Below are 72,089 nucleotides of genomic sequence, written 5' to 3'. Positions count from 1 at the left end.
TTGCCTGGTTAACAAGTTGGCTCAACCCCACCCCAGAAAGGACTGTACTGAATAAGACAAGGAATAATTATTTAAATAGCAATAAATTTTTAAAAAGCAAAAAATAATAATAATAATAATAACACTAGCAAATTTCCCCTCGAGGAACATCTATTCTGGAGGTTTCCTATGTCCCAGGGCTGTGTCTCTTCTGTGACTACTCCTTACCAAGAAAGAGGTGACAGGTCTAAATCTGAAATAGCACTCCTCTTTGTTTAGATACCTCTGTTATCTCCAGACCCACCCAATGAGGTGAACTGTATTTGAGTAAATTTGGTAAAACAAACCTCTGGCAAAACGGGCTGAATGAATTCTCACTTTCTTTTGTCTATGCACAGCCAATAGACTATGAGGAATGAACATATGGGCAGATTGGTTAGTGAGGCCATACATGTTTATGATGGGCTAAGAAGGAGCCTCTCCTGAAGAACAGGTCCCTCTGAGAACAAGGAGTAGAGGTAGAGATTCTATCTTGTAAAAATTCTTCCAATTTTTCCCAGTCCACATACTTGAGGTTACTTATCTGAGCCACTTGGGATCTGAGGTGCCTTTCTGTGGAACAGGAGTGTCAGGTCTTTCACCAGTTCACAGGTTCACAAGATCAATTCAAGCATCAGAAAATCTTGGAAAATTAAGGGTTTAGTTCATAAGTTGTGTTTCCTAGAGGGGAACACTTGGATCAAAGAGGAAGTGTCTGTGGTTACGGTGACTAAATGAGAATCATTGATATCACTGATCAGTTGCATTATTTCAAATTTTTTATAAGAAAATAACCCCACAGGGGCCAAGGTGACAGAGTTCCCTGTGAATTGTATCAGATTCAAGATGCAACAAACACAGAAACCACCAAAGGATCCCTCTTGTAAGCAACTCTTGGCAAGTTTTTATAGAAAGAATTTCCAAACAGTGTGAAGATAGCACAACAGTAGGGCATTTGCCTTGCATGAAGCTGATCGGGGTTTGATTCCTCCACCCCTCTCGGGGAGCCCAGCAAGCTACCGAGAGTATCCCACACTCACGACAGAGCCTGGCAAGCTACCAGTGGCATATTCAATATGCCAAAACAGTAACAAGTCTCAAAATGGAGACATTACTGGTGCCCGTTCGAGCAAATCGATCAGCAACAGGATGACAGTGACAGTGAAGATGAAGCAGTTCAGTCCCAGAATTGGGGAGGGGTGAAACAGATGGACCAGTCCCTGCCAGGGTAAAGAAACTGAGATGAGAATACTTATAAATTTCTACACACACAGAAAGCTGTGTGTCTGGCAGGAAAGCTGCACGTGGGTATGGCAGGGTCCCAAATGGCAGAGAAGGGAACAGGGGTAGCATGCAGCTATAATTCCAGGCAGGGAAGGGTGACCCACCAGTATCTCGGGCCAAGGTGGCGATCAAACTGCTACATACATGAGTTGTTGACAAAGATTGTCCCTTTGCCACAATGCATCTGAATAGTGTCATTCATTCAAACTCAGAAAGGAGTTTTTGATCCATGGTGTTAAGTGAGTGTGGCTGTTCAAACTCTGACTGAGGTAATGGGGTCAGAGTGAAGCACTGGGAAGCACTGTGCGCCCTTTTAGTAAGGAAGTAGCACTGGTTTGCACAGAAGCCTCAGCAGCAAACAGCACAACTTAAACTCAGCCACAAAAGCTCTTGATGGAATTGGCAAATGTAAACGTTTTTACAAAACCAGACCTTCACACACAGCACTCACAATGCAGCAAAGACAATTTTAAAAAGCATAGAAGCCCACAAAATACCTGAAGACAAAATACCAGAAATATTCCCAAGTAGCAGCCAGCCATATCATCACTCAGCTGAGCACTGCACAGTGACAACAGAAAGGTTGTTCAATGAATTGATGGAAACCATAGACCAGACCTCCAACAAAGACAAATATGTAAGTACGTAAAATTCCATTGTGAGATTTGTTGTTGCTGTTTTTGGCATATTGAATACACCACAGGTAGCTTGCCAGGCTCTGTCGTGCAGGTGAGATACTCTCGGTAGCTACCGGGCTCTCCAAGAGGGGTGGAGGAATCGAACCCTGGTCAGCCGTGTGCAAGGCGAACGCCCTACCCGCTGCACTATTGCTCCAGGCCGAAGTATGTAAAATGGTATAAGAAAATTGCAGTCAGAAGTCACTGAATTGAAAATTATGGCAGGTGAACAAAAACAACAAAATCATTTGATGCAATCGGCAGCAGGGTCAAAACTGAGAAATAAATCAGTATATTGGAAGGTAAGGAAAAGGAGATCATCAATAAATATTAGAGGAAGAATTAAAAAAGAAAAAAATGAAGACGTCAGGAAGTTAGAGGTAATTTTGAGAGGAAAACAGCAAGTTTTAGGAATCCTCAAGGTAAAGACAAATAGGGAATTATTGCTCAAAAAAGTTGTTGTTAAAAAGTTTCCCAACCTGGAGATGCGATCCAGAGCAGCCGCACACAACACGGCCCCTCTGCTCCTTAAAGACTATGATCCGGGAGGTCTACTCACCCATTTTGGCACTCAGAGACTTATAGAAATGCATCTAGACTGTGAACTAAGCTAAAACAACAGAAATCCAAAACCGTGCGGCCGCGAGCTCCTATAATCTTCATTCTCAGCAATGGAAAACAAACTATCAAATGATGCCTTTTCAGCAGGTTTTATTGTTGAGGGAAAATTCCAAATAATAATAGTCAGTTCTCTGTTGAAATATTGAATGTACCCAAAGTATAGAGAGTATAAAGTGATCATTAGCCACTCAGGTGCGGGGGGGGGGGGGCGCGCGGAGGGGAGTATATTTGGGTTCTTGATGGGGGAACAGGTGCACTGGTGAATGGATGGGGGTTTGATCATTATATGACTGAGACTTAAACCTGAAAGCTTTGTAACTTTTGTCACGGTGATTCAATAAAATAAAAATAAAAATAAAAGTAAAAAAAAGAATAAAACTATTACTCTGCCATTTGGCTCTCTGACAACTATATGATATGTTTAAAAAATCTTTAGTGTGGATTGAATATATTTGTGGATATCAGAGATTTTTTAAAATTTTAAACAAAAAAAAAGTTTCCCAACCTGAAGATTATACCCAGATCAAAAAATTCAGAGTTTCAAACAAAATAAATCCAAATAGAATAATTCCTGGCAAGACACCATGTTGGTGGTAGGAAATGTACACTGGTGATGGGTGTTGAAACATATAAATGAAATCTGATCATGAACAAGCTTGTAGCTGTGTATTTCACTGTGATTTAATTAAAAAATAATAATTTTTAAAAATTAAATTGAAAAAACTAATTTCAAGGCAAATACACTTTCAGGACATAATGATTAGGCAGTAAAGATACAATAAAAGTATTCAAAGTAGAAAGAAGCAAAACTATCATTATTATCAAATGAAGTTATGTTAGATATAGAAAACCAAAAGGACACCACAAAAATACTCCTAGAAACAATAAGCAGTAAAGTGGTAAGTTACATAATTCATATGCATAAATTTGTTGCATTTCTGTATATGCAAATAATGACGCAGAAAAGAAAGAAAAATCTCATTCACAATTGCACTACAAAAAAAATCAAGTACCAAAGATCAACTTAACAAAATAGGCAAAAGACTTATGCAAGAAAACTACGTCACTGTTAAAAGAAACAGAAGATACAGAATATTGGAACATTTTTGTTTATGGATCAGAGGAATTAACACTAACAAAATGACCACCCTTCTCAAAGTACTATATAGATTCGCTATAATTCTTATCTAAAATCCAATCATATTTTTAGGAGCATGGAACCTATATGCAAAAATCCAAGTGTAGATTATCAGTTTTAGAGTGCAACCTCATAGAATCTAGTCAGATGGCAGAGATTACAGGGTTTTTCCCTAAGAGTTACTGCCCTACTGAGCTAATCCATTTTCTGATTTCCATATTTCCTATTGATTTTATTTCATATATTTTATTATTTTGCAACATTTTACTTCATTAGACACTTTTTATTTCTCTATTTTTCGGTCTTCGAATTTCTTGGTTTTATATAATTGCTTCATGGTGATTTTGCTTTATTTTTGGAGGGGGGTGGCATTAGGCAATTTGTCCCTTTTCTTTAACCTTTTCTACCACTATTGAGCAACTATAAGAAATTGTTATTTGACATTTCTGAGTTTTCATAGTGACACAAGTTCTATGGAGCAAGACTTCCTATTTTAAAATAAATCTTTTTTGTTACTCAATTCACATGGGTTGCTGTTCGCCTGATTGGCCAGACATTAGAAAGTTGTAAAAGACATTTTCACAATGGCTTGGCATTTCACATTTCAGGCAGATACTGAAAACTAGAATTTTTCCTAGTTTAATCTTCCAATGTCAGATTTAAAATATATTTTAAAATATTAGTTAACTATCTATTGAAATTATTCCACATTTATGTAAACAATTAGGTACCTCTCATGGTACAGATGATCAATGAAATGCCAACATGTGGGTTCTTATGTAAGGTCATGCACAGGTGGGAGGAGATCGCTGGAGCCTCTGCCTGTTACCACATGTAACCTGTCTTGTAATATGGATACTTTTTATTTTCTTTTTTGGTTTTTTGGTCACATGCAGTGGTTCTCAGGGATTCCTTCTGGATCTGGGTTTTGGTTTGGGAATAACTCCTAGTGGCACTCAGAAGACCATATGCAATGCTAGGCATCAAATCCAGGTCAGTCTGTCTGTCTCCCTTCCTCCCTCTCTCTCTCTCTCTCTCTCTCTCTCTCTCTCTCTCTCTCTCTCTCTCTCTCTCTCTCTCTCTCTCTCCTCTTTCTCTCTCCCCTCTCCCTCCCTCCCTCCTTCCCCCCTCACTGTCTGTGTCTCTCTCTCTCTGTGTCTCTGTCTCTGTGTCTGTCTCATGCTCTCTCTCTCTCTCTCTCTCTCTCTCTCTCTCTCTCTCTCTCTCTCTCTCTCTCTCTCTGTCTCCTAGACATCTTTTCTTGCAGAGAGCAGCAGATCTCAATTCCTATGGAACATTTTTTGAGTATATGTCTAATATAATCTTAGATAATCCCGCATCATGGAAATTCAGCATCCTGCATGAATCAGCATTAATCTATCGTCACGTTGGTTCTAGAAAGCTTTAGAGACTAGTGTGGTGTGCCTGTGATCAGGGTATATGGGATATATGCAAAAAAAAAAAAAGATTGCATTTGATTTTTAAATACACTTATTTCTTAGGGTCAGAGAATTAATACAGCAGGTAAAGCACTTGTCTTGCTTGTTGCCAACTGGGATTTAACCCACAAGCCATCTATGGTCTCGTTAAGTACTACCAGCTGTGATCTCTGAGCAGAGAGCCAGTACTGAGCTCTGAGTACAGCTAGGTGTGGCCCAAAACCTCCTCTCCAAATGCTTGCAACTTAAATGGGTCTCATTGTTACCCATTTCTATTTTTCTAATTAATCCATCAATCAATTTTATTTTCTTACAGGCTGGGGCAATAGCACAGCCAGTAAGGCATTTGCCTTGCACGCAGCTGACCCGGATTCGATTCCTCTGTCCCTCTTGGAGAGCCCGGCAAGCTACCAAGAGTATACCGCCCGCATGACAGAGCCTGGCAAGCTACCCATGGCATATTCAATATGCCAAAAACAGTAACAACAAGTCTCATAATGGAGACATTACTGGTGCCTGCTCGAGCAAATGGATGAGCAAGGGATGACAGTGATACAGTGATACAGTGATATTCTCCTACATTTGTTACAGTTGTTACAATCATCAGGGGTAACACACCATGCCCTGAACATTTAGTGTGCCACTTTCTCACTAGGGATTGCCATGTTCTCTTACACACACTGAATAGTGGTTGCACTTTCTGGTGATGGTGCCAAAGCTATAATACTCACAGGGTGTTGCATGCCCTTGACACAGGGTTGCTCATGCACAGTTGACTGTTAGATAGTCAGAATCTATCTGACTATCTGGTGATTTCACTAATCACAGACAGCAGAGCTGCCAGGCACAAACAGCAGAATCATCAGGACCATACTCAGTTCACACAGAAGCACCGTCAGTTGAACTTGCAGCCCTCACTGGCATGGCAGACACTCTAAACTACTGAACCCCAAGTCCTTATTACATATTTGATCATTGCTAATGAAAGAGCATATCACTTTAGAATCTTTTGACCCATAACAGTTTTCATTAGATATTACAACACTAAAATATGTTCCTGTTTAAAATTCATAGCTTTCAATTGTTTCCATTGATCAACTATCTCGAAATCTTGTTCCTTGGTGGGACTCCCCGTGTTTACAAAATAAAAATAGACATAGAAAGGCAGATCACGGGGAGTAGACCAAAGCATGAACTTCTGTATTTATGAATGTATTTACTTAGTTTATTCTGTGCCTTTGTAAAAATTATTAAACAACATTTTATGTGGAACATTGATAAATTCAGTTAAAGGTAATTTTAGAAATACTTTGTTTTCTGATGTACACTACCCTTGTTCTAGTGGGCACTTGGTTCATATCTGAGAGTCAGTGACTATCTGAAATATTTCCTTAAAATGAATTCAAATCTCAGTAGTTTTGAATTCTTTATTTCTTTATAAATTATTTCTTTATGAATTATTTCTTTATAAACACTTTGTCAGTTGTTTATAATCTCAGTTGCATTATTTATTGAGTTTCAAGAGACCCATTGAAATTAAATTAGGCACAGTGAAAGATGTTACAATTACAGAGATTATCATATTATAGACAAAAAATTATGAAAACAAAGAATTATGAGTGTATTAGTTTGAAAACCTGACTTTAAAAGTGAATTACAGAATTAAGTACAGTATGAGAATGGTAAACTCCCAGACAAATAATCCTCAGTGGCTAACATAGATTTTGGTCCTGTGATAAGAACCTCCTTTTCCAAATTATGAGCTTTGGGCAAGGAATGAATAACCTCAGAATCTGAGATTCTCTCATTTTGTGATCTTAACTCACAAAAAAGTATGACTGTAAGTGTGCAACAAGACAACAAAACAACACTAGTGGTCCATTTGGAGTTGGAATATTGAATGCCTTAAACTCCATTATCAAAAGCTTTTTGTAAATCACGTGTCTTAATTAAAAAAGAAAAAAGAAAACTATTTCAAAATTAAAGTTTTTTCTAAAAAAAAAAAAATAAGATTTATTGAATGTTTCTGCAGAGACACCAAAGTGTAAAAATTTCAGGTACTCCAGGTTCCAGGCTGAGAACTCTGGGGTCTTCTTGAAGTGGCATTGACAGCCTCCCCTAAACCCCCCTGTACTTTCAGAAGCCCCGGCAGCCACGTCCACTCCCACACCATCACCATCTCGATTCATCAGCCCAGTTCTACAAATCTGAAGCTTCTGGACAGCTCAGCCGCCCGACACCTCCAAATTTCACAATACTGAACTTCTAGTAAGAGCACACCAAATTACATAGGAAAGTAACAGAGAGGCCAATTAAACTGACAAACAAAAGCAATAACACAGAAGGCTCAGCTAGCAACAAACGGCTTAGTAAATCTCTAGACAAACACCTAACAACCCTGTGGGAAAAGATAACAATTTTCACATAAAAAAAATTATTTTTTAAACTTATCGTTTCTAACATTGGAGCTTTGTTATCTAATCAACTTTAATCCACAGTTGTGGCTTTTGTCTACATTTAAAACAAATAGACCCAGGGCTGGAGCCATAGCACAGCGGGTAGGGCGTTTGCCTTGGGTTTGATTCCCAGCATCCCATATGGTCTTCCCGAGCACTGCCAGGAGTAATTCCTGAGTGCAGAGCCAGGAATAACCCCTGAGCATCGATGGGTGTGGCCCAAAAAAGAGAAAAAAAAGCCAAATAAAATAAATAGACCCTTTCATATAAAGAATATGAAATGATATTCTAGTTTTGTATCTGTCTAATCTCAGTAACGTTTTGCAGGGGAGCACACTCAGCAATGTGTACTTTTCGCCCAGTGATACTACTGGTGGTGCTTTGATGATCATGTGATGTCAGGGATCAAACCAGATCTTGTTCATGCAAAGTATGTGTTCAATCTGTTCGGCTTTCCCTCCAGCCCTTGGGAATGTTATATACTTCTTTCTAAAGATATGACGTGCTGTTTAGTAGCTTTATTTTCTGAAGTGTACCCCCTGGAAACCCTATAGATAAATATCCAAATCTTCTGAGATTTGTTAAATTACCAAAAAGAAAGAGCCAATGGGAGAAAATAAAAAATATTATCTGGGATCAATATTAATAGATTACAAGTCAGTTTAACTGAATGTGATTTTCTCCAAATCAGCCACTTAATGTGTCTCAATGTCTGTGAAAAGCATCCTGCAACATTTGTACTTGGGAGGTTAAATTATTTTCTAAAGTACTGTTAAAGCCTTTGACATTCCAAAATCTGAGGAATAACATTATTTCCCAAATTCTCTCTTACCTTTGACTACCCATCTTTATTCAAGTAAGATATCGCCATGAATATTAAACAACAGATTAAAAGTGTTAAGAGGAGATTAGTATTTCCATTCTATTTATAGTAAGAGAAAATTTACCAGGTTTCTGCAAATCAATTCTACAACCTCATGCACAAAATCACAATCTTCTTCAGCTTTTAGGTGTTCGGTTCTTCTCCATAACCACCGCAATGTTATCTTCAGTTCTGTGGCAATTCTTTATTCTGGAGCATCTTTGCCAAGACCTTTTCACAAAAACCTCTCTGAACAGGCATCACAATAATTCTACAAATGTCAAAAAGTTTAGAGTGCTCATAGAGAACTTATAACTGGCACGGAAGTCTGCTCAGTTTTGTGACATACAGTTTTCTAATATCCAGAATTAACCAGAATTATTAGTCTTCCAGATTTCCAAATAATTTTAAAATATCTAAATTATTACTTTAATACATGTTGATAAGATTAAGCGTTTCTTTTATGTGACAGTGCTTCCCATTCTCATAAAGTCTTAACATACCAAACATGTCTTGTTCCTACACATTTCTCTACCCATAATGGAAGTAATCATTATTACTTTTATTATGGGATGAAATAATATTACAATCATTATGGGATGCCTTAACCCTTCTAAAACCTTCTACATTTGCTTATCCTTTAACCAAACAAGAAAATATTGTTACAATTTTTATGTCTGAGAAGTTTTGTATCACAAGTATTAGAAGGCTTAAAGCAAAGATTGAAAAAATATTATTACTCAAAATAGGAAAGGACTTAAAAACTTCACATTAAAACTTAGATGTCTCAAAGCTTTATTTATATATCTGATGATAAAACTGTCATAAAATAGTCTTAATCATTTTCTAAGCAAAACAGTTAAACAAATCAAGGTCACTAGTTTTTACAATACTTTTTGTCCTTTTAGCAAGAAATGTTAAAATCTGGGGCTGGAGCAATAGCACAGTGGGTAGGGCATTTGCCTTGCACGCTGCTACCTGGGTTCGATTCCCAGCATCCCATATGGTCCCCTGAGCACCGCCAGGAGTAATTCCTGAGTGCTGAGCCAGGAGTAATCCCTGTGCATCTCCAGCTGTGACCCAAAAAGCAAGCAAAAAAAAAGTTAAAATCTGATTTTAATCAAATATGATGCAGATATTAAAGCAGTTTAAAATTTCTTATAACAACTCAGCTTGACCATACAAATTTTCATTTCCTAAAACATAATCCTGTTCAATAAGAAATGAATAGATCTAATTTGGTATCCCATTACTTTTAAACAACCATTCATTGCATCCATACTATTTTATATTTATCTCTTTAAATTTCTGACAAAATTTCTGACCTAAAAACATTTATTGCAGGAAATAAACGTTCAGTGGCTTGTGAAGACTTGGTGTGCAGCAAAAGAGCTTTAAGACAAGCCATCATATTAGGGACTATCAATTTAAGTCACGGGGAGTGTGGGAGGACCGAGGAAAGACAACTTTAAGGGTCACTAATAGGAAGTCATTGGAGCAGCGGGAGTCAATTTTCCTATATAGCCTAATAAACAGTAAGAGTTCCACTTAGTATTGTCACTGTCACCGTCACTTGTAAAAAACTAAAGCACGCCGAGTGGCGTGTGCACTCTCGGGCTCTCCAGGCAGCTCTGTCTCACCGCCCGCGTTCAGTGCTCTGGAACGGGATGGCCGGTGGTTAAGGACAGGCGAAGGAAGAAGGAGGACCAAGCTGGTTGCTGATTAGTTACCGTTTATTCAATCTTCCATCTTTCTCATCTCCCGCACTCCCAGCTCCGTCCTCTCTCTCTCTCTCTCTCTCTCTCTCTCTCTCTCTCTCTCTCTCTCTCTCTCTCTCTCTCTCTCTCTCTCTCGATCTACTCCAGCTCTCTCCCTTCTCTAGTCTCTCCTCCTACTTGTCTCTCCCACCTTGCCCTCTAGGCTACACCCAGCCAGGTAGCAAAATCAACATAAGAAAGCCCTTCCTGAGGGCAGGGCATTCCAAAGCCCTTCCTGACTCTTAAGATTTTTTTCCTTTCCTTAGTCCAAACACTTATCAACATCTTAATACTAGTTATTTTTGTATGGACATAGCAAGAGATACATTGAGGTTTGCAAGGCAGCTCTCCTGGCAACATCTTGCCACAGGCTCAGACTACAGCACTCAGGCCAGATTAATCACTCCTAACTCTAGCAGGGTCCAAATCTAGTTATCACTGTTTGGATCATGACAACATTTGTCCATGATCAAGCTCTTAATTTATAGTTAAGCATTAGGCACTTTGGCCAGGCCCATCTCGATGCCAGGGTAGCACACAACTCATCGCTTGCCCTGGGTCCGTCTCGTCCCTCGTCGGGACCCTGCTTTTGGGGGTGCTAGGAAGTAAGGGCAGCTGAGGCTTAGGTCGAGAGAACTAACTCTACACAATAACTCTAACACAAACTAATAGCACAAACTAACTCTACACAATATTTTCCTCCTTAGCCCAGGAGGAAAATATTGTGTAGAGTCAAATGACTCCCAGGTTACAAAAGCATAACATTTGCTAAGTCTTCCTGTGTCCATACAAAAAGGACATTGCTCTGAATAAACTATGCAAAGGACTCAAGGAGAAGAGAAAAACAATATTTACAAGTCAACAGAACACTAAGAAAGAAGCTACAAATAAACACAGAGGAATGGGAACACTATAATGGGAGTAACCCAATAAACCTAAACTACCTGAGGCTATGTTATCCTACAGTCACTGTCATCCCATTGCTCATTGATTTGCTCAAGCAGGCACCAGTAACATCTCCAATGTGAGATTTGTTGTTACTGTTTTTGGCATATCGAATACACCTGGGTAGCTTGCCAGGCTCTGCCGGCGGGCGAGATATTCTCGGTAGCTTGCCGGGCTCTCCAAGAGGGGCAGAGGAATCGGACCCGGGTTGGCTGCGTGCAAGGTGAATAGCCCTACCCACTGCACTATTGCTCCAGCCCACCACAATAAGAATATAGCATCTACTTGCTGACTTAGTCCCCTTTATTAAATGGACATTAATTACCTTGCACCTCCAGACATTGTTTATTGCACAGAGTTCCACAGAATCCAAGGCTGACTCTGCAGCAAAATGCAGAATGACAAGCTTTGTTGCAGATGACTTATGTGAAGGGGGAGAGGTGAGATGAGGGCCTTAAGAGGGGAGTCCACCACTTTCCCCTTCACCCCCTTCAGCCACATAGAAGAGCCTATGAGGTTTAGAACTGATGGAAGTCACCTTTAAACTCTGTATAGCACAGACCTTCTGTCTCACCAAGACAGAATCATAATAAACCGAAATTTTACTTGATCTATTTGTGTGGGGATTCGTCCCTACCACCCAAAATATACCCCATGTTCTGTTCTCCCCCAGTTCATCCCCTGGCCTTAAAAATGTTAAGAATATCTCCACGGGATGGGGGGTGGAACCGGCCCCTCTCCCCGCCCATGAACAACTCCTGGCTTCTGCACGGCCATGATCCCAGGGGTACACAAAACAATCTCGGAACCCAGTGACTTTGGGCAGAAATCCCCCCAGACTTATTACTAAAATATCAGAAATCCAAAATTCTCTTTATATCAGCAATAGAAAGCAAATTATCTGATGATGCCTTTTTTAGCAGGTCTGAATGTTGGGGGAAATTCCAAATAATAATGGTAGATCTTTTGTTGAAATATTGAATGTGATCAAAACGGAGAGGGTAAGGTGGAAATCATCTGCCACATATGCGGGGGGAGAGGTGGGTGGGGAGTATACTGGAGCTAGTGGTGGTGGTGGAGGGTGTGCACTGGTGAGGGGATGGGTGTTTGATCGTTGTATGATGGAGACTTAGATTGGAAAGCTTTGTAATTGTTCTCACGGTAATTCAATTAAAAAAAATATTAAGAATATGCCCTTACACTGGTGCTGGGAAATGTACAATGGTGGAAGGATGGCTGTTGGAACACTATACGACTGAAGCCTAATCATGAACATCTTTGTAAGGGTTTATCTCACAGTGATTTAATTTTTTTATTTTTTTATTTTTTGCTTTTTGAATCACACCCGGCGATACACAGGGGTTACTCCTGGCTCTGCACTCAGGAATCACCCCTGGCGGTGCTCAGGGGACCATATGGGATGCTGGGATTCAAACCCGGTTGGCCGCATGCAAGGCAAACGTCCTACCTGCTGTGCTATCACTCCAGCCCCTCACAGTGATTTAATTTTTAAAAATCTATTAAAAGAAAATAAATTATAAAATAAAATGCAAGTAGAAAAATACTAGAAAAATATATAAAACCAGAAGAACTGTAGGACAAATTCAAATGATCTGACAAAGAATTAAACAGTGCCCCGAATGAAATAATCAATGGGATATATTTTTAAACACACATTTGAAAAGGCAGGAGGGATAGCACAGCAGGTAGGGCATTTGCCTTGCATGTGGCCGACCTGGGTTCGGTTCCTCTGCCCCTCTCGAACAGCCCAGCAAACTACCGAGAGTATCCCACCCGCACGGCAGAGCCTGGCAAGCTACCCGTGGCATATTCAATGTGCCAAAAAACAGTAACAGCCAAGTCTCACAATGGAGACGTTACTGGTGCCTACTCAAGTAAATCCATGAGCAGTGGGATGACAGTGATACAGTGATTTGAAAAGGCAAAAGATTTCTTCAATCTGAAGAGAAACTGGAGTATAAAACATATTTGAGAAAAGCTGACCAAAGTTTAAAAAAGAAAAAAAAGAAAGTTTCTTATCTTTTTCTAAAGGATGAGAAAACCTAATCAGAACTATTTGTTTGATATTACATCATAAGTGTGCCTCAGGGGACCAGCTCTTATTAAATTTATTATCACCTCCAAGTCTATAATCTGCTCTTCATAAAAATGTTCTTCTGTGTTCTCTTTTTTCAAAAAAAAAAAAACCGCTTCTTATTACAATAAAAACAAGATATTTTTGAGTGGTATCAGCATTCCATCTTTGACAATGACAACTTCTGAATAAACTTTTTTTTTATATCAACTCTAGTCTTTTGTTTTTTTTTAAAGAAATATTTTATTGAATCACCATGAAAACAAGAAAAAAATACAAAGCTTTCAGGTTTAAGTCACAGTCAAATACTGATTAAACCACCATCCCTTCACCAGTGCACCCGTTCCACCACCAAGAACCCCAATACACCCCCCTCCCACCCCACCCCCCATCTAAGTAGCTAATGATATTCCCATTATTCTCTATATATATTGAGTACATTTCATATTTCCATACAGAACTCACTATTATTGATTGGAAATTTTCCCCAACAATCAGGCCTGCCGAATAGGCATCATCTAATAATTTCTCTTCATTGGTAAGAGTGAAGACTTTGAGTCTGCGCGGCCGCAATAGCGGCCGCGCGGTTTTGGGTTTCTAATATTTTAGCTCAGTTCACAGTCAAAATGGATGGCTGCAAGAATCCGCTCTGGTGCCAAAATGGGTTAGGAGACCTCAGGATCACAGTCAATAGGCGCGGAGGCTCTGCTTCTCGTGCCGCGGCTCTCGGTTCATCTCTGGGCGGAAGGCGCGCCGGGAACACCCCCCCTCCCAGGACCACCTACAGGCTACGTCACTAAAGAAAGTCCTACCTCCTGGTGGAGGGGTCTTAACTCTAGTCTTTTGAATACTGATCTTCAAGCAGGAAGTCTCCAAGGTTGCATAACCTTGTCCCCATTCTATGCTCAAAACTAGACCACAACATTACTTACATTTTATAAGTTTACCCAAAAGGAGAGAGAGAGAGAGAGAACAAATTGGAATGCTCTGACACAGAGGCGGAGTGGGGTGGGGGGGATGGGAGAGGGGGGTGGGAGGGATACTGGGTTCATAAGTGGTGGAGAATGGACACTGGTGGAGGGAATGGGCTCTCGAACATTGCATGAGGGTAAAACAAGCACGAAAATGTGTGAATCTGTAACTGTGCCCTCACTGTGACTCACTAATTAAAAAATAAATAAATTATTTTTAAAAAACATTTTATAAGTTTATTTTGCACTTAAATATGTAGTGCTTTGGGGCTGGAACAATAGCACAGCAGGTAGGGTGTTAGCCTTGCATGCAGCTGACCTCAGCTGACCGTGGTTCGATTCCCAGCATCCCATATGGTCCCCTGAGCACCACCAGGGGCAATTCCTGAGTGCAGAGCCAGGAGTGACCCCTGTGCATCTCTGGGTATGACGCAAAAGAAAAAAAAGTGTAGTGCTTTGTACTAGAAATTATATATTAGTGCTAACAAAAGAAAATTATACTATTGCATGCAAAGTACCAAATGTGAGGATAACTGGGAAAAAAGAAATAACTCATTTCTAAATTTTCAAGTTTTTCAATTCTCAAAAATTCATTTTTAAGTAATACAGAAACTTCTTAACTTTCCCCAGTTTGTAGCATATACCTATTCTGACTTCTGGACTTGGAGAGAAATGAGAAAGAAATGGACAGCAACAAGATCCACCCCCTGTCCCCACCAAATTCTTGCTAACATAGTCTTATTTCTTGTCTGGAGACCATTCATTCAAATTCACATATTTTAAAGAGGTAGTATACTGAGCAGAGATAACTTGAGCAAAAGCAAATTGCAATAATTCTCCTTACATTTTAGCTCCTAAGTACAAAGGTTTAAAAAAAATGAAAGATTAAATAAAGCTTTAAAAATAATTACATTAACATTAAAATAATCGTTTTTTATAAAAATTCTGCAACAAATATAAAGTGCTATATTTTATAGTTCTGTAGTTTACTATCTAAAATTGGGATGCATGTTTCTATGGATTAAACATTAATGATATATTTATTTTTGCATGTGCACAAGCATAAAAATGCTAAGTCTCATGCAATCCTGATACCTTATTCCCTAATAATTTCTCCTACCACTCTCACCTTTGATGAATTTGTCCTGATGTTGGTGGGAAATAAAAGAGCCAAGGAAGTGGAAGATTCAATCCAGACAATCTGTTCTCTTCTCCATATTCCAGACGTGTCTGGAGGGGCTGGGGGTAGGGGGATGTGTTAAGACTGGTAAAGTTTGCCAGAAGGTCCCATATAGCATGGATGCTAGGGTTCTACCAGTCTCCCCAAGGAAGTAACCACACTGCACCTGAAGTTTACTTTATCGAAGTTTGGGGGAACACTGGCCTCAGTCAAGAGTAAAGGATTGTTGTATGAGGGAAGCATAAGCACAAAAGTGTATAAATCTGTAACTGTACCCTCACGGTGATTCACTAATTAAAAATAAATAAATTCAAAAAAAATGCAAATTCACAACCAGAAAAAAAAAAGAGTAAAGGATTGATCTTTGCAATAAAAAGAAAGTCAGTCCAAATCTCTCCCCAATTTCCCCATGTTTGTCATATTCTCCTCCCATAGAAGAATTAAAGAGGAAGGGAAAAATATGAAATAAAGAAGTATTGTTGAAAGAGAAGAGAGAAAAGGATAGCCCGTTCAAAAAAGAATATGTCTCTTCTCCCCAGAGGAAAGAGAGCCCTAGATTGCGTTCTGGAAGAGATTACATATGGATATTGTCTAAACTGCCTTCACCTGAGTTTTTTACACATATAAAAATTGTCAGGATATTGTCATACAGGAAGTGATTTGAAATTTTGATTGTCTTCCTTTGTGTACTTATCATAGCCTTTTTTCCTGCTTATAAAAAGGGAATCTAGCCTTCACGTTTCTGAGTGCTTTTGGGTTGGGGACAGAGTAACTTCTTTAAATCATAAATTTTTTAAGGGTAATTGGGGGCCACCCCTTGTAGCAATAGGGTTTACTACTGGTTCTATGCTCAGGTGGTACTCAGGGGACCATATTCAGTGCCTGGAATTGAAGTAGGGTCAGTTACGGGCAGAGCAAGTGCCTTGCCCCCTACTATATCTCTGACCCCTACATCATATCTTGATTTAATTACTTCCTGAAACTAGTTTCCAGAGAATTTTTATCTGTCTATCTCACTCCTGATTAAGAAGTCTGATGTGTGACTTCATTGTGCATTAGGGCACTTATGCCATCAATTCAGAATGTCTTTAGAGCAATGTATTCCAATTATGTGATTTTATATCTTAGATCATTCAGATTTCAGTCTAAAATATGTCAATTAAAGTTGTCAACAGGCCACTAGATCTCATGCACATACCTATTTGAAATTTTTGTTAGTTTTTTTTTTATTTCTTGTTAGATTGTCTTCCCTCTAATTAGAAAATCCTGCTGAATTCTCTCCTATAAACTTAATTTTGTGTGCATCCTATTTTGCAGAACAATACCACAAAAAACTAGATGCCAAATAAGTGTATACTGAAGGGAAAAAATGCATGTTAACTTTTATTTTTAGTCCATTATATAATATGTAATGATAAACTCCAGCACCTAGAAGATGAACAAAAAACTAATTGTTGAAAATTACTGATCCAGTGAAAAATCAAAGAGGAAATAAAAGACTCCTTGAAACTAATGAGAATAAAGAACAAAATATCCTAATCTTTGGGATACAGCAAATACTGTACTCAAGGGGAAATTCATAACTATAAAGGCCTACATTAGGAAGGAAGAAAACACTCTCATCAGCAACCTACACGCACATCTTAAACACTTGGAGAACAAATAGCAAATGAAACCCAAAACTAGTAGGGGGAAAAACAACAATCAAACCTAAAGCAGAAATCAATGAGATAGAAACCAAGAAAGTAATGCAAAAAAATCAATGAAACCAGTACCTGGTTTCTCTGTAAATAAACAAGAAAGGCAAACCTTTGTCTAGACTCACAAGGAAAAGAAAGGGAGGAAATGCCCAAATACATCATATCATTGATGAAAGGCGAGAAATTACGAAAGACCTTTCAGACATTTAAAATATCCTCAGTGGGGCTGGAGCGATAGCACAGCGGGTAGGGCGTTTGCCTTGCACGCGGCTGACCCAGGTTCGAGTCCCAGCATCCCATATGGTCCCCTGAGCATGGCCAGGGCTAATTCCTGAGTACAGAGCCAGGAGTAACCCCTGTGCACCGCCGGGTGTGACCCAAAAAGCAAAAAAAAAAAAAAAAAACTATTAAATACCCTCAGATTTTTATGTTACTATATTTATATGTTACTATATGTTTTTATATGTTATTTTTTGTTATTTATATGAGATTTTTTGTGTTATTTATATGAGACTTTTATATGTTACTATATAGTAACATATTTTTATATGTTACTATAAGCAACTTTACACTGTGAAGCCCAAAAGCTTAGAAGAAATGGGCAGATTCTATGATCTCCTAAAACTGACTGAGAAGTAAAACCTGAACAGCAACAAAATTTAAACAGCAACTAAGAATCTCCCCCGAAACAGCCTGGTAGCGTTCTTGCCTTGCACGCAGCTGACCGTGGGTTCGATCCCCAGTACCACAGATGGTCTGCAGGATTCGCCGGGAGTGGTCCCTGAGTGCAGGTCCTTGAGCACCACTGAAGGTGACCCAAAAACCTAAACAAACAAAAAAGGATTGTCCGCAAGAACTAAAGCCCTGGGCCGGATGGGTTCACGAATGAGTTTTATAAAACCTTCAAAGATTTTAATATCTTTACTCCTTAAGTGCTTCCGAGTGTTGAGAAAACAAGAATCCTTCCAAACAGCTTTTATAAAGTGAATATTACCCTTAATACCCAAGGCAGACAGAGACACTACTAGAAAAGAAAATTTCAGGCCAATTTCCCTGATGAGCATCAATGCAAAAATCCCCAAGAAAATCTTAGCACCAGAATAAAAGGAGGCGGGCTGAGGTGATGGGATGGAATTGGAACATTGGGGAACAAAGTTGATAATGGAGGTCGGAATAGTGTTGGAACATTATGTGCTTAAAACTATTATTATAAAAGATTCTGTTAACCATGATGCCTTAATTTAATAAATACAAATATTGTTTAAGGTACAATTTTAATAAATACAAATATTGTTTAAGGTACAATTTTAATAAATACAAATATTGTTTAAGGTACAATTTTAGGACTTTTTTTGTTAAAAATAGAAAAGAGAAATCTTCACTGAAAGACCTAACTGATTTGGAAAATTAGTGCTGCATTAAGTGCTAATGGTAGAAACTGCAGACTTTTCTCACCCAAGATGGAAAGTTTGGAGGGTGCCTCCCGAGCAGTCCTTAAGGTTTCCAGGGTCCATTCCCTGAGAAACTTGGTCAACTGGGTCAGTGACTCAATTTAGGACCGAAGGAATGGAGCCTACCATGCCAGAGACAACTGGGGCCACCTCCCTCCTCCCCCCAGTGGTGCTCAGTGGCCTCCAGAACTACCCAGAGGGGCACTGAGAGGCTCTATGGTGTCGGAGAATGAACCCGAGCCAGGTACATACAACAGACCTTACGACTGTAACCATCTCCCTTCATCCAATTAAATTAAATCATTCTAGTTTAGCTATCATGATTAATCTTAGTCTTACTCTATATGCTGCTGGTAACCAAAATTTCTGCACCTTTACCCTCACCTTTTTTAAGTTCTCACTCCATATGTTTTCTAAAATCTTTCCCTGTTGTACCTTCTGCTCTGAAGAGCAAATCCAGTCTGTATATATTTTGTTTGTATGTTTTGGGGCCACACCAGTGGTACTCGGGGTTGACTCCTGGCTCAGTGCCCAAGGCTCACTTCTGACAGGATTTGGGAGACCATACGGAGTGCTGGGGATCAAACACTGGTCAGCCATGTGCAAGGCAAGTGCACTACTTTATCACTCCAGCCCACATGCTGCATAGTTTATCAGGTTTCAAGAAATTATCAGAAGTGAGCAAAGCATGTGGAAAAAAGTATCCAAATGTTGTTCTGAATTAATAAATGCATATCTATTAAGGGAAATTACTTAGCAATAATCCCAGTGTCTATTGAAGGAAATGAGTAATCCTATGGACCAAATTATTAGAAGCAGATAAGTTTTTTTGTGTGGAGTTAATGACAAGATCGTTGAATAAAAAAGTATGAAGTACATGGGGCTGGAGCTATAGCACAGTGGGTAGGGCCTTTGCCTTGCTCACGGCCAACCTGGGTTCGATTCCCAGCATCCCATATGGTCCCCTGAGCACCGCCAGGGGTGATTCCCGAGTGCAGAGCCAGGAATAACCTCTGAGCATCACCAGTGTGACCCAAAGAACATTTTTTTAAGAAAGGAAAATATCTAATTGAATATATTCAGGAAATCTTGATATTAAACAGAAGCATCTTAGAGCTTTTTTGTTAACATTGTGAAAATATATTATTTGGCTTGACTACTACTACTGGAACATAAAATTCTGTTTTTAAAAATTATATACAATGAGTGGGCTGGAGCGATAGCACAGCAGTTGGGCTTTCCCCTTTCACACGGCCAACCCGTGTTCAATTCCTCCGCCCCTCTCGGAGAGCCCAGCAAGCTACCGAGAGTATCGCGCCACACGGCTAGATCCTGGCAAGCTACCCGTGCGTATTGAATATGCCAAAAACAGTAACAAAAAGTCTCTCAATGAGAGACGTTACTGATGCCCGCTCGAGCAAATCGATGAGCAACGGGATGACAGTGACAGTGATACAATGAGTGCTGAAAGTAGATAAAGGAGCAAGTATGATAACCTCTCAGTATCTGCATTGCAAGCCATAAAGCCCAAAAGGAGAGAGAGAGTGTGGCAAATACTATCTGCCATGCAGGCAGGGGGAGGGCGGGAAGGTGGGAGTATACTGGGGATATTGGTGGTGGGGAATGTGCACTGGCAGAGGGATGAGTGTTTGATCATTGTGTGATTGTAACTCAAACATGAAAGCTTGTAACTATATCTCACAGTGATTCAATTTTTTAAAAAAAATATATACAATGAAATCCAGGACTAACATATTTACAAAAATGCTGTGTACATATACAATAAACTATTGAAAATATTAAACTATACAGGTACGTTAAACTTGGACAAAGATGCAGAAAGAAATGTGATCACAACCTGGTTCATGCTCATGCATGTACCTATGTGCTGGGAAAGGCACTTCCTTTAGGTTTGGAGAAGCCAGATCTGATGTCAAATTATTCGGTTTTCCGAACTATGCCTCCAACCATCATTGATGGGAGATGTGTGCTGAAAGTAGATAAAGGACCAAACATGATGGCTTCTCAGTATCTGTATTGCCAACCATAATGCCCAAAAGTAGAGAGAGAGAATGAGAAGGAAACTGGGAAACTGTCTGGTAGGCAGTGGGTGGGGTGGGATGGGGGCGAGGGATACTGGGGACATTGGTCATGGAAAATGTACACTGGTGGAGGGATGGGTGTTCAATCATTGTATGACTAAAACTCAATCATAAAAGCTTTGTAATTGTATCTCATGGTGATTCAACAACAACACAAAAAAAAAATAGAAAAAAAATTATTCAGTTTTCCTCTAAACTGCCCCCAGAGACTCTGAATTACCAAACATGTAATTGTTATGTAGTTTTCAATCCTAATTTGTGATTTTTTTCCCTTTAATCTTGAGTAAAAGAGATTCAATTCTTCCCTATCTTAAAGAAAGCTTGAGGGCTGCTGGAATAATAGCACAAGAGGTAGGGCACTTACCTTGCACTCAACCAATCTCCAGCATCCCATATGGTCCCCTCAAGCACAGCCTGGAGCAATTCCTGAGTGCGGAGCCAGAAGTAACCCCTGAGTAGTGCTGGGTGTGGCCCATGAGACAGTTAAGGGGGTTATTGACTCCGGTGGTGGGTGTGATAAAGTAGCATTGCAAGTATAAAATAATAGTATGGGGACCGTTGTAAACCATGTTATCTACACAAATAAGAGTGAAAAGATTTCTTTTGATAGAATTTGCATTCTAAACCTAAAATAAAGTTCTTACTCCTTTTTATTAGCATATACAGGCATATTCAAATGATGTATACATAAGACTTATGTAATGCAACGTTATTTCAATTTAAATATTTAAAAAATGGAGACCAGAGTGATATAGTACAGTGGGTATGGCTTCTTGTCTTTCATGCGACTGCCCTGGGTTCAATCTGTTCCTATCACCACATATAGTCCCCCAACGTGGCCAGCAGTGTAGAGACAGGAGTAAGCTCTGAGAACTGCAGGTTGTGTGACCCAAAGCAAAAAAAAAATTTTTTTAATTTAAAAACAAAGCAAGCTGAAATTATTAAATATAAATAAAATATTGTATTAGTTTGATAATTCCAGATCAATGTAGTCAGTACAGAAATATTTGTGATTAATCAAAGTGTATTAAAAATTTATTTTTTCAGTAAAGATAAGCTTGTTTATAATTTCTTGCAAGGAGGTGCTAAATATTTTTATGTAATCAAACTGAAGGAGAAATGATGAGGCATGGCTTCAGACAAGATGATGAGAGAGAAAATAGTGCCATCTGCTGGTTATCATAGGACTTCATTTCTTTCTGTCAATAATGGAGACCACAGGAGTAAAGAGATAGTAAAAGGGTTTAAAGAGACAGTAAAGGGGTTTAGGGGCTTGTCTTACATGCAGCCAAACTCAGTTCAATTCCAATCACTACATATGGTCTCCCCAATACCATCAGGGGCCATTCCTAACCACAGAGTTAGAAATAGCCCCTGAGAATCAGTTATTCCCAACCCCCCATCCCCAAATAAGGATGACAAATATAAAAATTGTTTTCAAAAAATCATTAAAACTGTCAAAAGTTTCTTAAGCAAAAAAAGTAGTGCACGAGTAAGAATGAAGTGTAATTAAGTAGCATGACAATACACTTCCCCAATATACAGTTACGCTTTTTTTCTATCTACCTATTCGCTTCATAGATGAAAGAATTTTCTACTTTATTAGTTGTGCTTTCTCATTTTGTGTTTTCCCACTTTGTACATAATTTTATCATTTATGAATTACTCCTTCCTATTTATGTATCCACTTTAGACAATGTCCACATTATCTGCAGCCTGACGTTCCACCTACTTCCCCAGGCAACTCTGTGTCCGGCTGTGTCCAGTGAGTGTGCTGGCAGCTTTCAACGAGGTGACCTCCTGGTGGGGAGAGTCTGAACCCCCAAGCAGCTGGCCCTTTATCCTCCGAGAGACCTTCCCTCCCATTCCCACTATCTCACCAGCTACTGTAAGCACTCTTGCTTTTTTAGGGGGGTTGGGTCACACCGACGATGCTCAGAAGTTACTCCTGGCTCTACACTCAGGAATTACTCCTTAGCCTGAGCCGTACAGCAGATAGGGCGCTTGCCTTGGCCCGTGTTTGATCCCCAACATCCTTCAAATCGGATCAAGCATCTTGAAATCAGACAAAAGTCTATAAAACACATTTAGGAAAATACAGGCAGAAGGCTCCAACATCTGGACCTCAAAGGTGTCTTCAATGATATGATGCTATTGACAAAGGCTACAGAACCAAACATAAGCAAGTGGAACTATATATAACTAAAGAGTGTCTGCATGGCAAAAGTAACGCAGGCTAAAACTAAAAGACAGCTGACTTAATGGGAAAGAATATTTGCATTCAACATATGAGATAAAGGGTTGATTTCCAGGATATATAAAGTACTCCCAAAGATCAACAACAATAACAACAACAAAAAAAAACACAACAAAAATGAGGAGAGGAAATAAACAGGGGCTTCTCTGAGGAAACTTAATGGATGACCAAAAGGCACATGAAAAAAAATGCTCATCGTTGGGGGGCATACAAAATTTGTCACCAGATTTAGTCTAAGCTTGAATATTTGATTTTTAAGCATATATCAGATATTTTGGGGTAAGTGCAACTTCCCTTTTTCAAAAGAGCCTGTTTCTGCCAAGGGTGATGTTAGAAAATGCTCTTTTTAGATGAGGAAATTATGAGATCATTGTAATTATCATCGACATAGAAGGCAACCATTAGCTGCTGGGTTTTGCAAAGACTGAACGGGGAAGCATAGAATAATTTCTTTCATTTTATTCCTTAAGCTGGTGTTCATAGCAGAGCATGAGAACTCTTGTGTGTGTGTGTGTGTGTGTGTGTGTGTGTGTGTGGTGTGAGATAGAGGGAGGGGAGTGGAGAGGAAGTGGAGATGGAACAGGAAAAAATAAAGGGAGGAGGATTTCTTTCTTTTTTTGCTATCAATAACTGTATTTATCAAATTTTAATTATTTTTAGAGAAGTATTTTTTTATTAGTGAATCACCATGAGGTACAGTTACAAACTTACGAACTTTCGTGACCCATCCCTCCACCAGAGCCCATTCTCCTCCACCAATGATCCCCTGTATCCCTCCCACCACACCCACTACCCCACCCTGCCTCTGCAGCAGGGCATTCCCTTTTGTTCTCTCTCCTTTTGGGTTTTGTGGTTTGCAATAGAGGTTTTGAGTGGTCATCGTGTTCGGTCTATAGTCTGCCTTCAGCAGGCATCTTTCAACCTGTATGGGTCCTGAGGGAGGAGGATTTCAAGGAGAAAATAGAGAAACAAGAGGAATTTAAGGAGAAGGAAAAAGTTTGAGGAGGAATTTTAGAAGGGGAGTTCAAAGAAGAGTTGGAGGAGAGTTGGAGGAAGAGAAGTTGGAGGAGGTGGAGTAGGAGGAGACATTTCGGGATTAAGAGGAATTGCAGGAGGAGGATGAGGGGGTGGGAGTCAAAGAGACAGGAGCCAGGCACGCTGCAGTGCTCAGTGGCTTGGGAAGGAGAGAGGAGCAGGTCAGAAGGAGCACTAATGTCCTTTTAGCACAGGCTGGCTTCCTAAATTCCCACTGGGATATAAGCAAACCCTTGATGTCTAAACAAAATGCTTAACTGAAAAAGTTCTCTTCTCTCTGTTCCTCTTTGGCGTCTGCTCCTTCCCTGAGAAAATGACTTTTTACCTGTTCTTCTATGGGCTGGAACATGTTCTGTTTGCTGCCATTGTTATGGCCACAAAGCATTTCTGATATAATGCTGTCTAATTAAAATGCTTTATCTTACCTATTTAGAAGCTGGGCTAAGGTTTTAATAGATTAAAAAAAAAAACTCCACATATTCCTATACTCTCTAGCCAGAGTGATTAGACTGAGATCATAAGACAATTTCATACTTAGAGAACTCAAGAACTGATTTCCTATATCTGGAAATCCCATTTTAGGACTGAGGATGTCAGTGTACAAAATGGATAAACTGCTGCATTCCAACAATGGGATAGTAACCGGCACTGAAAAATTAAAAGAAATTTAAAGGAAAGGCCAGAGAAAGAGATCAAGAAGCAAAACATATACTTTGTGTGCATGTGAGATCCTGGGTTTGATCTCTGGCACCAAATACCCATTGATCTGTGGCACTAGGTGTGGCATTGGTGGTCCCAAAACACCATTTGAAACTGATCCCCCAACTGAAAAAAAAAAACCCTATACACAAGTTAATAGTTTTAATTACTTCAAATAACGGGCTCTTTAGTACAGCAGCTCTAGGGTCAGAGTGAAATGGACAGGAAGACGCAGAGTGGGCCCTGCATGTCCTGCCCCCGCATGTCCATCTCCTTCCATCATCCACATTCCCCATCAGGGTGACACGTCTGCTACCGTTAGTGAGGCTGCAGCGACACACCATAATCACACACGCCGACAGCTCCCATTCGAGTTCAGTCTTCGTGCCACGCACTTGATGGTTTGTACAAAAGTATAAAGGTTGGTAACCACCATCTGGACACTGCACAGTACTTCCTTCCATTGCCGCCCCGGGATCGCCTGTGCTCAGTGACTTCATCTCAACAGTTCCCTTCCCTTGCAATCAACTCATCATCTTTTTGTTTCTATCGTTTTTCCTTTCCTGGAATATTGTATCAGAGTAATATGGAGTATGCAGTTGTTCTCAAACAGCCCTTTTTCTCTTAATAATATGTTTGTTTTCTCCTTGTTGTGTGTGTGTGTGTGTGTGTATGTGTGTGTGTGTGTGAAAGCACATGAGGCTTAAAAATTGTTGATGTTGTTTTGAATGGGCTGGAGCGATAGCACTGCGGTTGGGCATTCGCCTTTCACGCAGCGGCCGACCGGAGTTCGATTCCTCTGCCCCTCTTGGAGAGCCCGGAAAGCTACCGAGAGTATCGATCCCGAGAGGCAGAGCCTGGCAAGCTACCCGTGCGTATTGGATATGCCAAAAACAGTAACAATAAGTCTCTCAATGAGTGACGTTACTGGTGCCCGCTTGAACACATCGATGAGCAACGGGATGACAGTGACAGTTGTTTTGAATAGGGGCTATAATCTGGCGGTGCTCAGAGGTCACAGAACCACTCATGGCAGAGCTTGGCCCAAGTGGCCTTTGTGTTCAGCCTGGTTGTTCTCGGACCCCTTTACGGCTCCACCTAGCAATGCTGGGTAGCAAACCCAGACCCTTACACACATTATTTCACCCCCACTTGAGCTATTTTTCTGGCTTTTTCTTCTAATTTATTTTTTAGTGCCAAATACTGTTCCACTGTTGGAATGTATTTGTTCATCCATTTTTTACGCTGAAGGGCATCGTTGGTGCTTCCAGCTTTCGAAAATTATAAGCTGCAGAAAACACACGTGGGCTTCTATGTGTGCAGGCATTTCTAGTTCTGTTGAGCCAACAGCAAGGAGTTGCCATTGCTGCTTCATGCTGTGTGTTTAGTTTCCAGAAGACATCACCAAGCTGTTTTCCACAGAAGCTGCCCCATTTTACATTTCAGTATCAGTGACTGAGCGTTCTTTCCCTGCATCCTCACCAATATTTGGTGCTTTTCCTGTTCTGGATTTGAGCGACTCTGTGTTTCTAGAGATATCTCATTATTGCTTTAATTTTCATTTCCCTAATAACATAGAGCGCCGTGCATCCTGTTTATTTGCCATCTGTATATCTTTCGTGATGAAAATGACTCCTAAGGTCTTTGACTCAATATTTTGCTTTCGGAGTCACATGCAGTGTTCAGGGAGTGCTCCCCGCTCTCTGCAGGGGCTTGTTCCCGGCAGTGCTTAGGAGACCACACAGTGCCAAGGGCTGACGCAACCACTGAGCTCTCTCCAGCCTGTGACTCAATTTTTTAAATGATTTTTGGTTTGTTTTTCTTTTCATAAGTAGCTTTGTAAGGGTCTATCTCACAGTGATTCAATTAAAAAGTTTAAAAAATGATTTGTTTTCTTCTTGTTGAATTTTAAGATTTCTTAGTCTATGTTTGGATAAACTATTTTGCAAATTAGTTAAGTATTTTGCAAAAATTTTCTCCCTGTCTTATCTTTTCATTCTCTTATCATTGAGAGTAAAAAAAATTAATAAAGTCCGGCTTATCTTTTGATTTTTTTTTTTTTGCAGGGGTAAAGGGGGTAAACAACTAATAACTCTGTGCTCAGTAATTCCTGGCTCTGTGCTCAGAAATTATTCCTGGTGGAGCTCAGGGGACCATATGGGATTCCAAGAATCGAACCCAGGTCAGTTGAATACAAGGCCAGTGCCCTATCTGCTGTTCTCTCTCTCCAGCTCAGTTTTTAATCTGATGATTCCAGCCTAAGGTGTCTTAAGCTGCCACCAAATGTGAGGTCAATTTCTTCCTGTTACCTTCTTCCTAGAAGTTTTATAGTGATCAATCCACTCTGAATTTTTCTGAAGGGTGTAAGATTTGTGTATAAATTCAGTTTTACACATTTGGAGTTTTAGACGCTTCCAGCACCATTTGTTGTCAAGACTATCTTTCTCCGTTACTTTCACTTTTTTAGGGAAGGGTTAAAAGGTATATCATTGACTATATTTACAGCTATAATTATGTGGGTCTCTTTCTCAGCTTTCTGTTCTGTTCTGTAGATTTCTTTTAGCATTCTTTTGCCAGTATAAATTACTTTTAGTTTTGACAAACTACTATGCCACCTGGTGGTCATCATGTTCCAATTAAAAATATTGCTGACATATTGAGTGACCATACTATCATTATATCAGACTGCTGTAGTCCCAACTAATGTTTTTAACTTTATTTATTTATTTCATCTCTTTTTGACCACACCTGGCTTTCTAAGTGGCTACTCCTGGCCCCGTGCTCAGGAGTGTCCCAGATGATGCTTGGGGAACTGTATATGTTTATGGAGATTGTTCCTGCCATCTCTCTCTCCAGCACAATGCTCGTTTTCTTAGCCCATGCTGTCACCCATAGACTCCTGTAGAGTCCATCCCTCCCAGACCTTTAAATGCTTGTTACTCCTCCGTGTCCTCTGTTCCTTCTGTTTGCTCTTGCAGAGGCCTTACTGAACCCTCTGCTTGTACTGTGGGTGGGGGTGAGGGTGAGGATGGGTACAGCATCAGCCTCTCCATCCAGCCGTGCCACTGCAGGGCCATCATGAGCTTCAGAGCCTTTGGGTGATGCATCCAGGTCCTTGATGGCTGTGAGGCAGGCAGGCGGGCAAGGAGCTAGCGGGAGCCCTCTGGCAGTGACATAAGAAAACCAAGAGATGAGATTTACTCTGTCACTAGTCTTAAGGCTGCCAAGGGCCCACTTTGTGGACACAGGAACTAAGGCCTGATAAGACCTTTACCTGGCCCCAACACAGAGCAGAAGGCTAGACACCTTCTGAGAGAAGCTCCAACAGGCATACAGGCCAGGAAAGGAAAATCAAAGGAAACTATCAAATACTCCCAACTCTACCCCCTTGGCAACCACCCTAGCAACAGACTCATGGGACCCTGGAGCTACTTGGGAGAAACCCCATAAGCACCTACATAGAACAAAAGAAGTACATGCATGTGCTGCCAATGTGTCGTCTGCACGCCATGAGTCACCTGGGTACACGGTGCCCGAGCATATGACGCCCACGTCTCCCCCTTGAGACGTGCCCTTTCATGCGTTCATGGCTGGGATGTATATGGGGTTCCCTCTCCACTCCGGAGAAGCCCTCTTCTCGCTCCTCTCCCGAAGGGGAAGGCTCACAGCTGACTCCTATCAGTCCCAACTTTCCCCAGCTGCTCAGGGTGGCAGAGACAGCTAGAGAGAAAGCGGTAGATCTTCTCAAGGCTGCCTTCTTTCTCCTCACATAAATCACCTGGGGACCCCCACCAGCATCAGCTCCTTCCCCTGCTAAGATTAACCTTTTTTCCTTAAATGTGTTGAATGCTCTCCATGTCCCAAGACTGCAGTCTACAAAGACCTGCTTCTCAAAGAGCGAGAGGAGGGGGCCAGAGAGATAGTACAGTGGGTAGGGCACTGGCCTTGCATGCAGCCAACCGGGATTCAATCCCCACCATCCCATGGTCCCTCTGAGCACTATCAGGGGCGATCCCTGAGCAGAGACCCCCCCTGAGCATCACTGAGTGTGGCCCAAAAAACAACAAAAAGAGTGGGAAGAAAAAGAAGTGGTTTGAGGGTAGGGGAAATCATGACAAGAAAACCTTATCTTCAAACATATCTGTAATATGGTTCTCTGCCTCTCAAATAATTCTGTTTTCCCCCTCATGACTCAAACAGTATTCACTACAGATGATTTAAAAACTTTCAACAAAGTACAGCCACTTTATAATTCTATCACCAAGAGTCAACATGTTTATATCTAGTATACAGTCATGAATATTTATTTTCCTCCCACACGATTAAAACCCTACTGTATTTTTGTCTATCCAGAAACACTCTATACTAAGTACAAAAAAATAAGTATGTTATTGCTAAAATATATTTCCTGGGAATAACACAAAATGTTAACTATGATTAGGTCTGGGGAAGAACTCAAAATGATTCATATTTTTGTATTTTAAGAGCTTTTCAAACTTTAAAAGGTATGGTTAACTTAATTCATTTTTAAAAATTTTTATTAGTGAATCACCGTGAGATACAGTAGTTACAAACTTACAAACTTTCGTGTTTGCATTTCAGTCATACAGTGATTGTTTACCCATCCCTCCACCAGTGCCCATTCTCCTCCACCAATGATCCCAGTATTCCTCCCACTGCCCCAACCCCATCCCCCACCTCCCCACCCTGCTTCTGCGGCAGGGCATTCCCTTTTGTTCTCTCTCCTTTTGGGTGTTGTAGTTTGCATAGAGGTATTGAGTGGCCATCGTGTTCGGTCTATAGTCTTCAGCACGCACCTTTCAACCCTAATGGGTCCTTCCAACATCCTTTACTTGGTGTTCCCTTCTCTATCTGAGCTGTAAAAGGCATGTATTTTAGCCATCATGATTTACAATTTTACAATAGTCAGTGGTAGCTCTTCATGCATCAAACTTTCCTACCCCATAATGCCTGTTTCCTCCACCAATCTCCCCCCACCCACCCCCCGCCCCAATGCACCTTCCCTATCCCACTCCCACACCTGCTACGGAGGGGAGTATGCACGTACCCCACAAGGCAGCGTGTTCCGAGCCCAGTCTAAGAATCTAAGGAGGAAATCCAGGTTGATTACAGGGCAATTTATTTATTTATTTATTTATTTTCTTTTTTGGGTCACACCCGACAATGCACAGGGGTTACTCCTGGCTCTGCACTCAGGAATTACTCCTGGAGGTGCTCAGAGAACCATATGGGATGCTGGGAATCGAACCCGGGTCGGCCGCGTGCAAGGCAAACGCCCTACCCGCTGTGCTATTGCTCCAGCCCCGATTCCAGGGCAATTTAAACCATCCCAAGGAATCAAGCAAAAAAGCAGAAAGGAGTCACATTTCACTTAGCTACTGTGACTCATTTTTATTGAAGAGGAATTAAAAAAAAAATGTTTTCACTAGGAAAAAAAAAGGAGGGGACACTATGCTACCCAATTATCTGCTCAGAAGGTGGGTGGAGATGGGGCAACCCCCACATTAAAGAGTGGAAAACAGATGCAAGTTTATAAAACAGCTCTCCAAGCTGCAGGGGAGAGGCCTGCGGGCCAGCCAGTGGACAGGAGTGACCAGGAGATGTTTGTGACCGCAGGAACCCTTGACCACCTTTCCACTTCTTTGACCTTTGCCACTCATGGAGGGAGTCTTTCCTGAGTTGGCCATGACCAGGCGGCCAGGTCCCCACTGAGCTCACTCGGCATCCTGAGCTCTCGGCCGCTCAGGTCCCAGGCCGGCCAGGCCCCAGGCCCTCACTGCTTCTGAGCCACCTGCAGAGGGCCAGGATCAGCAACACGCCCACAGCCACGCCGACAGGGACGCCAAGGCCCACGGCAACGGCCACTTTCCGCTTCCACGGGGGCCGGGCAGGCTGGGAAAAGTTGTCCAGGTTCACTTCCAGGCCCTCATCTATTAATTTCTGATTCTCGGTAAGGGACTGATGAAAATTTAGGTCCACCAAGTCCCGGGGAAGAACCCGCAGCCCAAAGTAGAGCCTCTTGACTGGCTTCAGGTTTCTTAAGAGCTGCACATCACAGCGGTAGGTGCCGGAGTCATACTCCCGCAGAGAGTAGAATCGCACATAGTAGGAGCTGACGCGCAGGGGCCTGAAGACCTCGTCCTCGGTGGAGATGATGCCCCGGGCGAGCCTCCAGGTGAAGCGATACGCCTCCCGGCCCTCCTCCAGGAGGTCAGCGGCGCTCACGCAGCTCAGCTGAAACTGCCCCCCGCTGAGCACGGTGAAGTGCAGCATCCCACAGACCCAGCTGGTCAGGCACTGCAGGCGCTGCGTCTTGCACTTGCGCCTCACGCCATCAGGGCCCACCTCGCAGGCGGTCTCCTCCTTGTAGCCCAAGCCACAGGTGACGCTGCAGGTGGTGGCACTGACAATCACTCTCCCCACAGCTTCCTGCAGCTCCTCAGGGATGGCCAGCGTCCTCGGTGAAGTTGCAGCCCGAGACGGACGGAGGGTCCAAGCCAGGACCCCCAGGAGGAAGGGCAAGGCCAGAGGGGCCATGCTCAGCCGTCACTTCCCCTCCCTCAGCCAACACCCCAGGTCAGAAGCGAGCGTGCCATGTAACATCGGCCATCAGAGCAGCTCCACAACGGCCACACTGTCCTGCGGCTAAGATGAGGCCACAGGTAGTAAAGTCACAAAGCTGCCGTTGCCTGTGTAAGGGTCATTTCGCCGTTTTCATTCTCTTCACTTCCTTGTCATAAACTTAAATCCATCTGGTGGGAAGACAGAGATGCAGTCTTCTCCAGTGGATCCCCAAAGTCCCGCAAAGGCTGGGCTCTCCCCCACCCTTTCTCTCCCCTTCTCTTCCAAATGAGGGGACCTCAGAGTATTCGTTTCAAAACAACCAGCTACATTTGGCCAAATGGGAAATCAAATACTAAGTCTAAAAAGGAGAAACGAATTTATGATGAGCCTGAAGTGCTCCTTAACCTTCTAGAAAAATGATCAAGAGACCTGGCCTGGGAGGCAGAGGACTCTTCTTCCTGCAAACAGAGCAGCCGGCCTACTTCAGGAAGGACGGCTGAGCATCCCAGGACACACAGGTGAGAACAGTGAAAGTATGCATTGCTGTCCCCGGGAGCCACCTGAGACAAGTGAAAACCCACAAAGACAAAAGCCAGACAAAAGCGCCCTTCTAGACAAAGGCGCCCTTCTAGAACCAAAGTATCCATCAGTGCCCAGAGCTCCTCATGCCGCATGGCCCCTTCCAGGGACCCTTCGGACCCCAGGGAAGGTGTACGCGGCCCCCAGGCCTCAGCGGAATCCCTCCCTGTCCACCGCAGCACAGAGGCACCCGCGGTCAGGGTTGCTATGAAACAGCTGTGATGTCAAAGACAATTCTTTGTCACATAGCAGCAAAGCGTTAGTGATTAAAAAAAGACTTTAGGAAACACTCTTTAGCAGTCAGCCATTTTTTAAAACTATTTATCCTGGGGGCAAGTCATTAATGAGGATTTTAGCAAAATCAGGAAGGCAGATGCGCCCGAAGGATTTCCCCTCTGGCCTCTCCCACTTACTCGGGGGTGTGAGATTCTGTGGAGATGCTCTGAGAGGGTCTTTTCAGTTTAAAGTCGTTGGGGGGGGGGCGCCTCTCCTGACTAGTGTTCTGGGCACCATAAGCTTCCGAACGCACTTAGACTTTTGGAGTCAGTTTCCCTGGATGTAAGCCCAGCTTTTGACTTGAATGGTTTCTCTGTGACACTGTCCGGACGAGATAGACAGGCTACCTTGCGGGCCATCCTTTCCAGTTCTGCTCGGAAAGAAAATATCCCGTCAACCCAGAGGGTGCATTTCCCACGGTGCAAACAAAGTCAAGTGGCTGCTGAGTTTCAGAAGTGATCAGTATCTACAAACACACATTTTACACTTCCACTTTAATAAACATCCGATTTTATTTACAAAGCATTAAAGCTCAGCAAGAAGTACTCAAGGCTAAGTCTCGTCTGGTACAAAACTACAGAACATTAAAAAAAAAACAGGGAGGGGAGGCGGGTGTGATGAGAGGGGCATGAACAAGCATATATTGTACAAATGGAGAAATTCAAACTGAAATGAAGAGGTCTTAGAAGCTGAGAAAAATTTCCGAAGCATAAATAAGTATCAGGCGCTGCGGCCAGGGCCCAGGTGCCGGGGCCCACCCTCTATCCTCGGGGGCCAGCTCAGGAGATGGACGGAGCAGTGAGTGTCCAAACGCACAGGGCACCCGACTGCCGTGCACATGGAATAAGGCAGAAACCTCTGCAGTACACAGCCCACGTGCCAGGCGGTGTAGAGTCCAGAGAAATGGAATGAAAAAGAGTACCTGCGAAACTAAACCCAGTGAACCAACCTCAGCTAGTGGGCTGATGGGAAGCTCTTACTTCAGCTACTTTTGAGTTCTACGGATGGAAGGGGAAGGAGGGTCATCCTGATGTGTTCATTGATTTCTACCCTAAAATCCCAAAGGCAATCAATCGGCTAGTTGAGCTGCCCGCCGGAGCATGGCCCACTGCCTCATTCCACAATAAGCACAGTGTCTCGCTGGCCTGCGCAAACGAGGCCCTGGCCGAGCACGTCCCACGGGTGCAAGCCCACGCAGGGGCTTGGTGAGCCCCTCCCAGCCCCGGCGTCCTTCCTCAGGGCTTTTAGAGAATGTCAAACCCCTAAGGTCCAGATCCATCCAATCTGCTGCTACTTCTTATGGAAGGAATGGTAAAAAAGCAAAAGGTAAAAATTAAAGTGTCTTAAAAGCTAAGCAACCTTTCACAGAAAGGAAGTGGCTGGAAACACGGGGTCTTGGAAAAGGAGCACGGAGAGTAGAAGGGACAACGTGAAGACTCACAGGGCTCACAAGCAATGGCAAAATTTCTTGTCTTGATCTTTGATTTGAACTGTTGTTGCTGCTTTGATTTTGGACAGTTTTACTTTAGTCCTTGCATAGATTTCCCACCCCAATTTTTTTTTTAAAAAAAAAGAAAGAAAGAAAAGAAGAAGCTTGCTGAGAGCCACTGGCTTGGTTCCAGCTCTGGGAGCCAGCACAGGCCAAGCAGTCGTGATGATTCTTTGCTGGAGACAGATCTACAGCTATCGTCAGAAACCATGATTAGAGGGAACGGGCCAACACCAGAGGGAAACATGCAAAGAAAAGAAAACAAGGACAAGCCCTGCCCTCCTCCCGCCCGGCCTCTCGAGCAAACTGGGCTAGTCAGGAAAAGGAAGGCTTTCTTAGCTCTCTGAAAATTTGAAATCTTCCAGGCGCTTTCTTTTCTGCCCGCCTTTTGTACACAATATAGATACAGAGGAGGAATCTGGTGAGAGGGGAAGTTTAAAACCGGAAGAATAATACCAACAGAAGTTGTCCGAGGGTGCAGGAAGCAATGTTTCAGGTAAGAACCAGTCACTCGAGGATATACACCGAGGACGGGAGCAAACAGGAGATAGGAAATGACAGGCCAAAATGATGCTGGGCATAATCAAGTCTGATGAGCAAAAAGAGGGATCTTTCTCCAGCAAGATAACTGAGCATCAGAGTCTAAATGAGTCGAAACTCCTATTTGATGACGTCTTCACAAATCCTCATTCCTGAGAGCCGATTTGGACTATGCTTGAAGGGGAAGGGACGTGAACTCTTCTTCCATAATTCACTTCTTCATTCAAACATAAAATTCACTCCTTCCACCTCCTGCGCAGAGGCCTTTGTTTTAAAATCAGAGTCAGACTCAAATGACTGACCACGGTGTCCAAAGGCCACTCAATGGCAAAGCAGAGAAGAGCGAGGAAACATCAAGCGTCTTCATAATAGTTCTGAGATTGCTCCCCCTGCTGAAGAGTGACGAAAAAAAATAAAAATTTCTTTCAGCACCAACTTAATATTACGAGAACAGACATACTAATGGATGCTGGATGGCACATTCCAAGCATACATGGGCAATGAAATTCCCCCCCTGAAAGTAATAATCAAATTCGATCCCAATTACTTTACATCTAGACCCCCAACCTCCAACCTAATACTTCTCTTAGTACTGCCCCGAGGGTGAGGAGTAATACATATTGATCCGTTCCTTACATTTTCTAGACTGCTAACCCTTCCCCAAGGTCTAATAAATACAACTTTGTAATCCAAACAGTCTGTTAAATAAGGGGCAGGGGGAAAGTTCTAGGTTTTCTTTCGGTCTCTCATGTACCAGCCCACTTACTAGAGGACTAACAATCCTTTCCAGCCCTGCTGCCTTGAGGTGTCACCTGAGAAAGCCCCAAATGGTGAAATGGGAATGACAACTACTGACCACACTCCCACGTGCCTAAGTGATCGGTAAACAAAATCCTAAACAGTAAAATCAAAGGCACACTTCCCTGATGACTCCATAGAAGCTGTTCAACCTCTGAGAGGCATCCTTACATGGGCTGCTGGGAATTATTAACTAGGAAGTGTAAAAAGAGAACAAGGTGAAGAAAAACCTCCCAGATGTCATTTAGAATGGGGGAAGAGCATGCCCTGGAAGGTAAAATGGTTAAAAAAAAAAAAAAATCATCCATCACTCAAATTAGAAAAGTACCTGTTAATAAACTTTGCTTTTAACTTCTTTCAATATTTAAAAATCAAGTACAGGCGAAAACTGGCAATATAATATTTTTTAATGCCTTGAGACAGGAAAGGGGTTAAAATTCTTTGCCTTACATGCAGCCGACCAGAGTTAGGTCCCTCGGCACTGCATATAGTCCACCAGCACAACCAGAAGTGATTCCTGAACCAGAGCCACGAATAAGCCCTGAGCACTGCTGGATGCTGGTGGCCCAACTCACTCCCACCCCACAAATATGTATAATATATGTGTAACTTGTGTAGATTGTATGTATGCCCACCCACAAAAACTGGATAGCCATAAGCCCAAAAATGAGGGCTGGGAGAGGGAGGTAAGGCGCTGGTCTTGCAAACAGATAGCCCTGGTCTGATGTCTGGTACCACGTATGCCGACAGTTTCGACTAGAATCCATAACATGCTCTGAGGAAAACAGAGTGAGGACATTCCAGATTATAGAGCTCAGAGAGGTTTTCAATAATGTGAGAAGTGTGGCGGAGATAACAAAGAAGTAAACTAATGGGGAATATATACATCATATTTTAAAGATTTCCACAGCAAAAAGAATTGGCTAAAATAAAAACCTGTCTTTCTACATGAGAGAAAATATTTCCACACAATACATCAGTTAAAAAGGTAATATCCGGAACCCTCTGCACCTAAAGACTTTGATTCCAGAGACCTTCTAACCCATTTTGGCACCCAGCGCAGCTTCTTACAGCAATGTACTGGGACTGTGAGCTGGGCTACAACTCCACGCTGCCGGGGATGGATCTTTCCTCTCCACCCTGTTTTTCTGCACGGAAAATGGCGGCGGCAGCAACATCCACGTGGCTGGAGCCACCTTCTAAGACTCCTAACCCAGAGGTATACGGTTTTTACACTTGGGGCTCCTAGGGAATCATGGGAAGTGGGTGTAACCGGCACACTCTGGGCCCAGATAAATCCGGAGCTGCTGAGAGCAAAACGGACCCTCTGCGCCTAAAGACTTTGATTCCAGAGACCTAACACATTTGGGCATCCAGCACAGCTTCTTACAGCAATGCACTGGGACTGTGAGATGGGCTATGCAATTTCTGGCAGAATTTTCCCTGGACTTTATACAGAAATCCAAAACCACTCGGACACTGCTGCGTGCGTGTGACTTAACATCTCTTAACTGTCAGCAATGTGAAATGGTTCCTTGTTAGCAGGTTTGACTTTGGGGGGAAACTCCAAGTAATAACTGAGTTTTTTGTTGAAATATTGAAGGTAATCAAAGTAGCAGCCACTTCTCTAGACTGTGAACTAAGCAACAGCCCCACGCCAGCCAAGAAGAGGAAATATCCCTCTTTCCCAGTTGTTTCCCATTTTCGGGGAGAACCACGGCGTGGCGTCCACCATACTATAAGGCGCAGGAAGGGGGGTTTGGGGGAAAGGAAAAGGAAAAAGGGAAAGGAAAAAGAGCTATGTACTTGGAGCAGTGGGGCTACATATCTCTTCATTCTCAGCAATGGAAAACTAATTATCAAATGCTTCCTTGGTAGTAGGGCTGTCTTTCTTGGGGGGAAACTCCAACAATAGTGAGTGCTGTGTTGAAATATGGAATGTAATAAGGTAAAGAGAAAATGAAGTGAAATCCATCAGTTATGCAGTTGGGGGTGGGGGGGGCGGGGGTGGGAGGTATACTGGGGTTTTTGGTGGTGGAATATGGGCACTGGTGAAGGGATGGGTGTTTGAATATTGTATAACTGAGACATAAGCCTGAGAACTTTGTAACTTTCCACATGGTGATTCAATCAATCAATCAATAAATGGGTAATATCCAAGATACAGAAGGCACTATCAAAGCTCAACAAGTTCTCATCACCACTTATTAGGGAAATTAAAGTCAAAATGACAGTGAGATATCATCACACCAGGGAAAACAGCATGTACAGACTGGATGGGCCAGAGAGAGAGTAAAGGGGCTAAGGCATCTGCCTTGCACTGGCCAACCCCAGTTCGTTCCCTGGCACCACCAAGCACCACCAGGAGTAACCCTCAACCAGAGCCAGGGAGAGCCCTTGAGTGCCACTAACAGTGGCCATCATGACCCCTCCAACCCATCCAGACCCCCACAAGAAAATAGAAAAACAAAACTGGAGACAGTTTTGGTGGGAATACTCTGAAAAGGAACCCTCATTCATTGTTGGTGGGAATACTGTCTGGTTCAGCCTCTACGGAAAACAGTATGGAGCCTTCTCTAAATAAATAAATAAGAGTAGGGTCTGAGAGCATGTCCGCTGGAGCCCTGTCTAAAAGGAAGTGCTCAGAAGCTACCCACCATTTTATTAAAGGGCGCCTGCCAGCCACCCCAGCTTGGCTTCACCAAAGCCCTGGTCCCAAGAATCTGAGCAGTGCGTCCCCTGGGACCCAGTGTGTCAGAAAGCAGTACTCAGGAGCCACCCACCATTTTGTCTCCAAGGTTAGGGCCCCTGCAAAGCCATGGCTGCTAATGCTGTCGCCGTTACTTCACTTCTTCGTATCTCACAGTGAGTACACTGACATCCCAACTCCAGTCATCAAGCCACACAACAATAGATCAGAAGAGCCACAAAGGCAGCCCTGAAGACTCAGCCAGTTACAAAACCTCTCTGATAAGGAGTTCAGAGGACATGCTGAGGATGTATAAGGAGCTCAAAGAAACAATGGAATGGAGAGGCAATAAAACACAAGTGGATATGAGGGCAAAATAAGAAAATTTACAAGCAGAAATGACAGAACTAAAGAGTTTGGTGGGTAAAATAAAACTCACTGGAAGACCTCAGCAGCAGGATAACAATAGCTGAGGACAGAATCAGCAAGCTCAAAGATGAGTTACAGAAAACCTCCAGACTGGAACAGAAAATGGGGGGAAAATTCAAAATAAATGAACAGCTAACAGGAGAACTATGGGATGAATTCAAGAAAAACAACATAAGACTTATCAGGACCCCAGAGGACCAGGAAAGAAATTCTGATGAAGAAGCAACAGTCAAAGACATTGTTACTGAGAAGTTTCCGGAGCAGAAGAGTGTATACACCCAGATCCCAGAAGGCCAAAGGGTACCAGCTAAAAGAGACCGAATATAAAGACCCCAAGACACATCCTAATCAGAATGACAAAAACCATTGACAAAAACAGACAGAATACTGAAAGCAGCAAAATCAATGTGGGAAATTACAAAGGAGCATCCTAAAGATTTACAGCAGATTTATCAAACACTCTGCAGGCCCAAAAACAATGGGGGCATATAGTTAAAAAAAATCTCAGTGGAATAAATGCCTCCACAAGATACTTACCCAGCCAGACTTTTATTCAGATCTGAAGGAATGATACACTGCTTCACTGATAAACAACAGCTCAGAAACTTCAGACACAAAACAACTTTAGAGAAGAAATGGAAGGGCTATTTTAAGACAAGACAAATGTCACAAACACACCAAACTTCTACAGGAAGATGGGAGAAAAATTCCATGACAACAGAGTCACTCAATGTCAATGGGCTAAATGCAGCACTGAAGACACAGAGTTGGGGTGGAGCTCTGACAGTACAGCCAGGAGGGCGTTTGCCTTCCACACGGCCAACCTGAGCTTGATCCCTGACATCCCATATGGTTCCCCGAGCAGCGCAAGGAGTCATGCCTAAGTGAGGGCCAGGAGTAACCCCTGGGCATCACATTTAAATAAATAAATAAGTTTTGGTGTTTGTTTTTTTTTTTTAAAGAGACACAGAGTTGCAGGATAGGTTAGAAAATTAAATCCAATCTTCTGCTGCCTACAATTAACACACTTGGAGTAAGTCAAAAACAACTCAAAGTCAACGGTTCAAAGATGGTATTTCAAGCAAACAGCCCCCATAAAAAGGCCAGGGTAGCCATATTTGTATCACCAACATTAACTTCAGGCTTAAAAAAGTTAAAAAAACGAACATTTTTTAATGATCAAGGAATATATACATAATCGTCAGGAAGAACTCACACACCCAACGAGGGACCAGCAAGATACTTAAAACAACTGCTACTAGACATAAACGAAGACACTAATAGCAACACATTATTAGTTGGAGACCTCAACATAGCTCTGTCACCTCTTGATAGACCAACTAGACTAAAATTCAGCGCCCCCCCCCCCAAAAAAAAGGCCTTGGAGGAAGGAATAAAAGAGAGGTTTAGTATAAATATGTAGGACTTTTCAAAAGTCAAACACACATTTTCTCCAACGCACACAGACATTCTCCAAAATAACCCACATCCTGGGTCACAAAACATACCTCCACAGGGATGACAGAAATCACACCATCTATCAGAACAACTATCTTCTCAGAAAATAAAAATTAATCACAAACAGCAACAGAAAAAACTCATACACCTGGAAATTAAATACCCTACTACTGAAAAACCAATCAACAGCCAGAGAGGAAATCCAAAGATTCCTGGAAACAAACAAAACTAAGAACACAAGCTACCAGAACTTGTGCAACCCAGCAAAAGCGGTACTAAGAGGAAAGCTAACAGCACTCATCAGGAAGGAAGAAAGGACCCACATAAATAACTTGACTTCACAGCTTAAGAAACTGGAAAATGACCCACAAAAGGAGCCTAAAGCAGGAGAAAGGAAATAATAAAGAGCATAAATTAATTGGAATTCTAAAAAAAACCACAAAATATTAATGAAACTAAGATCTGTTTTTTGGGGAAAAATAAGCAAGATCAATAAACCACTACTGGTGCTGGAGCAATAGTACAGCGAGTAGAGTGTTTGCCTTGCACGTGGCTGATCCAGGTTTGATACCTGGCATCCCAGATGGTTCCTCAAGCACCACCAGGAGTGATTCCTGAGTCCAGAGCCAGGACGAACCCCTGAGCATCGATGGGTGTAACCCAAAAAGCAAAAAATAAATTAAAAAAATCACTACTAAGAGTTCCAAAGAACAAAAAAGAATGTTAATAAGTCTAATCACAAATGAAGAAGTGGAGGGTGCGGAATCCCAACAGATACCACAGAAATTCAAAGGATCATCAGCAATTACTCTGAAAATCGAATTCCATGAAATAAGAGAACCTAGAAGAAACAGATGAATTCCTAAAAACTCCTATAACCATCCAAGGCTTAACCAAGAAGATATGGAACACCTGAACAGACCGATGGCTATCAAAGAAACTGAAATGGTAATCAAAAGTCTCCCCAAAAACAAAAGTCCAAGCCAGATGGATTCACTAGTGAGATCTTTCAAACCTTTACAGAAGACCTACTGCCAATCATTTTCAGGCTTTCGGGAACTTGAAGAAACAGAAATACTTCCAGTTCCCATGAAGCAAACATTACCCTGGCACCAAAAGCAGAGACACCACAAAGAGAATTACACATCACATCCCCGATGAACACAGATGAAAAGATCCTCGACAAAATACTAGCAAGTCCCATTCACATCTGTGCTCAGAAATCAAGTACCTTGCAATCAGCTTAACCAAAGAGGTGAAAGACCTATACAAAAACTACATTTCTTAAAGAAATTTAAGATTCAAGGAAATGAAAATACATCCCCCACTCATGGATTGGGAGGATTAATATCATTAAATGACAGTACCTCCAAAGCACTATGCAGATTCAATGCAGTTCCTATATGGATACCCGTGACAATTTTCAAAGAAATAGATCAAATACTATTGGAATTCATATGGAACAATAAAGCCCCCTGAAAAGCCAAAGCAATCCTAGGGGAAAAGATGAGAGGCATCACTTTCAAACTTCAAAGTGTACTACAAAGCAATAATTAAAAGAGCATGATACCATAGTAAAGACCCCAAAATCAGTAGAATAGAATGAAAACCCAGAGATAGAACCCCATGTGGTCAATTAATCTTTGATACAGGAGCAAAAAATATAAAATGGATCAAGGAAAGCCTCTTCAACAACTGGTGCTGGGAAAACTTATCATAGTCACATTCAAATAAATGAACTCAGATCTCTTCCTAATGTTATGCACAAAAATCAAATCAAATCAAAATGGATTAAAAAACCCTCAATATTAGACCTGAATCTATAAAGTACACAGGAAAACATAGGCAGAACTCTCCATGATATTCAAGCTATAGGCATCTTTAAGGATGAACTGCCACTGACCAAGCAAGTGAGAGCAAAGATAAAAGAAAAAAAACCCAAAGGGACTACATTAAGTTAAGAAGCATCTGCACCTCAACGGAAATGACTCATCTGATAAAGGGCTAATATCCAAGATATATAAAGCAATGGTAGAACTTTATAAGGGGAAAAAAAACAACCAATGCATCAAAAAATGGGGAAAAGAGATGAACAAAAACTTCCTCAAAGAAAAAAAATACAAATGGCCAAAAGGCCTATGAAAACACGTTCTATTGGGGCTGGAGCAATTGCACAGCAGGTAGGGCATTTGTCTTGCACGCGGCCAACCCAGCTTCGATTCCCAGCATCCCATATGGTCCCCTGAGCACAGCCAGGAGTTAATTCCTTAGTGCATGAGCCAGGAATAACCCCTGTGCATCGCCAGGTGTGACCCAGAAAGCAAAAAATTAAAATTAAAATTAAAATTAAAAATGAAAAAACACGTTCTTTTATCATTTATCACTAGGAAATGCATGAGGTATCACCTCACACCAAGGGGCACTCATCAAAAATAACCAACAACTCCCACTCAGATGCTTCAAGTCATCGTCCAGCAGACAAGTGATGGGCTCATCTAGTCACTCGGCTCCTCACTGCCACCACTCTGTCCCTGCACTGCAGCCTTGGCAAGGACAAGGCACAGTGCAGGGGATGGACAAAGTGGGTATATTCTTCTTACATTTGGGACCAAGTCACAGCGGTCCTGCTGAGCTTCTCAGCGATCCTGCTCCTCAGCATCCCTGGGAGTTTAACCTGCTGTCTCAGTGTGGGAGGATCCTGATGAAGAGAAGGTCAAAGGACCAAGCCAGAGAAGAAAAGAGAAAGAAGGGAAGAAGACGTGGTCACCCAGAGTGGCCCTGCAGGCCTCACGAGAGGCTGGAGGGGATGTGCAGTGGCCCAGGCAGATGCTGCATCTGTGTGGTCAGGAAACTACTGCCCTAGCCCTGGCACCAGGCTCCTCCCACCCAGGTAAGGGTGAAGCCAGGAAAACACTAACTCAAGTGCCTAACAGAAATAACAGAAGGGAGAAAAAGAAAGAAAATCCAGGGTCAAGGACCCCACCAACCAAGACATAAATTCTCAGAGGCCGGCACCCTGCCGGCAAAGGGACTGGGAAGGAATGAGACAGAGCTCTGACTAGAGCATCTATCCGGATGCTCTTGCAGGAAGTGTGACAGTGCAGCTCGAAATCCCACTGCAAACTGTCTTGGATGTCTCTCACTTAGACGTTTCTGAAGCATAACTGAGAAATCCCACCAAAATTCTACTCTGAGCTGTAAAACCCAGCAGTGCTGCCGGCTACATCCGACAGAGACCCGATCTGAGAAACATCAGACAGCTGCTGTGGGTGGGCATGCCAGCTACACGGAGAAGTTGCAATCACTGTATTACAGAAGAAGGTGTGCTTGAAAAAACCAATTGTAGGGGCCAGAGTGATAGTGGGTAAGGCACATGCCTTGCATGCAGCTGACTGACCCTGGTTTGAAACCTGGCCCCACATATGAGTACTGCCGGTGTGTGTGACCCCAAATTGAAAAAACAAAAACAACAACAAAAAGGACACTATAAATGTTTTTTTTTTTTAAAGAAAAAAAACTATAGTTACTATTTAAAAACAATTATATACAAGTTTTGAAGAAGCTAGGAAACTCAATGAATTCAATGTTTGGCTAAATTTTAAATTACCCTGAAACAGGGTTGGAGCGATAGGACAGCAGGTAGGGTAGAGTTTGCCTTACATGTGGCCAACCCAGGTTCTATCCCTGGCATCCTATATAGTGCCAGAAGAAATTCCTGAGTGCAGAGCCAGGAGTAACCCTTGAGCACTGCTGGATATAGCACCCCCCCCCAAAAAAAAAAAAACCCAATCATCCTGGAACATTCCAGCTCCTTGGGCAAGGGGAGTCTACTTAAGCTAAAGTCAGTTCAGAGCCAGGAGATGGCTCAAAGGGCTGGAGCACATGCTTTGCTTGTGAGTACCCTGGTTTGAGTTCTGGAACCCGCACAGTCCTGCAAGCATGACAAGTGTGACTTAGACACACACACACACACACACACACACACACGTACACACAAGCTTTGAATTTTTTCAAAAAATGGCATGAGTTTGTCTAAGAAGTGGGTTACAAAGGGATCACTTCTATTTATATATAGTCCATTGCTCATCTGCAATCTGTCTTGGCAATGTCCAAGAAAGAAGCTTCTAGGCTATTGAACACACAAGCATGGCCTGAGGTGGACAGAACGTGGAGACGACTGAGTACCTAGTCTAATGCAGCTGACCTGAGAGGGAATACTCAAAACGAGGAGTAGCTGAGTCTCTTTCTGCTTGTCTATAGCAGAGAACTCATGCTGACAATGCCTAATGTGACCTAGCTACAACTTGAACAGAACAAGGAACTGTTTCTCATTCTAGTTCCCATCATCGCATCTGGATTAACACATCTAAGTTAGAATTTTAAAAGGAAAGAAATCAGCACTGCTTCTGAGTCTACTTGTCCAGCCACAAAACCTTAAATGTATACATTAACTAAAATTGCACTTACACATGTAAGACAAAAGATTTTCCCAAATTCAACATTTCCATAAAATAAACTCTAATTCAATTAATGTTATCCAAACAATATCATCATTTAGCTAATAGTCGAAAGCACTTATCTGATATTAAAAAAAAAAAAACTGGTCTCCATTTCCCATAATATTCCTCATTTATATATAAGTCAGAAAGTCAAAAAACTTAGATTTCTACAGGAATCTGATGAGTGTTACGGGCATATTCCTTACAAAATTATTCATGAAGTATTTGCCTATAACAGCAGGGAAATGTACATCCCCAGAACCCTATTTACAGATCCAAGGTTAAGAGTCAATGAATTAAGCCAAATCGGGTTACAGCAGGCTTTGGCGGGAGCTGAAAACTGAGAGTACCTGCCAGCGGGGAGGGGGGGAGGGAAGGAGGGAAGGCTGCCGTTCAGTGGGGTCGGGGGCTGCACAAAGCAAGGCCACGAAGCAAGCCAGACAGTGCTTCCAATGTGTCCTTACCTGTCAAGGGCTGGCTGAGCTCCGCCTGCACTTTACCCTTCGCTGATCCTTCCAGAGGTAAACCTCTGTCCCCTTTGTAGAGTTTCGGTTTAAATGGAGAATCTTTCTCTTTACCTTTTGATCCTTTAGGCCGGCCTGCTTGCTTCTTCTTGGATTTGCCATCCCCCTTCACACCCAGTAGTGGATGGACTTCTGTAAAAGGAGAGGCACGGAAAGGACTCCACACGCCACCCGAGCACATGCGTGCCACCTCCCCTGACAGAGGCGTGCCCTTACACCCTGGGACGAAGGGTTCTTTGCCTTTTCATTATGAAACTACCAGGAGAGGGCTGGAGAGCGAACGCAAAGGGCTGATGAGCACAAGCCCTGTTGGCTGAAAGCCCAAATTCAATCCCCAGTGCCTCAGGCTGCCAGGGCAACCCCAGCAGGGCGAGAGTGCGCCCCTCACACACCAGGTGTGGCCAAAAGCTAAGCTAAGAAACAGAAAACTACGAGAGTGGTCACTAAGTGAAACACAGCTGCTTGGCCCAAGGACACATGTGGCCTACAGGGTTTCCACCAGGACAGAAGCTCCAGATTGAAAAAGGAGCTCAAAGGGTCACTGGTATGAATAATCACAGCAAGACAGGAGTCAGACACGCACACCAGAATGTAGTCAAAAAGGATACTCAATTTTCTCCTTCGAGGGGCCGGGAGGGTGGCATGCGTGGGTGTAGGCGGTTGAGTCACACTTGGCAGTGCTCAGGGGTGTGGTGCTGGAGACTGAGCCAGGGCTGGCTGCACGCAAGGCAGGTGATGCAACCCCTGTAGTATCTCTCTGGCCCCCTCAATTTTCTTTTCTGTCCGACTATAAAGAAATTTTCAGTTGACCTAAAAATTAGCAAAAGCGGGCTAAAGAGATAGCACAGGGGAATTAAGGCACTTGCCTTGCAAGCAGTTCAAATCCCTGGTACCACACATGGTCCCTGAGCACCACCAGGAGTGATCACTGAGCAAAGAGCCAAGAATAAGCCCTGAGCACCAGTAGGGGCTGTGAAAAATAATTCAGCTGTACTTGGCTAAAAAATGTAAGATGTCCAAAAGTGCATGCACACACACACTCATAGGATAACAAGATTTCCAGATGTGATCACACACACACACACACACACACACACACACACACACACACACACACACACACACACACACGAACGACTTCCAGATGTGGTAACAAGGCTTATTACCTTATTGTAAAGGCAAAAAAAATAAAGATTGTTCAGGTGTGAGCAGCATATTGTCACTCAATGACATCACTCTATGGGGTAAGAGAAAAGAATGGCAGAAACAAACTCAGAGGCAAAAGTCAGAAATATGAAAGTGTTCCATTCTAGGCAAAGCAGTAAAAGACAGAACTCCCCCACTTTAAAAGAGAAGTGGGGGCTGGAGAGAAAGCATGCAGCTGACCAGGTTCTGTCCCCAGCACCCTATATGGTACCTGACCTGCCAGGAGTGATCCCTGAGCAAAGAGCCAGGAGTGAACTCCGAGTACCACTGGGTGTGGCCCAAAAATTTTTTTAAAAAAAAGGAAAAAAGAGAGAGAAATGAAAGCAGATAACACCCAAACAGGGTCAAGGTAAAAATTTCAGCCTCCCTCATCACCCAAACAGTAAACTATCAGGCAGAGTGGCAGCTGAAGAATGAAAGCGTGTTCGCAGACAACAGCTCTTACCATCATTTGGTACTCCTTGAAGTTCTATATTGGTTGTTTTGGGTTTCTTCTTGGGTGGCTGGGAGCCATCTGCTGAAGACTGCCTCTTCTTCTCTGAACTGGCCCCTTCATCCATCAGGGAGGTTTGGACCGCATCTGGCGGAGGGCCATAAGGATTTTCTTCTGGATCTTCTACCTCAGGGGCAATGGGTAAATATAATAGAGCCTTTGAATCTTCCAGCTCTTCATCACTATTTGGAACAGGGTCAGACAAGGGATTGGAAAAAAGAGGAGACAGTTGCTTAAACCATGAACCCTTCCTCTTGGGCAAAATCACCTATACTAGCCATAAGCAACAGGCAGGGATCTAGAACTATGAGAGAAACAAGAGTGAAAGGAAGTTTGCCACGATTGCTAAAATCCGTAGTAAAACACAATGGTATCAATGAATGATGCTCAGTTCTGACTGACTTTGAGAAGGGAAGGATTTCTTGTACACCACACAACAGAGCTCTCTCTCAATGAATACGCAGAGGAGGAGGGGGCATCTCGAGGGCCTCTCTGGCAGTCCTCACCTGCTACAGAAGGCAGCGATAGGGTCCACACTGGTGACATCCACTTCTTCATCCTCAGCAGCATCTGCCCCTGCAGGACAGTAAGGTAGGGAAAGAAATGGAAGACTATTTTTGGGTACAGGTTGATGATTTTCATAATGGGATGCAGGACGAAGATAAAAAAAATAAATAAACACTTCATTTTAACCATCTGACAAATAGGTACTGAATTTCCACAACACACTGAACCGGTTCCTCTATGAAAGATTCACAGTCTAACTGGCAAGGGATCCTTTCAACCCACTTACAGTTAGCAAGGCTTACACACACTATGCTAAGGGCAGGGATGGACTAACGAGTTTGGGTGCAGTGTGGGAAGGTGTGACGGTCCAGCAAGACCAGTGAACACTGAACATCTTAATCCCTAGTGGTCTTGAAGAAATTATTAGGCATTTCTTGCAAGTTGGCAGCTGCAAGAAAAGTGCTCTGACCCCGCCTTTTTTTTTTCTTTTTTGGGTCACATCCGGAGTTGCACAGGGGTTACTCCTGGGACTCTGCACTCAGGAATTACCACTGGCGGTGCTCAGGGGACCATATGGGATTCTGGGAATCGAAGCCAGGTGGGCCGTGTGCAAGGCAAATGCCCTACCCACTGTGCTATTGCTCCAGCCCCTCTATGTATATATTTTTATATAGCACTAACTCCTAGAACCATATTAGTGTCTCACACATCCACCTGGTATCAATCAAGTAAGGCCCAGCACTTTCAGGCTGGAAAGAGTCTGAAGCCCAATTCCCCAATCCCAAGCACCATCAAGTGGCCCGGCAGTCAATGACATGTGGTCATCATTTACTGACCCTGCCAACTGGGCAAATTAAGCATCATACACAAGTCCTATTTGATATAAAGTCTTGTATAAGCCACCAGAGGCAGAAAGTCACAATATTAACGCTCAAGGAGCATTCAGAACAGAAGACAACCCTAACAGTGAGGGGCTGGGTGTCATTCAAGAGGAACAGCACATGCCCTGCACACACAGGCCCAAGAATCTACTGTCTCAGATATCACTTGTCCAGGTGGCTCCTAGCAGCATCAGATAAGGCCCCAACAATTAAAGGAAAAAAATCAGAGCCAGGATGATGGAACAGAGTGAGTAGGGTGCTTGCTGGCCTTGCACTTGACCAACCACACCATATGGTCCCCCAAGTCCACTAGGAATAACCCCTAAACACAGAGCCCAAAGAACCTCTGGGTGTGCCCCAAAAACCAAAGAAAAAACTTTAAAAAGAAAAAAAACTGTGTATGATGATAAATAAAATAACACACTCATTTTGGCCTGGCACTACACTAAATGCTTAACGGAAGTGATCTCCGTGACGCCCCAAGACACTGCAGGGCAGGTTCTATTACCATCTGACTGATAAGTGAGAAAACTGCAGTTTAAGGAATGGGGGGCGGAGAGGACCCTAGTGGAGAGTGTGGTGCTGAATCGTTGTATGCACGAAACCCTATTATTAATAGTATCGCGAATCTATAAAGAAAAATGAAAAATGAGAAATGAGAACAAGCTTGTGTGTGTGTGCGTGTGTGCGTGTGTATTCAAGCACTAGTCAGGGATGGGGAGGGGGTCGACAGGATATGGGTGTCTCACTATGTGCGGAGCCTGAACCCTTATTTAATCATGAAAAGAGATCTGGGAACAGAAGAACACGCTGAGAGTTGCCTGAATTCCTGTAATACCCAAGTAAGCCCTTAAGTCACTGAAGACTCTCAAAGTTTAAAATTGTGAAGCTTCATTTAAAAAGTCACAAGGGTCAGAGTGATAATATAAATTTTTTTTTAAAAAAAAAGGCAGGGGCAGAGCACTTTTCTTGCAGCTGCCAACCTGGGTTCAATCCCTGGCATCCCATATGATCCCCCAAGCATCACCAGGAGTGATCCCGAGAACAGAGCCAAGAGTCAACCCTGAGCTCCACCAGGTATGGCCCCAAGAAAGAAAGAAAAATAGAACCCCAAGAACCAAGATAAATTTAAGACAAATTAATTTGCAATTGTGAAATGTTACCTGTCTGCTCAGGCTCACTCTTATCTTCATCTTCAATATCAAATTCTGATTCCCTTTCTTCATATTCTACATTTTCATCCAACTCTTTGAAATCTGGAGCAAATGCACTCCAATTTTCCTATACCACAAATAAAATATACATTTAACCATACGGAAACAACAGTCTATAATCCAAACATTATATAAATGAAAGATTTAAGCCTGAGATTTAGAATTCCGAGAAAAAGTTGCAGGTAATAAAAATTATATATTCATAGGTTTCATTTGCGTAACAGGGCTGCTATATTAAACTTCAAGTTACTAACTACACCTCTTCCACAAGTAACTGTCTTGCTGGGCCACAGAGATACCTTAATGGGTTGGGACGCAGAAGGCCTGGGCAGATCCCTAGCAGCGCCTGGTCCCTGAGCACTGCAAGGAACAACTTGGAACACCAAGCCATGAGCAGCCTCTGAGCATCAGCAGGTAAGGCTCAAAAACCAAAATATAAAAAAAGTCTTCTTTAATCTTTGAAGATGCAATGCTGAAGTAAACCATTAAATTTTTCTTATCATACCATTATACATATAATTAAAGGTGCTAAAGATAAAACTAAGATACAGAACAAAAACTGAGAGCCAGGGAATGAAGGGGGTAGGGTGCCCGCCTTGAATACAACCAACCCAGGCTCAATCCCCACATAGATTATACTGCATATAATCGGTGTGGCTCCCAGACAACAAAACAAAAAACAGAAACTGAGCTGAAAATAAGAAACATAAAAATATTTCTCAGATATAAGGAATAGAAAAATATTGCAGGAAGACACCTGACTTTCTCTCTCCAAACAAAGATAGGAATGGGACAGAGCAAGAGCTCCAAGACCTGGAGCCCTTTGAGCTCATGGACCCCTGAGCTTCACCAGGAGCAACCCCCTCCCCCCGAAACTTGTGGGGTGTGGCTCCTAAATGCATACCCCTTACTAACTCCCCCGAAAAAGCAGAGACAAAACAGAGCTAGAAAATCAGCTTTAGAACAAACCCTTCCCACTAAAATAAGGCAGAGCCTCTTAAACCTCCACAACTGGTTATAAAACAATGTTGTTCAATTGAAAAAATGTGAAAAATAAAAAGAATTACTAAACTCTCTAGACAAAAGAAAAAAAAAAACAACTAGTAAAACTGTATGCAATGAAACGACCTAAGTAGGCAACATGGATCACATACAAGAAAATAAGGCAGCTTTAGCTTACTACTTTTGAGACTCTTTAATAAAAATCTATTTAGTTTCAAAGCAATTAAACCAGAAGCATACTTACTACTTGATTTTGTGCCCAGATAGATACTACTCCACTAGAAATGGATGCTATGATGGGTCGGACAGGATGCCACTAAATTTTAATGAAGAAAAGAAAAACAGTCCTAAAAATGGATCCAAGATTTTCTGTACAAGCAACAACGAAAGCCTCTCTTCCCACTCACAGCGACATCCAAGAGCAGCTCCCCTCTGGTCCCATGCAGGATCTTCACCAGGTTGCCGATGCTCTTCTCCCAGATATACAAGGCGTGCTGCCGGGCGGAGCCTGCCACTATGTATTCTCCGTCCCCCGAAAAACAGCACTTCTTCCATGGCGTCCTAGAGGACAAGGGAAGATACAGGCATCGCTGGAGCCTGAGCCCGACTCGTGAACGATCCCGTGTCCTTCTGAGCTGGGAGGCAGACATACCTGTTTACCAAATCCTGCAGCTTCTGCATGGGCTCAGGCTCCCCATCTCTCCCACAGGTTAAGATTTCTCTGCCATCATAAACCCTGATGATTCGGTCGGCTGTGTTAATTAAAAAGCAACTACAAAAAAGAACATAAAAATCAACAGCAGAGCTCATAAATATGTTCCTGTTAACATTTTCTGTTATTACACTTACTTAGAGCCATCTAATAAAACAAGACTATGTCTGGGAGAGATTAAAGTTCTCAGTAATGTACTGGATACACATATATCAATTTAAGTATCTTCTAAACCAAAATATAATTTGAAGTGAAATTATGTTCTTACTACAGATCCTAGAATTCTATATGCACAAACTAATCATTAGCTTCAGAGCATCTGACTGAGATCCGTACCCTCTGAACTGAAATTCACCTGCCAAATTCACAAGCTTAGATATAGATTTTCTGACCTGTTCTATACACAATGAGAAATTAGCCGTTAATAAATGCATGAGTTGATAAACAGAATGCTACTTTAATATCCAAATGTTAGGGTCAAGTATATGGCTCAAGTGGTAAAACACATGTCTTACAGATGGGAGGCCCTGGGTTCAGTTCCTGGGATTCCCCCTTCAACCTCCCCACCCGGCCCCCTGCCACCTCCCCCGCAGCCCAGCCAAAAAAAAAAAGGTAAAAAAGAAAAAGAAAAAGAAAAAAAAAGGTAAAGCCAAAAAGGTCCAGAGGCTTGCATTAATTGTTTAAAAAGGAAAGTTTTTAAAAAAACAGTAAGACAATATGCATAAAAACTGCAAATCTCAATGTCTTTTTGCAGTCTATAAACTTCTAAAACTGTCTCTAAGAAGGTCTTACTCACCTCCCCTTCCGGGCAAACTCTATTGACTTAATGGCCGTGGTATTGCTCGTTCCAGTTGTTACTCTGAAGGAAGCAACAAGATCCTGAGAATCTGTTTTTAGGACCAAAATCTAAAGTTTAAAGGAGGAGAAAAATGTAAGCATGCTGATAACTTAGTCATTAGATTTGGCTTCTGTTCCTAAATCTGGGCAAAAATATGAAAATCTCTGTCCCATGTATTCAACTGATTTTCCCCTCAAGACCGAGGAGCGCGTCCTACTCAATTCTTCAAAGACCGCGTTCAGGGCTGGAGAGCGAGGGCCAAGGGCTGTGGATGCTCTGCATGCAGGAGGCCCAGACCTGATCCCTGGCAAAGGCCTCCCAACCACCCCCAGGAGTAAAGTCCTGGCAGAGGCAGGAGTGGCCCCCAGTACTAACGGGTGTGGCCCAGAAGCCAAGTAAAACAAAATGTTTAGTGTTCCAGCAATCAGAAAGTGGAAGGTACCACGGGTCTATCACTAGGTGGCTAAACAAAGTGTGAGGTACAATAGAAAGCAGGAAGTGCTGAAAGGTACCACAGCAAAGAGGAACCCTGATGACACTATGCCAACAAAACCAGTAATAAAAGTCACAAAACAGCCAATGCTTTCGGAGTCTATTAATATGTAGTATTAAAGTGGCCAAATACTTGCAGAGAAAGTGAGATGACAGGTGCCAGGGTGGGAGGGAGGCCGTGGGGACTGCTGGTGTCTGCCAGGGGTGCAGACGTAGCAACGGGAGGAAGGAGCCCTGGAGACAGCCAGGGGGGATGGTGCCCGACGAGGCGCTGGCCTGACCAAGTCTACTTAGGAAGGCTAAAATGGTGCGTTATTTTTTGAAGGGACTTGTGGAGGATGCTCAGGAGGCCTCAGAACCACTTCTGGCCAAAGTCTGCGGCTGTGCAGGGTGGACAACTCAGGCCCTTCAACAACCGGAAATGCTTGTGTACTCCTGCCTGCTAAGCTACTTCTCTAACGCTTGTGATTTTTCTTTAAAGCTCTAAAATAGTGATGTGAGAGAGACAGAGATAGAGAGAGAAAGAGAAGTGTCTGCCATTGAGGCAGGCTGGGGGGTGAGGTGATGGGAGGGAAACTGGGGACACTGGTGCTGGGAAATAAATGTACACTGATGGAGGGATGGGTGTTGGAATATTGTATGACTGAAACTTATGAATAGGTTTGTAAGGGTCTATCTCACAACGATTCAACTAAAAAGTAAAGAAATATTTTTTAATGAAAATAGTCATGCAATTATACTATTTAAACAGCGTAAAAGTGCCCCAGTCAAACCAGAAAAAAGTCAAGGTGATCTAACAGAACTTAAGTAACACCTTGAAAGTTTACCTACTGGGGTGGGAGTGACAGTACTTGTGCATAGTCAACCAGGATTAATCCCCCAACACTTGATCCCCAAGTCCCTGAGCACAGAGCCAGGAGTAAGCGCTGAGTGGGGTGCAGCCAAAAAATAAATAAATAAAAGAAGAAGAAAAGTGCACCTAGCCTGACCTCTGACTGGATAGGCCAGGCTGAACTGGCTCCTACGTACTGACCAAGTTGGAGGGTATTTTCACACAGTATGCCACTGATACGGTGATCCCAGAGTTTATGACTCAGTGAAGGCTGCACTCTACGACCATGCGGGAAAGGTCCTTCCATTCTGTTCTAAGTCAAACAGCCTCTGACGTCTCTAAACCCACAGCATAGACAGCGTTACCGAGGCAAGAGAGAGAGCTAGGCTGTCCCTGCCACAGGCAGGATGCGAGTTCAGTCTAGAGGCAACAGAAATTCTCCAGGAGGAAGAATAAGCAAATGTGCCAATGCCCGGGGCCCCGGCCGCCGACTTCACCAGCTCTGCCACATCTCGGCTTACCTTGCCTTTTGCATTGCCCGTATAGATATATTCCCCTCGCCTATCAAAAGACGCAACCACATTCAAATCGGAGTCATCGTCCACAGGCAGAACGACGTGTCTGGAATCTGAAAGGGTCAACATGACAGGAGCAGATTTCATGGGACACACCAGAACCTTGTTCCTGTTTGAAGATAGGAATAGGACACTGGCTATTGCTTTGCTATCGGAAGCCCCGTGCCCCAATTCCAGGCCACCACCCTCACCAATACACTCCAGTCCAGGGAGCTGTGACCCTAACACAAGGAAAACCCCAAATCTAAATGTCAGTAAAAGGGAGATGACTAAGAAAACCGGCAGACAAAAATTTAACAATACTTTTAAATGATGATGTAGTAAACCAATAAAATGTAACATAAAGTGAAAAAGCAAAATATTGGGACTGGAGAGCTAGCTAATACTGTGAGTAAGGCGCTTGCCCTATCGACCCCAAAGCAGACCTGGGGTCAATCCCTAGCACCATATACGGTCCCCTGAGCCCTACCGGAAGTGACTCGTAAGCACAGAGCCAAGAGTAAACTCTGAGTACTGTGGAGTATGGCTCAAAAACAAAACAAGAGTGAAATATCAATATTACATAGAAAGTACACAGTATGTATTTCTAATTTAGTCAAGAGCATTATGAGCTATGAAACACCATATAATGAGCTCAGAGAATTTAAAGAGAACCCTGAGACATAAAAAAGATAAATCCTGGCAATGGAAGATTAGGTAGCTCTTTTTCCCAAATATGTTCTTCCAAAATTTTATATACATATATATGTATATATACATATACATATGCGTGTATATATGTAGACAGGAGCAATAAGACAGTGAGTACAGCGTTTGCCTTGCAGGCGGCTGACCCAGGTTCAATTCCTTTGTCTCTCTTGGAAAGCCCAGCAAGCTACCGAGAGTATCCCACCTGCACGGCAGAGCCTGGTAAGCTCCCATTGGTGTATTCCATAAGCCAAAAACAGTAACAAGTCTCACAATGGAGACATTACTGGTGCCTGCTTGAGCAAATTGATGAACAACGGGACAACAGTGCTACAGTGCTACATATATATATATATATCTGTGTGTATGTGTGTATATATATATATATATACATATATATATATATATTTTTTTTTTTTTTAAATCATTGCTCGTTTGGGGGAACACACTCAGCAATGCTCAGGGCTCATTCCTGGCTCTCAGCTAAGAACCATTCCTAGTGGTTTGAGGGTCCATAGGGGGTGTCAGGGACTGGACCAGGGCTGGCCACATGCACGGTAGATGCCCTATCGGTTGTACTATCCCTTTGGCGCCTCTCAAATGTATGTGAGTAGTGAGCAGTTTCCCCTGACTAAAGAAACTGAAAATGGGGGTGAGGGCTGGAACGCATGCTCCACATCCTGCAGTCCAAGATTTGGTCCCCCACACTGCCTGATCCCTGAGCACTGCTGCATGTGGGCCCCAAACAAAAATCAGAAATTCAAAATAATCTAGTGGTGCCACAGACTTACTCCTGGTTCTGTGCTCAGGGATCACTCCTAGGATCTGACCAGAGAACCATATGCAATGCTGAGGAGTCAAACTGGGGTTCGCCACATGCAAGACAAATACCTTAGCCTCTACACTGTCCCTGGGCCCCCGTACTCTCTTTAAAAGGGATTCAGGCATGGGCAGAGCAAGAGCTCAAGGGGCTTAGCTTCAGTTCAATCTCCGGACTGCTGCAGTGATTCCCCTAAACACAAAGCAGAGAACAGCAATCCCAGCCCAGCACAGCCCACCCATCCCCACTGGGAAAAAAAGTGCTATTCAGTAGGAACAACCTTGATAGAAAGATTGTGTATTAAAGATGTGTGCTTTAGCCTTCTCAAGTTTCAAGTGAAGCTCGGGAGACTAAAGATAACTGCATGAACTGACAGCCCACCTCTAAGGAATAGCTCGAATTAAACTTACTGGTCTCGCGGATGATACTGGACTTTCAGGATGGGTGAAGGGAAGCGGAACCTCTGGTCACAGTCTCCTGAGAGGACATCCCACTGCGACACGATGTTGTCCGTGGAGGCGCTCACGAGCTTGTGGCCATCTCGGCTCCAGCTGAGGAGAAAGGACAGCATGGTCAAGGGGTCCAGACTCAGGCGCCGTGAGCACAGCTCTCCGTCCAAGCGCGCCACAACATTTTTTTTTTTTCATGAAGAGCCGCACCCTGGTTGTGTGGGTCAGTAATGGTGCCTTTTCATATATGCACAATCTCACAGCAAGCAGTCCAAGGAGTGAGAAGACTATTTCCACAATTTTTCGGTAACTAGTAAACCAAAGCTTTGAAGTTCAAAGTAACACTGCGAGTGGTTTTTGTGAAAAGCCCAGAAGCCTAGACATTTTAGGGTTGCCCTTACATGCTGATTTAACAAAACACAGGGTTTCATTTTTTTTTTTTCTTTGAGGGCAGAAGCTGGTCCAGAAATGCCGCGTCACTGTTAGTGGGACAGAATCCTTCCATGTGTAGCAGCATCAACAAAGTGAGAAAAGAAAGTATCCGCTGAAATGAAGACAGGATTCAATTCCTCCTGCTCAGGACAGCTCACCACCCTGGCCATCAAATATAAAACAAAAAACAGTCTGGACAGTAGAAGCCATCCTGGCCCAGGGCAGCGGCCCCAGGACACAGCCCCCGAAGGTCCTGGGCTTTGCTTTTTGCCCAGGAAGCACAGAGAGGGCCACCCAGTAAGGCCGAGGGCACAACACAGTGGTCCTTGGGAGTCTGTGTTTTCCTGCTGAGGACCAGGATAAGGCAGCCCAGGAGACAGATACTACCCCAGCAACCCCCCAGAAAAAACCTGCAATGCCCACCTCCATGGCAATCAACAAGGTGGGAAGGAGGGTGAGGGTTCCACACCTGCCCAGGCAGGATAAGGCCACCACCTGCCGTGGGGTAGCTGGATCTGAGAAGGTGCAGGGAGAACCCAAATTTCAGAGCCCCTTGTAGTAAGGAAGTGATAAGGAGGCTCTCCGGGGAGCAAGACAGGCACATGGCTCTTCTCGGTCAGAACAGTACCCGCCTCGCGGGCAGAGTGGAGCCACCAGGACCCCAGCCTCTGGGCACGACAAAGCCCTGTGGACGTCTGAATTTCCAGTCCACCTGGCAATAACTGGAAAATATCCATCCTTAGCTCCTGGCCAGAGGAGGCCAGCTGGAACAGAAGGTGCATATAGGGGCTAGAGTGATAGCACAGTGGGTAGGGAATTTGCCTTGCACGCAGCCGACCCGGGTTCGATTCCCAGCATCCCATACGGTCCCCTGAGCACTGCCAGGGGTAATTCCTGAGTGCAGAGCCAGGAGTGACCCCTGTGCATCGCCGGGTGTGACCCCCCCACAAAAAAAAAAAAGAAGGTGCATGTAAGCTCTCAGAACACACCTCCCAAAGCATCCAGATCCTAAAAGCCACTTATCAGCCCAGAAACAAAGGAAATTCAGTTTGACTGAGGAAAGACAGATAACAACATAGAGATGACAAAGATGTTCAAGTGATCTGACAAGGATTTTATAGCAAAAATAAAAATGCTTCAGTGAACAGTAACAAAACATGCCTGAAATGAAAAACAAAAACACAGTCTCAGCAAGGACTAGAAAACAAAGGGAGAAAAAACTAATTTTAAAACTGAGAAATCTGGGGCGGAGCAATAGCATGGCAGATAGGGCATTTGCCTTGTACGAAGCTCACCTGGATTTAATTCCCAGCATCCCACAAGTCCCCCTAGCCTGCCAGGAATGATCCCTGAGCACAGAGCCAGGAGTAAGCCCTGAGCTCAGAGCCAGGAGAAAGCCCTAAGCACCGCCAGGTTTGGGGTATAGCCCAATAAAGCAAAACTGAAAACGAAAACACCTGAGAGATCTTGACTAGAAAATGAAACTCAAAAGTGCGTAGTGTAGCCAATGGAAAATAAAGAGGACAAATCGGTGAACCGGAAATCAGAACAGAAGCCATCCAATGTGAAATGGCTGCAAGAAAATAAAGCGGAAAAAAGGCTCAGAGCTTAGGGGCCTGGAGGATTCTATAAAGCAAAATGTGTGAACAAAATCCTGGAAGTCGGGACCAGAGCGATAGTACAGCAGGTAAGGCATTTGCCTTGCATGCAGCCAACCCAGGTTCAATCCCCGACATCCCATATGGTCCACCAAGAACCACCAGGAGTAATTCCTGAGCGCAGAGACAGGAGTAACCCCTGAGCATTGCTGGATGTGTTCCAAAGAGGAAAAAGAAAAATTCCTGGAAGTGGAGGGAGGTTTCTTTAAAGCAGATGAAATAATGGCTGCACTATATCACTTTCCACTGTCATCCCTTTGCTCATCAATTTGCTCGAGCGGGCACCAGTAACACCTCCATTGTGGGACTTGTTGTTACTGTTTTTTTTTTTTTTTTGGCATATTGAATACACCACGGGTAGCTTGCCAGGCTCTGCCGTGCGGGCGGTATACTCTCAGTAGTTTGCCGGGCTCTCCGAGAGGGATGAAGGAATCAAACCTGGGTCGGCCGTGTGCAAGGCAAATGCCTATCGCTCCAGCCCCACCAGCCCAGCTTTGATCTCTGGCACCCCATATGGTCCCCTAAGCCTGCCAAGAGTGATCCTTAAGTGCAGAATCAGGAGTAAAACCTGGGCATTGCCAAGTGTGGCCTAGAAACAATAAATAAACAAATATCCACAGTGAAATAATGATCAGCCACCATTAATCCTTACCATTTAACTCTTATTTAGCATATTAATATTAAAAATTTCTGGAGTTGGAGAGATAGTATAGCCAGGTAGAGCACTTGCCTTACACTTGGCTGACCCAGGTTCAATCCCCAGCATCCCACACGGGTCCCAAGCACCAGCAGGAGTCATTCCTGACTATTAACCCCTGAATATCACCAGGTGTGGCCCAAGAATCAAAAAAAGTAATTAAAAATTTCTTACCACAGAGAACAGACTGGATGGATGTGTGCACTGATTATTTTAGCAATGCCTCTTGTCAAGAAATCCCAGATGACAATTCGACCGTCATTGCAGCCAACCGCCAGCAGCGTGCCCCACCGGTTAAAGGTGCAGGTCAGGGCCATGCTGATACAATCCAAGGTCCCATCAGCTTCCTGAAAGTCAACGTGGACACAATGACAAAGTAATACCCAGGCATCCGAATCATTTCTTAAAGATCTCTACTACCACACTTCCCTTGAATTTAAATAAAAATGTACACTAAAATAATTTCTTTTCTTATGCTTAGCAAAAATGAGAAAGTGTTTATAAGAAGAGAGAATTTTTGGAAACAATTACCACCAGCCCCTTACATTGCTACTGTAACTTTGCACAAACACTGTGGAAGCAACCAGGCAACATATTGGCCAAGTTCATTAACAGAGTTGCCTTAGGGCCAGAGACAGTACAGCAGATAAGGCACAAGCCTTCCACACCACTGACCCATGGTCAGTATGGTCAGTGGTGTGGCACACATGGTCCCCCAAAATTGGTCCCAGAGTCAAGGGGACTTTCAGGGCCCAGAGATGGCAGCAAGTTATTATGTTCTGAAAAAAAAATCATAAAAATTAATGTTCTTACCTCTGGATAATTCTGCCCAAAGGACTCTGCAACAAAACAGAGAAAGAGTTGAAGGACCAAGTGCACGGGCAGCTGAGCCTGAAGCCTCCACCCCACCCGGGACAGAGCTGCCCTCAGCCTCCTGCCCAGGGGCAGACATGCCCGTGGGCAGGAGCACCATTAAGGCACCCGTGAAGAGCCAAACAATGAGGAGCCAGAGAGGCAATACGCCAGCACCTGGCATGAGGCCAACCCTGGGGCCACCAAAGCTTGATTCCCAGCACACAAGGTCCCCGGAGCAAGGGGAGTGACTCCTGCGCACACAGCCCCAACCCCTAAAAACTGTAGCAAAGCTCCCTCTTCTCAGAACAGAAAACTGTTTTACAAAGCAGTTACTTTCCAGAGTGGCAGAGCCAGAGAGACCTCACAGGGCAGTTTAGGCGCCCACTCAACCAGCACTGCCAGCCCCCGCGGGGACACAGCGCTCGGGAGAAACCCTCTCCTCCTGCTGGCCCTCTAGCCCAACCCGGCAGCTCTGCCCGCCGCCCCGCTCGCTGCCCATCGCACCACTGCCCGCCGCCCCACTGCCCATCGCACCACTATCCACTACCCTGCTGCCCATCACAACACTGTCCACTACCCCACTGCCCATCACACTATTGCCCGCCTCCCCACTGCCCATCACACCACTGCCCACTACCCCTCTGCCCATCACACCACTGCCCTCTACCCCGCTGCCTGAACCACAAACACAAGAAAGTGGCTCTGCAGATTTGGCATCCAATTAAGCTCTATTCTGGTTTGTTTATCTGCCTCACCCAAGTGTTGCTCAGGGCACCATCCTAGTTGGACCTCCACCCCTTACGCTTGGTGCGGAGTCTTTAAAAGAAGTTTTAATAAATTAATTTAAGTCTGAAAATCAGTTTTATCATTTCTTTATTAAAATTAATGAGGAGGGGCCAGAGAGATAGTACAGTGGATAAGGCACTTGCCTTGCATGCAGCCAACCTGGGTTCTGCCCCCAGCACTACAGTGGCCCCCCCCCCAAGCCCACAGGAGTGATGCCGAGGCCGAGCCAGAAGTCCTGAGCACCGCCAGGGGCAGCCCAATCCCACCCCCCCCCCCCCGCCCCAAATTTAATAGAAAACTACAGTAAAATTTTAAATCACAAAACTCAGGCCCAAGAGCTAACAAAGAATATAAAAATAAAGGAAGTATAGTTTTTTAATGTAGAAACCGTTCTGAGGTCACACCCAGCACTGTGCCCTGGCAGTGCCCAGGAGAGCCTGCCATACCAGCAGGGAATCTGGGTCTCCTGCATATGAAGTCTAGCTCAGCCTTTCTATCACTCCTGCCCCGAAACACTTGACTTGGGACTGGAGACATTACAGGGGTGGGTTAAGGCACGTGCCTGGCATGCAGGTGAGCCTGGATTGATATCTGGCACTGCATATTCCCCAAGAACACCAACAGGAGTGACCACTGGGCAGAGCCAGTAGCCGCTGAGCACTGCAGGTGTGGCCTACCCACCTTCCCTCCCTAAAGCAGAACATCCTACAAGAAAAATCTATCAAAGACTTAGAAAACATCTGCAACAGATGACTGAGGAGTTGATACCTGCATTATGAAGAAATGTATATACTGAAATAACGAAGAACATGAATGATCAAGTCAAAAAACACAGGTGGGGCTAAAGAAATAGCACAGCAGGTAGGGCGTTTGCCTTGCACACAGCTGACCCGGGTTCGATCCCCAGCATCCCATATGGTCCCCCGAGCACCGCCAGGAGTAATTCCTGAGTGCAGAGCCAGGAGTAACCCCTGTGCATCGCCAGGTGTGACCCAAAAAGCCAAAAAAAAAAAAAAAAAAAAACACAGGTGGCCACTAAGCAAAAGATTGATTAAACTCAGGCACAGTCAAAGAAATGGACATAAAATGAAAAAAAATGTCATTTCACCCCTCAGGAAAATAGAAAGTATAGCTGGGCCACACTCTGCAGTTAGGGCTTACTCCTGGCTCTGTGCTCAGGGATCACTTCTGGCAAGCTCGGGAAACCATACAAGACACGGGAATTGAACCCAGGTCTACTGTGTGCAAGGAAAGTACCCTATAAGCTATACTATCGCTCTGGCACCAGACCTTTTGTCTCAATTCGTTAGTAAGCAGTGGTGAGTAATACAGTATTTGTGCAAGCTCAGAATATTTTTTCTTTTTTGGTGGGATCCTTTCAAGCAATGCTCCGGGATCCAAGAGCCATTCCCAGTAACACCTGACCAACCCAGTGAAGGGTTAGTGCAACTTGGGAGGTCCCCAAGCATGGCTGGAAGCTTGCCATGCTGAGCAGCGCCCGGAGGCCTCCAAGTCTACACCAAGTGGTGCTGGGAAGAGGGACACCAATGCCAGGATCAAACCTGAGTCTCTGAGTATGCAAGGCACAAACTCCAGCCCTCTGAGGCAACTCCCCTGTCCAACAAGTTATTTTTATAGATTACACTAAAACTGGATGTCTCAGCGGACAATAAGCTTTTAAAAAAATATAACATACAATTCTGAGAAACTCAGTTATTTTGAGGGCCAGAGAATTAACACAGCAGGTATGGTGCTGGCCTTGCATGCGGCTGGTCCGAGTTCAATCTCCAATATTACATACAGTCCTCCAAGCCTTCCAGGAGTAAGCCCTGAGCACCACTGGGTGGGGTCCAAAATCCAAACTAAGTAAGTTTGAGGGTGGGCGAGCACATGCTTCCCATGCAAGAGGATCAATGGGATGCCAGTGATCAAAACCTGGTGGGCCATGTGCAAGGCTCTTGCCCCTGGTTTTTTACAGGGGGAGTGGCAAGGTGCCTGGCAGTGCTCAGGAGTGACCCCTAGTGGTGCCAGGAAAAGAAACAGGTCCAGAGGCATGGAAAGCAAAAAAGCCTTCTCCCCAGAGAACTATTTCTCCACCCTCCACCCTCCACCCCCTCCCATTAACTTTAGTTCCCCGAGCTGGACCCATAGTACAGCAGGGAGGGCATTTGCCTTGCATTTGGCAGACCCAGGTTCAATCCCCAGCATCCCATATGATCCCCAAGCACTGCCAGGAGTAATTCCTGAGTGTGAGTGCAGAGCCAGGAGTAACCCCTGTGCATGGTCGGGTGTAACCCCCCAATAAAGGAAAAAACCAAAAACAACCAACTCTAGTTCCTGTGCTTGCTGCCAACACAGCAAAAGCTAATGAATCTAATGAAATGGTTTACACATATGCGACAGGTGAGAAACCCAGTTGAGTGTTTGAGCACAATACTAGAAACTGCAATGACAAAGGGAAGGGAACAAAGGTGGTTGCAGAAGTAAAACTGGTATTTTGATTGTCCACAATAAGAACACATCACCAGGGCCGGAGAGACAGCATAGTGGGTAGGAGGCTTACATGCAAATGACCGGGTCTGATCAACCCCTAAGGTCTCGGAGCCCACCTCCAGTGATCTCTGAGCAGAGTCACCAGTAAGCCCAGAGCACTGCCAAGTGCAGGCCTTGTCACTCCAGGAAAAAAAAAAGAACACACTATCAATCCTTGCTTCCTCGCTATCATCATCCCATCGAGTATTTTCCACAAACACATCACTTTTGCTCTTGTTGTTATTTTAAATACAGCCTTTCTTCTAAAACTCGAGTCCCTTCCATAGAGACTTATGACTTTCAGACCCAGTTTTTTTTTAAATTGCCCATCCTGACAATGCTAAATATTCTTCCAAGTGTCACCTTTGCGAATGTTCATATAGTTAAAAGAAAGAACCCTCTCCTATGACTCTGCCTCTCTTCCTCGACACAAAGACCATCTGTGCTCAATTTCTTGCGGGTTTTTTATTTGTTTGTTTTGGGATCAAACCCAGCAGTGTTCAGTGTATACTCTGGTCTCTGTGCTCAGGGATCACTCCTGGCAGGGCTGGAGGGACCATAAATGGTACCAGGGACTGATCCCGGGGTGGCAGCATGCAAGGGAAGCTCCTTATCCACTGCTCCAACTCTGTTTCTCAAGTTCCATCTGCTCAACCTCCTTCATGTCATTCCTTCCCATTCCTAGCTCAGCTCTCTATCACTCTAGTCCTCCAAACTTTTCCACACCCTCCAAGACTCAACTACACACTGCTGTCCAACAGATCTATAGAAAACATAATTTTGATGAGGCGCTGAGCTAATCCCCTAACCAAATAGAAAAAGAAAAACTGCAGCTCAAACTGAGCTTCTTACCAGGTCAAATTCCTTACAAAGCACAAACTTCTCAGTGTGGCATTCAGGAGCATCCACAAAATAGACAGCACTAACCCCAACTTCTGGTCTTCCCTTTACTCAGTACCAAACAGGAAAATCCTTTTTGCTTTGTTACCACACCTGGCGAGGTTAATTCTATGTCAAGGATCATTCCCAGCACTGCTTGGGGAAACATATGTGGTACTTGGGATCAAATATGGATCAGCTGAGAGCAACGCAAACACCTTAACCCCCATACTATCTTTTCTGCCCCAAAAGGGAAACATTGGGGGGGGGGGTGAAATGGGAGTGAGAGGGAGGGAGGGCAAGGTCATACACACAGTGATGCTGAGGGGCTACTCCTGGCTCTGTACTCAGGAAGTACTCCTGGTGGGGGCTGGAGAGAAAGTGAAGAAAATGGGGCATTTGCCTTGCACATGGCCACCCAGGTTTGATCCCCATCATCAAATACAGTCCTCCAAGCACCACCATGGGTAATTCCCAAGTGTAGAACAAGGAGTAACCCCTGAGCATTGCCAAGTGTGACACACACACACACACACACAAAAAAAAAAAAAACAGAATACAGGAAAAATAAATAAAAGGGAAAAAGGAATTATTCCTGGCAGTGCTCGGGGGACCACATGGGATACCAGGGATCAAACCTGGGATGGTCTCGTGCAAGGCAAGTGTTCTACCCACTGTGCTATCTCTCCAGTCCAAAAAGGAAAATTCTTTAGCCTTTCTCTCCCTGCTGTCTTAGCTCAAACCCACAGGTAATAAGCAATGTACCTCACCTGCCAATCTTATAATGTATCAATTCAACACTCCGCCCCCTTCATGCAGTTTTTGTTTCTGATTACATTTCTTCCTTAGCACAAAGATACCCATTCACTTCCTAAATGCTCTCAGCATTTGATGATGATTTTAAAGCCACCTCGGTAAAACAATTATTATGGCTATCTGCATAACTTCCTTAATTTCTCTGCTTAACAAAATGACTCTTGGAGGTACCTTTAAATTAATTAAATATGTACATAGGTTTGGGGGCCACACCCAGCCGTGCTCAGGAGTTACCCCTGGCTCTGAACTCAAGGATCACTCCAGGTGATCTCAGGGGACCAGGTAGGGTGCCAGGATTCCAACCCTATACCCAAGACAAGCGGCTTTCTGGCTGCACTATCTCTCTGGCCTTCCTCCCTCCTCCTCCCCCCATTTAGTTATTTATATAGCTCTCGAGCAAGTCCGCATAACTAAAGAACACATTCTTTTCTCTAAGAGTCCTTAGAAACCTCAGACATCTCTAGGCTACCATGCTTTAAATATCGCCTACTGATAAAAGCCTAGAAGGGCTAGTTTTTAATCATCTGGACAGAGAGGAGGGAGCCAAGACTCAAAGAGGATGACAAAAAGCCTCTATAGTCCGCGCTTCAGCGTCTCACACCACATCCCTGGCTCGTCAAGGACCTTTACACAGAAACTCATGAAAGCTGGATGGGTCCAACTATGCCACGTGCCTTCAAGTCGCTACCCTGGAGCCTTTTTTTTTTTTTTTAACTAGTTCAGTGAATGACTGCTCCTGCATCTTCAAGGCATCCCGTGCGTCTAAGAGATTTAACCTATCCAAGCACTGAACCTCCCCCGACCCCGTTCCAAGTCTTCCCAGCTTGCCCGCTCCCTCGGACTCCTTCTTCCAGGGACACGGGTCCTGCTTGCTCTCAGCACTCAGCAGCACCGATGCGCCCTGGAACCCAAACTAAAGTCGCAAACGGTCTTGTCTCCATCACTCCGCGATGGATCTGAGCTGGCCCCGGGGAAAGGCAATGCATTCATTCAGCTGGGGAGGGGAGAGGTGGGGGGTGAGCCTGCAGCGGCGGCGGCTGCTCCATCCCAGGAGCACTCAATGAGCGCCAGCAAGAAGTGTCCGTGAGGTTGCAGCCTGCGTCGCCCCCCCGCGCTGCCCGCCCGAGTTTCTGCTCCTTTCCAGGACCCAGAGCGTTCTCGGAGGGGCAGCCATCGCCCGCCTCACCCAGCAATTCGAGGTTCATCCCTGAGGAATCTTCTCTCCGCGTCTCGGCTCCCGCGACGTAGACTGGTCCGCAACCCGCTTCCAAGACCTGCGTTTAAAGGCGGGGGGGAGGGGGGCGCCGCAAAGAGGCCAGCGCAGGCTCCGGAGAGTTTCTGCTTCCGAGGACCCCGCGGCTTCCGCTTTCTTCCCCCGCCTGCCTTGTTCGTTTCGTGGCGGCTGTCCAAAGAGATGCCTGACCAAAAAGGAAGAAGCAACGCCCTCTGAATCATTTTATTGAGGCATGATTTAAGAGAAAACAATGCTGACACCATGATTCATTGATAATATGCACTAATTTTCAACTTTTCCCCACCGCCGAGCCCCGTAAGTGAGCTATAAATTTTAGGCATGTACTCGGACTACTAGGCTTACACTGTTGTGTGTTCCGCGGCGTGGTCCCGGCGGGCTGCCTCGGGAGTGCTGAAAAGGTTCCGGGAAAAGTCCCAGGGTAGAGCTCGTTTGGGGTTGTGCTGGGTGTTCGGCGATGTATTGATCTGTATGGAGAAGACTCACTCTTACTGGGCAAAGTGTCCACTATTGTAAAGCCGGCGGTTGATGTGATAGAAATGTACAGGAGCACGTGTTAGTGTTTTCTTGCGCCCCGACTGAATGAACTGGAATGCGAAGTTAGGCTGAGCGCCCGGAGCCCCTCCGCACGAAACTGATGCGAAATCTGCAAGCAACGGAGCAGAGCAGCTGGGAACTAACGAGGGACCAATCCTGAGCAAGTAGGTTTCACCCGTGGAGGTTTGTGGACAACTGGAACAGCCTTTCCTCCCTACGAAGAAATAAAGCTCGAACCTTTGCTGCCTCTTCCAGCTCGCGCTAGGTTGAATGTCAGTAATCCCAGTAAATTTAACTCACTTTACTAATTCCACCCCTGCTATATGATATCCTCTGTGCCTGGGCTATTTCAAGTGAGGATGATAATCGTGGGTTTATGGAATTGTAAAAATTAAGTGAGGTGACGTATATTAAAATTTTGGAAGAGCTAGCACCAGCAAATGTTAGCTGTGTTTACAAATAAATTATTTTCTCCTAAATTAAAATTATCTCACTTGTCTGCAGGCCAGTAATTTCCCCACGCTGACCAAATACAGTCATTGAGAATCAAAAATACTGGGCCGTTTTATTGCCTTGTCAAGTCCAAAACATTGCCAAAAATCTTCCAAAATACAAAATACTACCAACGGTAGTATCTGAGAGTTTCTGTGCCACATTCTAACCACTGGTTGTTATCAGTTCTCTCATTGGGCCAGTTGAGTCGGTAGGAAAATGGCACTGTGAACCATTTCTGAAATAATTGAGAAAATACATATATTAAGAAAGAAAACGAGGGAGTCAGCAATAGTACAGCAGGTAAGGTGCTTGCTTTGCATGTGACCAACACCGGTCTATCTCTGGCATCACATACGGTTCCCCGAACTCAGGTGTTAACCCTGAATACTGCCAGGTGTCACCCAAAAGAAAGTGAGTGAGAAAGAAAGAGGAAGGGAGGGAGGAGGATATTTCAGAAGGTACAGTGCTTGCTTGCAGGTACCCTCTGATCTTTCCAACCTGGGAAAGATGTCTGGCAAAACATATGGTCCATGGTCCCCCCAATTCCTCCAGGAGTGATCCCTGAGCACTACCAGATATGATTCCCCAAAAATAAAAAAATACTTTGGGGTAGAACTGGAGTGATAGCACAGAGGGTAGGGAGTTTGCCTTACATGCGGCCAACCCGGGTTCAATTCCCAGCATTCCATATGGTCCCCTGAGCACCACCAGGAGTAATTCCTGAGTCCATGAGCCAGGACTAACCCCTGTGCAACGCCAGGGTTTTGTAACCCAAAAAGAAAAACAAAACAAAAAAAACTTGGGGGTTTGAAGAGATGGTACAGCAGGTAAAGAAAACACTTGCCTGTACTTGACCTGCCACATGGGATTCTCTGAGCCCCACCAGGAGTGATTCCTGCATGCATAGCCAGGAGTAAACCTTAAGAAAGAAGAAAGAGACACACTGTAATAGGAATTAAGAATCAGGGGGCTGGAGAAAGAGTGTAATGGGTAAGGCTGAAAGTTTCAATCCCCAGCATCAGGAATAATCCCTGAGCATACAAAGTGGGGCAAGTGTGACCCAACACGACAAATTCCCAGCACTACAATCAGGAGTGATCCCTGAGCACCACTGAGTATGCCTCCCCCAGTACCACCACCCTGCCACCCCAAATAAAAGAATTAGGAAATTACCCAGGTAATCTGCTGAAATTAAAACCACAGTAGAGGTGAAAGAGAAACCAAGGCACTGGAGGAAATATACTAGAAAGAATTGATAGAATGAAAGTATCTTTTGTATGTGGAAGGAGTAATGGAGAGTTAGGAAAGTCCTGCCTGACTGGCCCCCATGTTCCTAGGGTCAGCGGCTCCATTTGTCAAGACTGAGGATTCAGCTAAAGGAAGGAGTTGGCAAGGGGCGGAGAAATAGCTCAAACAGGACTTGCATGCAAGAGCCTGACCCTACAGGTTCCCTCTAAACACTGTCAAAAGTGTCCCTGAACGCTGAGCCAGAAATAGCCACATCGGCCAGAGAGTTATTACAGCTGGTAGAATACTACGCTTGCCCTCAGCTGACCACATGTTATCCTCTGTGGCCCCCAAGCTCACCAGCAGTGATTCCTGAGTAGAGCCAGAAGTAAAACCCTGATCATCTCCTGGTATGGACATAAAAAAAGAAAAGAATAAGAAATATCCCCCCAAGGACCACAATATGTGTCCCCCCAAAAAAGTGAATTCGATGAGAAAGAACCCTAGCAATGTAGCAATGTCTTCCCATTGTTCATCGATTTGTTCAAGCGGGCACCAGTAACATCTCCATTGTGAGACTTGTTGTTACTGTTTTTGGCATATCGAATACACCAGGGGTAGCTAGCTAGGCTTTGCCGTGTGGGAGAGATACTTTCAGTAGCTTGCCGGGCTCTCCGAGAGGGACGGAAGAATCGAACCCGGGTTGGTCGAGTGTAAGGCAAATGCTCTACCCACTGGGCTATTGCTCCAGTCCAAAGAACCCTATGAATTTATATAAAGTGTTTGCCAAGGCATATTAAGAAAAAAAATGCAAAGCACAAAAGATACATCTGTAGAATGTTACTCTTAAAAAGAAGGCAGTCAAAAAATTGTATCTGCCTTTGGGGCAAAAGAAATATAGGAAGGACAAATCAGAAATGAAGGAGACTGGCTAATATCAGAGGGTAAGTTGTAAAGGATGGTAGCTGGAGGTGAGTAAATAAGAATGCAGTGGCAGGAATGAGATAGTAATACTCTACGTATATATTTTTATATAGCACTAACTCCTAGAACCATGTTAGTGTTTCCCACTAACATTAACATAGGTATCCCCATAGTGGATACCTATGACCCAAAAAAACAAAAAGACCCAAGCAATTACAACCAGCTAGGATGTGGAGAGAACCTAAATGGAATTAAAATACTAACAAATTGACCTGTTAAAAATCAGTATCATTGGGGGCTGAAGCAATAGCATAGCAGGTAGGGCGTTTGCCTTGCACACAGCCAATCCGGAGTCCCAGCATCCCATATGGTCCCTCGAGCACTTCCAGGAGTAATTCCTGAGTGCATGAGCCAGGAGTACCCCTGTGCAATGACGTGTGTGACCCAAACAGGAAAAAAAAAGTATCATGGGTCAGAGAAAGAGCCCAGAGGTTAATGCTCTTGCTTTGCACATGACTGACCAGGGTTCAAATCCCCAGCACCATAAATGTCCCCTAGCACCACCAGGAGTGATCCCTGAGCACAGAGCCAAGAGTAAGTCCTAAGCAGAGCCTGGCTTAACCGTGAGCACCACCAGGTGTTGTCCTCTGAACAAAAACAAACAACATAACTACAAGAAAAGATGGGAAGAACTAACACTGGAAAACAGCCTTAAATTCCCATAGGCTTTAAAACAAAAAAGAACTAGAGGCAACTTGTGGGGAGCTCAGTGGAGAGCTGCTGCTTTGCCTTTCGGGGCCCCCTAGCACTCCTCTTTGTGGTCAGTGCAAGGACATTTTTGTTATTGTCCTTTTTTTTTCCAGAACTATAGAATATCACTCTTAGGCCACCACTACAAATTGTTACATAAAACTCTGTTGATGAGTACTAAACACAGGGGCCAGAGTGGACGAAGAAATAGGATTCACCTAGTTCCAAAATATTTCCTGCAAGGCTAGAGAAATAGCACCGTTGAGGCACTTGCCTTGCATGTGAAAGAACTCTGTTCAACCCCCAAGCACCACCAGGAGTGATCCCTGAACACCACCAGCTGTGACCCAAAAATATATCTATTTCCTGAAATAGAGTTATTAACTACAAGGGAATAAAAAATAGTAACTTGATGGTGAGAAGCTTAGGTGAAAGGGCCCAAACCAAGTGATACGATCAGTATCACCTGCAATCATGAGTCACAAACTGAAAGGATGCATGCACTGAAGGCACATTTCCCCTCCTGAGAAAATATCAATAAAACTCGGACTGGGGGGACACTGGACAAAATAACTATTACTCTTCTGAAAAGTCAAAGCCACAGCTGCCAGAATGGCCTGTATCAGAAAGACCAGAACAGATGCTGGCGGGGTGAAACAAGAAAGAAGCCATCACCTGTAGCTGCTGGAAATGTAAACTAGGCCAGCCTTTACAAGCAAGAGTGTGGAGCTGTCTTCAAATGTTAAAAAAGATAAATGCCAGGGCCAGAGTGATAGTGCAGCGGGTACAGTGGCCTTGCACGTGGCCGACCTGATTTCGATCCCTGGCATCCCATATGGTCCCCTGAGCCAGCCAGGAGTGATCCCTAAACACAGACCCAGAAGTAAGCCCCAAGAAATGCCTGGTGTGCCCACTCTGAGAGAGACAGAGACAGAGAGAGACAGAGAGACAGAGACAGATGCCATATGGTTTAGAAATTCTTCTCCTAGGTATCTATCCAAATGACACCATAAGTTAAAAAAGATAAGCACCTCTGCACATTACAGCACTGTTTAGCCACAAGATGGAAACAGCCCATGTTCAATGACAGATGAGTCGATAAGAAAGTTGTATCGACAATGGAACACTACTCAGGTAGAGAAGGTGGAGTCTTGTTTTTGCTACAACATGAATAAAATTGGAGGGGATCATGCTAAATGGAATCAGCCGGAAGGAGAAAGACAAACACCAGATGATCTCTTTGATAAAGAGAGCAAGGGAATAGACAGCGGCCAGTGAAAACAAACCCTCTGCCACAGAACGGGGGTGGGGGTCGGCGGGAGGGTAAAGGGTCTGAGATGGGATCAAAAGGGTATGGAGTTCACTGGACAGTGGTAAAAGGATGTTGGTATTTGTGTGTATGGTGTGGTAACATAGAGTTTGAAGAATGCAAAATTGTACCTCTAAAACATGTCAGTCTAGTAAACCAATATTAACTCAATTATGCAATATTTAGAAAGGGACAGGGAAGTGGGTTAAAAGGCTAGAGAGCATATAAGAACCTGGGGTACAGTGCCCCCTGCCAGTACTACATGGTCCACAGAGCCCTGCCTGGAACAAACTTCAAGCACTGAGCTAGGAGTAGCCCCTCAGCACTGCTAAGTGTGGGCCTCCCTCCAAAAGAAAAGAAAGAAAGAAAAAAAATGCCAAATTCATGAAAGACAAGAAAATGCTGAGAAACGGAATCAAGATTCTAAGCAGTAATAACCAAATGCAGCATGAGATCCTGGACAATCCTACAAGAAGTAAAGAACCTCAGTGGGAAAATTGGTGAAATAAAAGAAGTAAATAGCCCTTTAGCAGTGACGGCTTTGGAATTGTACTATAGTTACATAAGATGCTTACAAGAGAGCACGGAGGAGGGATATCTCAAGGGATATTTCTGCAAGTCTTCTGTGTATTTAAAATTAATTTAGGATAAAAAGGTTTTCCAAAATATCCCTCCTTCATTGGCCCCTCCTGAAGATGACTCACCCACATCAAATGCACACTTTGTACAGCTTTCCAGAAGAACATCGCTTAATAAGGGACAAAAGACTTATTAAAATCCTACTGACTCACACTCAACCATATGAAATTACTGGATCTAAATAGATTAGGTAAGGGATAATATGTTGATATGCTCTTTTGACTTCTATCTTCCTCAGTGTTTACTTGATGCATCAATAATTGATGTATTTGACCCATTCTTGCATTCCCTAGAGTAAATCCCACTTGGTCATACATGTAGAGTCTTTTTATTGGGGAGGCCTGTGGGGGGGCCACACCTGGCTATGCTCAGGGGTTATTCCTGCCTCTGTGTTCAGAAATTACTCCTGGCAGTGCTCAGGGGATAGTGTGGGATACCAGGAATTGAACCCCGGTCAGCTACATACAAGGCAAATGCTCTATCTGCTGTACTATCTCTCCAGCCTCTGTAGAGTTTTTTGTTTGTTTCCTTTTTGGGTCACACCTAGCAATGCACAGGGGTTACTCCTGGCTTTGCACTCAGGAATTACTCCTGACAGTGCTCAGGGGACCATATGGGATGCTGGGAATCAAACCCAGGTTGGCAAACGCCCTACCCGCTGTGCTACTGCTCCAGCCCCAAGTAGAGTTATTTTTAATGTATTGTTGGATTTGGTTCACTCAGATTTTTTGATATTATTTTTTAGATGTCTCTGAATATTGGGGGGTTTTGTTTGCTTTGTTTTGCTTGTTTTTGAACTGCACCTGGCAGTGCTCAGAGATCACTCTGGAAGTTTTGGGGGGACCATATGTAGTGCTGGGGGCTGAACCAGAGTCAATCAGGGATTGAACCAGAGTCAACTGCATGGAACTAGACACCTTAATTCCTGTCCTGTCTCTTTGGCCCTCAGATTAATGCTGTGTTCTGAGGGCAGATGCCAATAAGTGGAATGACAGGTGTTTACATGGAGGCTGAACCAGACAGTATTTGCTCCAACAGTG

The 72,089-nt window shown here is 43.7% G+C and overlaps 2 protein-coding genes across 3 annotated transcripts; both read right to left on the bottom strand.

Moving 5' to 3' along the window:
* Positions 1–30,382: 30,382 nt before the first annotated feature.
* On the bottom strand, positions 30,383–32,486 carry TMEM81 (transmembrane protein 81). Its single transcript, XM_004610186.2, has one exon. The coding sequence runs from the start codon at positions 31,243–31,245 to the stop codon at positions 30,451–30,453; it is 795 nt and encodes a 264-aa protein (XP_004610243.2). The 5' UTR covers positions 31,246–32,486; the 3' UTR covers positions 30,383–30,450.
* A 1,210-nt stretch (positions 32,487–33,696) lies between these two features.
* RBBP5 (RB binding protein 5, histone lysine methyltransferase complex subunit) lies at positions 33,697–65,276 on the bottom strand. Of its 2 annotated transcripts, none has more exons than XM_004610078.2 (14): positions 65,103–65,276; positions 58,862–58,887; positions 58,223–58,395; positions 55,223–55,363; positions 53,252–53,414; positions 51,365–51,474; positions 50,509–50,628; positions 50,264–50,417; positions 50,101–50,172; positions 48,804–48,921; positions 46,759–46,828; positions 46,205–46,434; positions 44,608–44,685; positions 33,697–34,548 (listed from the first exon to the last, which is right to left on the bottom strand). In XM_004610078.2, exons 1-14 carry the CDS (start codon positions 65,119–65,121, stop codon positions 34,520–34,522), a joined length of 1,503 nt encoding a protein of 500 aa, XP_004610135.1. In that variant the 5' UTR covers positions 65,122–65,276; the 3' UTR covers positions 33,697–34,519. The 2 variants fall into 2 exon arrangements, with proteins under 2 accessions (XP_004610135.1, XP_004610134.1); XM_004610077.2 differs by having other exon boundaries at positions 44,494–44,685; positions 65,103–65,274.
* Between the last annotated feature and the right edge of the window lie 6,813 nt (positions 65,277–72,089).

This window comes from Sorex araneus, chromosome 7, assembly GCF_027595985.1.
Source record: "Sorex araneus isolate mSorAra2 chromosome 7, mSorAra2.pri, whole genome shotgun sequence".
Taxonomy (NCBI): Eukaryota; Metazoa; Chordata; class Mammalia; order Eulipotyphla; family Soricidae; genus Sorex; species Sorex araneus.
This window is presented reverse-complemented; position numbering and strand designations above follow the sequence as displayed.

Excerpts from the sequence above, each read along its gene's own strand:
- TMEM81 (XM_004610186.2), bottom strand. The coding sequence starts at position 31,245 with ATGGCCCCTCTGGCCTTGCCCTTCCTCCTGGGGGTCCTGGCTTGGACC.
- RBBP5 (XM_004610077.2), bottom strand. Across the intron at positions 58,396-58,861 it reads TTGGGCAGAATTATCCAGAG|GAAGCTGATGGGACCTTGGA; the intron begins GTAAGAACATTA and ends GTTGACTTTCAG. Across the intron at positions 44,686-46,204 it reads TCAAGGAGTACCAAATGATG|AAGTCCATCCACTACTGGGT; the intron begins GTAAGAGCTGTT and ends CTCCTTTTACAG.